Raw genomic sequence first — 72,089 nt, 5'->3', positions numbered from 1 at the left:
ACAATAGATTTAACAAAGAAAGAAATTAAACCTAGAGCACATAAAGAAAGAACTTCAGGAGACAAATAAGAACATAATGACCATAAAGAAAATAAGCAAATGAAATAAAACAGGAAACATAATCCACTTGTGCTCCTACAAACAAGGATCAGATATATGAAAGTTAAACACACAGCCTTCTAATTTTTTTTTTATGTTTATTTACTTTTGAGAGAGAGCAAGCAGGGGAGGGGCAGAGAGAAAGGGAGAGACAGAGAATCTGAAGCAGGCTCCAGGCTCTGAGCTGTCAACACAGAGCCCGACGCGGGGCTCGAACCCACAAACCATGAGCTCATGACCTGAGCCAAAGTCGGACAGCCAACCGACTGAGCCATCCAGGCGCCTCTAAATACATAGCCTTCTAAATGTAACACTCTACCCTAAAAAAAAAAACTCTTGCACACATGCAAAAGGAGACACGCATGAGACGATTCATGGAAGCATGAATCTGTTTGACAAAAACTGAAAATGTCTATGAGGTTCATGAACAGGAAAATGGGTAAATATTTTGCAGTGTAGTTACAGTGCAATACCACACGGCATTTAAATTCATGTGCTGGAGGGAAAATTAAAAATAGAAGACAGATTGTAAAGCAGTGCATATCGTATAATAATACCTTTGCAAAATTTGAAATATGTTTTTGTATTTATATACATAGAGTAGCATAGCTATGAATGGAGTGAGAACAGATTCAGGATGCTGGTTCTCTCTGGAGTAGACGGGTGAAATGGGACGGAAGAAAGTACACAGCAAACTTCAACTGTCTCAATATTGAATCTCCTTGGTTTTTTTTCCCCCCAACATGCCCTTGCGATTTATCCCTGTTGCTAATACATAGTAGAGTCGATTTTTAAGAAGAGTAAATGTCAGTATGTTTTGTAAGCCCTTGTTATTCTCTCAGAATTCTGCTTCATGGCCTTACGGCATTTCGTTTTATGAAAGGAGTCATTCAGATGCTTGATCCCTAAAACATAAACCTTTTTTTTCCCCGTCTAGAAGACTGAAGAATTTCTTCCTCTTCAGAACTAAAAAATTTACCAAAATGTATCTAACCATGGGACTTGTTTCACTGAATAGTTCTTCCACGTGGCGAGGAACTATCTTAACCGCCCGCAACGTTTTCTTGGCTTGTTCTACTGTGACAATTAACAAGAAACTCAGGTTTAAAAACTGACGCAAAATATACCTCTCACTTTTTTAGGAACACGTTATCTCATTAAGAAATATTCCTACTTCTTGGGGCGCCTGGGTGGCTGGATCGGTTGAGCGTCTGACTTCGGCTCAGGTCACGATCTCACGGTCCGTGAGTTCAAGCCCCGCGTCGGGCTCTGTGCTGACAGCTCGGAGCCTGGAGCCTGCTTCCGATTCTGAGTCTCCCTCTCTCTCTGCCCCTCCCCGACTCATGCTCTGTCTCTCTCTGTCTCAGAAATAAATAAACGTTAAAAAAAAAAAATATATATATATATATATAAATATATATATACACATATATATTCCTACTTCTAAAAACAATGAGACGTGGAAAAAATGTCAAAGCTTAAATGAAGACTGTGTCATTCAATTCACAATATAACTTCCGGGCCTCTTAGAAACCTTGTGTCAAATTCATCCTTTCTGTTCCTCCTGGATTTTTCGTACCCATTGTGTAGTGATGTTTTCTGCGTAACAAAAGAAGCCTAAGTCAAGCGGTACTAATGCTCTCGCAGCCAGCACACCCTCCAGATGCCTCCTAAGTTTGTTTTTGTTTTCAGAAACCGTTATTTACTGAAACTGGCATCGTGGAAGCAACAAGGCAGGAGCGTCCTGCACGTCTGATGACTTTGCATTAAAGAAAAACAGAGCTGCGCGCACACACACACGCCATTACTGAAAATCCATAAAGCAGATGTGCTGAAAATAGGCTGAACTGCTTTTATAAAATGGTAGAAAGAGTGGAAAGGAAAGATATTTAATAAGGAGGCTAGAAAAGATAGTACAGTGGCAATAGTCAGATAAAGCAAACTGAAATAACGGTAATAATCCATTTTGAAAAAACGTTTTAAAGATTTTATTTTTAAGTCATCCCTACCCCCAACGTGGGGCTTGAACTCAACAGCCCTGAGATCAAGAGTCACGTGCCCCTGAGCCGGCCAAGCGCCCCCGTTTTGAAATTAATAGGGAACTAAAAGCATTCCTGCCCAAAAGCAAGAACCAGGCGAAGATGTCTGTTTTCCCCTGCTGTTTTAATGTTGGATTTTAAGTATCAGTTGATGCAGCTGGGCAAGAGAAAACAACCTGAGGCCTAAGAACCAGAAGAGAAGTGATAAGGCTCTCCATCTGCAGAAGATACGAGAGTACGCTCGGAAATGCCAAGAGAATGACTGCTCAGCTGATGCAAACACAAAAGAATTCAAATCGTAGAAAGATACAGAATTAATGTAAAAAAGGATCGCCTTCAGAATGTAAAGAACTCTTAACAATTCCAAAATAAAAAAAACAAACCAATTTATATTTTTAAGTTTATTTATTTTGAGAGAGAGAGAGAGACACAGTAGGGGAGAGGCAGAGAGGGAGGAGGGGGACAGAAGATCTGAAGCAGACTCTGCTGCCAGCACAGAGCCTGGTGCGGGGCTCGAACTCAAGAATCGTGAGATCATGACCTGAGCCGAAGTCGGACCTTAACCGACTGAGCCACCCAGGCGCCCCTAAAAAAACAAGCCAAGTTAAAGGCAGGCACAAGATCTGAGTACACAGGTCTCCAAAGAAGACGTACAAATAACTAATAGATACATGAAAAAATACTCCATGTCATTAGCCATTTAGCAAAATGCAAAGCAAAACCACAATGAGATACCGCTTCATACCCCCTGAACTGGCGAGAATAAAAAGCACAGACAGTAACAAGTGTTGGCAAGGATGTGGAGAAACGGGGTCCCTTCCAACATCGCCGGTAGGAATGTAAAATGGTGCTGCTACTTTGGAAAAGAGTTTGCGACCTCTTCAAAATGTTAAAAATGGAGTTACCATATGAGAGCATTTCCATCCTTAAGTATCTACCCAAGAGAGAAAAACAAACATCCACAGAATGTGTGTGCAGTGGCATTATTTATAATGGCCAAAAAGGGCAAATAACCTAGATATTCATCAACTGACTGATGGATAGCAAACTTCATATGACCATACAGCGGAAGGTGGTTAAGCTGCAAAAAGGCATGAAGTGCTCACACCCGTTACAACATGAAGGAACCGTAAAAACATGCCAGGTGAAAAGAAGGCAGTCACCAAAGACAACATGCTGTATCATTCAAAAGAGGTGTATCTACAGAGACAGGACGTAGGTTAGCACATGTCCAGGGCCGGGGGACGTGGGATGCGGGGGGTGATGAGGAGGGGTTGCTACAGGGGGCTTCCTTCTGGAGTGATGGTTGCACAACCTTCTGACTATGCTGCAAACAACTGAGTTGTGCACTTTAAACAAGTAACTTCATGATGTGTCAACGATGGTTCAATAAAGCTATTAAGAAAGTAAGAGCCTTGGCGTGCCTGGGTGGCTCAGTCAGTGAAGCGTCCGACTGTTGACTTCGGCTCAGGTCATGATCTCGCTGTTCGTGGGTTTGAGCCACACGCTGGGCTCTATACCAATAGCTCGGAGCCTGCTTGGAATTCTCTCTCCCTCTCTCTCTCTCTCTCTGCCTCTCTCCCACTTGTGTGCTCTCTCGCTCAAAATAAATAAACACTTAAAAAAAAAGAAAGTTGATATGTACAAACAGTACATATCAGTTGATATGTACAAACAGTAACCAGTTAGGAGATTAGGTGGAATGGAACATTGCATTTGCAGTAACAACAAAAATAACTGGAATAAATTTACAAAAAAAATGCATAGGATATAAGGAAATTTAAAATCTCATGGAAGATAATAAACTTTGATTGTATGCTTTCCTGGTTTTCTCCAACACTTTTGTATTTGTGCCTATGAAGATCTAAAACCTCCATTTTGACTGGAGAACATACACTTTTTTTCAAGGTGCAAAAATGAAATGAAAACCCAAAACATCCTGATAACCTGACCTTTTTTATTACTTTCTAATGGACATGTTTTTATGAAAATAACGATTCTAAACATAAACTCTCCCTCAATTAGTGTAGACCACAATATGATCATTGATTTTGCTAATACTTTAGCATCATACTTTTGGTTTTTTTAAGAAAACCAGTCTGGGTCAGTCTTTTTCAAGAAAAGAAAGAAATTCTACTTGGTAACCTGGAGTTCTTTAAAATATTCATGGGGGCGCCTGGGTGGCCCAGTCAGTTAAACATCCGACTTGAGCTCAGGTCATGATTTCACAGTTCGTGAGTTCGAGCCCGTGTCAGGCTTTGTGCTGACAGCTCAGAGCCTGGAGCCTGCTTCGGATTCTGTCTCTCCCTCTCTCTCTGACCCTACCCCACTTGTGCTCTCTCTCTCTCCCTCCCTCCTTCAAAAACAAATAATAAACATTAAAAAAATTTAATAATATATGTTTTGAGGGGGTGCCTGGGGGGCTCAGTCAGTTAAGGGTCCAACTTCAGCTCAGGTCATGATCTCACGGTTCGTGAGTTCGAGCCCCACGTAGGGATCTGTGCTGACAGCTCGGAGCCTGGAGGCTGCTTCACACTCTGTGTCTCCTTCTCTCTCTGCCCCTCCCCCGCTCACACTCTGTCTCTCTCTCTCTCTCTCTCTCAAAAATAAATAGACATTTAAAAAAATTTTTTAAATATACTCTTTGATATGTCTGGCTCAGTCAATAGAGCATACAACTCTTAATCTTGGGAGTTGTGGGTTCAAGCCCCACGGGTGTAGAGATTACTTAAAAATAAAACTTTTAACATATTCCTTGATACAGAATGATCTCAAGTGACATTTAAATGTCCTGTTTCATGCAGTCTTACTGTTAGAAACCAAGAAGAACAGAGACCCAGGAGGGCCTCCCATGAACTCAGACGAGAAGACCTTCCAACCTGTGAAGAAAGGTAAAGTCTCGTTATTGTTTAGCTTGCCAAATTGACAGAATGCTAGCCTTATCATTTTGATTTTTTTGCACTGTAACACACAGTTCCTCTAACTGCAACTTAATAACATCAAATCATAATGTGGCACCACATTTTCTCTCTGCAGAATTCATTATGTGACGGGGAGAAAAATTAGTTCCGTTATTAATCTCATCCCTGCTAATCACAAATATAAATCGATGCTTCTTGACTAAACATGACATTATCCTATTTTCATAAAGCAGACTTTTAAAAAGACCATAGTGAGGGGCGCCTGGGCGGCTCAGTCAGTTAAGCATCCAATTTTGGCTCAGGTCATGATCTCACGGTTTGTGGGTTCGAGCCCCGCGTCGGGCTCTGTGCTGACAGCTCAGAGCCTGGGGCCTGCTTCGGACTCTGTGTCTCCCTCTCTCTCTGCCCCTCCCCCATTTGTGCTTTGTGTGTGTGTCTCTCAAAAAAATGAATAAACATTTAAAAAAAAATGTAAAAAGACCATAGTGAGACACACACGTTTGGTTTTCAGGAAAGTTCTAAAGGTCTGTTTTTTTCTTAACTATAAATTTATACTTAAGCTAATGTATTACTGTTTTAAGTATTTTGGGGAAGAAAAGTCAGGAAGAAAACACAAAAATTACTTTCCATGATGTCAGATTTTTAAATTCTCTTTTTTTTAAGTTTATCTATTTATTTTGAGAGAGAGAGAAAGCAGGAGAGGGGCAGAGAGAGACGGAAAGAGAGAATCCCAAGCAGGTTCTGCCCTGCCAGCGTGGAGCCTGACCTGGGGCTCAAACTCATGACCACGTGGTCATGACCCGAGCCAAAATCAAGAGCTGGATGCTTAAGTGACCAAGCCACCCAGGCACCCCAAATTACCTCTTCTTATTCCTGTACTGACTTACTTTCACTTCCCTGTTCTAATACGTTTTCTTGGTATTATGCCTGTATAATTACAGATACTAGACAAATACCCTAAAAGTTGTGTTCAAATAGGTCTTGTATTATATTGCTTATTTTTGAAGGGAAAACAAAACAAGTAGCCTAAAAGGTTACTTAAGTGTGTGGGTTTTTTTTTTTTTTTCATTATCTTCTTTATCCTTACCCAGATTTCTCAAAGTCTGGGAAGCATATTAAAATATTCCACAATTTGGGGCACCTGGCATGCTCAGCTGGAGGCGTGTGAGGCTCTTGACCTCAGGGTCATGAGTTTGAACCCCACACTGGATGCTGAGATTACTAAAAAAATAAATAAAAACTTTTTTAAAATCTGGCAAAATTGATGAGTTTGTTTAAAAATAGCCTTTATCTCGAGGGCGCCTGGCTGGCTCAGTTGGAAAAGCATGTGACTCTTGATCTGGGAGGTTGTGAGTTCAAGCCCCACGTTGGGTGTAGAGATTACTAAAACAAACAAACTTTAAAAAATGACTTTTATCTTACGTATTCTAGTATGTTGTATTCTGTACCAAAGCTTTAAGGCTCTGGAACCAGAATGCCCACATCTAGGCCTGGCTGTACCCATCCTGCCAGTGTGAACTCGGGCACTTAGCCACACTCTGCCTCGGTTTCCTTGTGTGTGGAATGGGGATAATACTAGTTTACTGTGGCTGTTGTCGTGAGCCTGGGAGCACGCAATATTTGCTGGCCATTACTTCCTCTCGATTAAATTCAAGAACGTGAAATGACTCTTTCTAACTTAATGCCTGTGTTTCCCGTTCTACTTAGACATTATTATTTGCATTTGCCTCATATGTCTTTGCCTGTCTATTTGTTCTTAATTTTTTAAATACTTAGTAAGCTTCCTGAAAATAGCATTACGCCGGATTTTGGCCCAGGTTCGGTCTGTCTCTAAATGGGGAATTAGAATCCAGTTACAGTGGGTCAGTTGTTTTGATGATGATTGGTAAGCTTAATCTTCCAGCATATTCCTTGAATCCTGGTAAGACCTCCTAATTATTTCCTTAATTTCTGCTTGTTTCGGTTGGGTTTCGGCTTTTGCTACATGAACTGTGCCTTCTTTGCTTTTAGGTTCTTCAGTACTACGGAAAGTATATGCTCCCTCTGATTTTAAATATTTTTATTATTTTTATTATATTTTTATTTTTGTAAGTAGGCTCCACCCCCAATGTGGGGCTCCAACTGAACGATCCTGAGATCGAGAGTTGCACACTCTACAAACTGAGCCGGCCTGGTGCCCCTGCTCTCTCCTATTTTAAAAATAATAAATAACTAAATAATAAATAAATAAACGTCTACTACCGATTGCCTTTAAGTTTTTCAAAGTCATTCTTTAATATATGTTTTTTAAATTGAAGGAGTAAAAAGGTATCTTTTGAATCCTCCTATTTAAGGAACATAAGTTAGCACACTTTAGTCAGCCACACCAGTTTGATTAACCTTTCTGAAAAGACTCCAAGATTTTTATGCAGATTACTCTAAATTATTATGCTTTAAATAACCTTTTCAACATCTTTTAAAACATTTTCTTTCAAAACAAATTTTCCTAGGGGCGCCTGGGTGGCTCAGTTCGTTAAGCATCTGATTTGGGCTGAGCTCATGATCTCATGGTCCTTGGGTTCGAGCCCTGCATCGGGCTCTGTGCTGACAGCTCAGAGCCTGGAGCCTGCTTTGGACTCTGTGTCTCCCTCTCTCTCTGCCCACCACCCCCCCCCCCCTTTCACTCTGTCTCTCTCTCTCCCTCTCAAAAATAAACGGTAAAAATTTTCAAAAAAACGAATTTTCCTAGTTATGACAGCTACTTTAGGTTTTCATACACAAGACTTTTTTTTCATGATGAAAAATCTACCCAGTATGGAAACAAAACCCCAACACTACAAAAGTTTTGCAGTAAAAACCCAGTCTTCCTTTTTTTGTAGACCTTGCCCCGATCTCCGGATATAGCTGCCATCAGTGGTTTTTCTATATATCCTCAAAGGAATTTTCGATGCATTTATACACAGTTGTATTGAAATGGGATCCTTCTATACACAGTGAATCTAATTTAGAAACTAAACTCGAAACTATGGTTTGAACATCTATGTTCTTTTTTGTTTGCTGACTACTTTCTATAACCCATTTTCTCCGGTCTTGAGCTTTTATGTATGCTTCACTGCTGGGTCATTATAATCCATCTTCAAGATACAATTTCAAGAAAGGGACATAGAATTTACACCACGAACCTCTGTATATGTGAGTGTGTGTTTCCTATGAATAACTAGGACAAGTAGTTACATATCCGATTTTTGGGTACCCAGCCCGCACCCCTCAAAACTGAACACAGAACTTTCGGCAGCATGGCAGACTAGGTCATGGGAAGGCCCCCCCCCCCCCCGGTGCAGAACGACAGATTTTGCATGATTCTCAAGTTTTTGCATCGCTGGACTCATAGACAGTAAGGAAAACAACAAAATGCCTGAAAAACAAAACCAAATGAAAAATAAGCACAACCTTGAGTGGTGACAGCTAAGCACCGGGCAGGAGGGTTTTCTCTAAGAACAAGTGCAGAGCAGGGTGGGGACAGGGCGTTGAAACGGACATCACAGCTTAAGCCCTGACCTATGAAAGGAGCCCTGGTGGTCCTGGGTCAGTGACACCTCCTAGGTGTATTTCCAAAGAAGCAGGTACCCACCCTCTCTGGAGGAAAGAAAATCTCCCCAGTTTTCACTCTCCATGTTCTTTTTTTTTTTTTTTTTTAATATTTTTTTTTAACGTTTATTTTTGAGACAGAGAGACAGAGCGTGAACAGGGGAGGGGCAGAGAGAAAGGGAGACACAGAATCTGAAACAGGCTCCAGGCTCTGAGCTGTCAGCACAGAGCCCGTCGTGGGGCTTGAACTCACAGAGTGTGAGATCGTGACCTGAGCCAAAGTCGGCCGCTCAACCGACTGAGCCCCCCCGGCGCCCCCCCCCCCCCGTCTCTTTCCAGTGTTAAAAACCACGAAGGAGACACAGTCCCGTTGTTGCTGTTCCGGAAGGCAGTGTGCTGAGGTCTGCCTTAGTCCTGTCGCGGGGGACTGGAGAGTTCTGGTCAGCTGCTTCCAGGATTTTTCTTCACTGTTACAATTTTAAAGCTTTGCCGGGACTCCTCTAGGTGCAAACGCACGCGTTCTCAGCAGCGATCCTAGCGACTGGTTTCCCGGCTTTTCGGCAGTGGCCATGCCCTCCAGCGAGAACAATTTCACACTCACGTGTTTTTGCCAGAGGCTTCAGGAAATGGGAACAGCTCGCCCGCTCTCTTCCTAGGCGCCCATTTCCATTCTCGGTTGGGGAAAAGGTGCGTTTCTGGTGATGGTGATGAATTGCGAAGACCAGTAACCGCGGTCCCCCCGGCCCTTCTCTTTCTGTCTCCGCCAAAGCCCAAGCCCCACTCTGGAAGAAGTCAGCGCCTGGGCTCAGTCGTTCGACAAGGTAATGCTTACCCCGGCGGGAAGGAATGCCTTCCGGGAGTTCCTCCGAACAGAATTCAGTGAAGAAAATATGCTTTTCTGGATGGCGTGTGAGGAGCTGAAAAAGGAAGCTAATAAGACCATTATCGAAGAGAAAGCGAGGACAATCTACGAAGACTACATTTCCATTCTTTCTCCGAAAGAGGTATGTACCCTACTCCAGAGGTTTCCTCCCAGGAGGCCGTTGGTCAAATGAACCCCCTCAGGGTCTGGTCACCTGACACGGTTACAGTTACTCCAAAATAGAGAACACGCTGCACCCAGACTCATGGCATTCGGGTGCCTTTGACTGTGGTCTCACAAGCGGGCTCTGAGTGCCCCCTAAACTCTGTGAAAGATTTTGTGCCCTTTTCTGGGAAAAAAAGCATTCATGACTTTCCTCAGATTCTCCAGGAGGGGGAGTCTGTGCATTTTATTGTAAACACCGTTTAAAACTATTCTACCCTGTAAGCTTTTCTTTAAATAAAAGTATCCCCTTATTCTGAGCAAAATCTTTTTTACAGGTATTTTTATTTTAATAGAAATAGCATCACTGATAGGATACGGAGGCCACGTAGGTTTTCCCTAGGGGGTCCTTTCCTTATAGCAGAGAAATTATCAGATGAGTGAAATCAATCAAGTTTCCATCCCCCAGTTTTTGTTCCTCCAAAGCTAAAATCTAGGGGGTCAGGTTGATCTCAAAACCTAGTATCTTGTAGCTCTAATTGTAAAATCACCCATTCTTTCCTCCTGCGTGCCCCTAAGAATATCAAGTCAACAAACCAGGGCCTCTCCTGTCAAGGAGCTCGGTCAAGGGGGCAGACAGACATGGGAGTCCCTGGTGTGCCACATGGGCTGGCAGAGGGAGCCATCAACGGGGGGGTGGGGCAGGAATGAGGCACAGGAACTAGGAGATGCCATGGACGAACTAAGGATGTGAAAAGGAAATGACCAGAAACACAACGGGATGAAGACATCCCAGAGGACGGGACTCGATGTGCCAAGGGTAAAAGCATGCAGTCCCGTGAACTGTGAGAACGTCACTAGTTTGGCACACTGACCGTGACACGTCTCCCAAACCACTAGGGCTGCTGGTAGACAGCAGGAAGAGAGTTCAGGAAAGGGGGTGGTCTAAGAGCATCGAAGCGTCTGGGGGCCATGCTGAGGTTTTCTGATGGTCATCTTGGGAAGCCCTCGGACGTTAGCCTGGCAACATCGTCGAATTTGGATTTTCAAAAGACCAGCGTAGCTGCACAGTGGATCAGGAGGAGACGAGAGGCGGGGGGGAAGCTACCAGACTGATTACTGCAGACAGGACACGATGGGCCATAGTGGGGTCAGCTGGAGGGAAACCAGAGAGGCGGGGTTTCATTTGAGGTGAATCCCAGCGTCTGGACGATTCCCACGTGTCTGGGCGGGCTGGACGGTGGCCATAGTTCATGGAAACCGGGCAGACAGGACGGGGATCATGCCTGGGAGAAAGACAGCAGGGCTCCGCTTTGCTTAAGTTTGTGTTTTTAAGTTGGAGCTACTCCGCTGACAGACGTGTGAATGTAGAGTTCAGAAAAGTCATTTCCAGTTTGGGTTAACAAAAGCAAGAGAATTTTCGTCCTTCAATATAGTGCTTCTAACACATTCTTATTTAGTCATGATTTTGCTTCCTTTTTTTGAGATGCGATTTTTCATCACTGACTTTTAAAGCGTCAAAGAACCAAAACACTGGTTAGCAAACGTGTGAAGCAAAAAAGGATATGAAAAGATGACCCTTTCTTCCCCAAAGTAGGCATCTATTACTTGAAATATAACAGCATCGACATTTTTAAGAGCTTAGATTTTGGGGTCAGATGCACTTGGGTTTGAACCCTGGTTCTCTCGTTTAGTGGCTCCATAACCTTTGGTATATTTCCGCACCTCTCTGGGCGTCTGTTTCCTCATCTGTACAAAGGGGACATCACCATGTCCCTGTTCGTTTGGGAGGATTACAAGGGAGGACAGGTGCAGAGCCCCAACACAGCACCTGGCAGAGTCGTCACACCCTGGGTGGCCCCTTCACGAAGCAACCGTCTGTGTCCGTTCCGTCATCCCGAGCTGACACTCCCAGAGACCTTCTTCGTGCGGAGGCCGCAGAGAACGAAGGATTTCCGTGTGCCGCAGCTGTGTGTGAGCTAGAATGTCCCCGGTGGTTTCTGTAGTACTTCGGTTTAATTCTCCAACAAGAGCAGATGATTTCTTCTTCCTTCCAGCCAATGATATGTATCAAGTCCCTCCTTCGGCAGGAGCCGTGCCCCTGGGCCCCTGGGCCCCCGGGCCCCCGGGCCTGACACTCGGGAAGCTTCTGCGAGAGGACTGCCTCGTGCTGAGGGCTGCCGCGGGAATAAGCTTGGGGGCCAGGGGCCAGTAAAAGTTCTTCACGCAGCAGGGAAGATGTGTGAGTTCAGTTCTGCAGCCTGGGGAAAGTCTGAGCCCAGTGGCTTGCTCTGGTCTAGGAGACAGCCTTCTCTAGGACGAGGCAGACATCAGAGAAGGAGCCGACATCTACTAAGGACTTCCTGAATTCCATGCACTTTAATAAATTCTCATTAAATCCCCCCACCCCCCAGCTACCGTCATCATCATCCCCTTTGTGGAGGAGTTCGCCAGGGCACGGTTTACTTTGCCTAAGTCCCCAAACTAAGCGGTGGCATAGCTGGGATTTAAACACAGGCCCTGTGCGCTTTTAACCCTCGCACAGTGCTCTGAGTAGCTTCCATTCGGCAGCCGGCCGGACATTCCTGGAAATCTGTGACTGTGTTCTTAGCTGGCTACAGCCTGGGACCTCCAGGTTTTAGCCCTAATGGTATTAAGAAATTAGCAAGGGGTAAGTTTGTGCATGCTTTTTTCTTCCAAGGACATTGTACATTTTAAAGAAGGAAAACGGGGGCATCTGGATGGCGCAGTTGAACATCTGACTCTTGATGTCATAGTGTAGGGGTTCGAGCCCCACATGGGGCTCTGTGCTGTGGCACAGCCCTCTTGGATTCTGTCTTTCCTTCTCTCTTGCCCTCCCCAGCTTATGCGTGTGCTCTCTCTCTCTCCTTCAAAATAAATGAACTCAAAATAATTTAATAAATAAGACAATGTGGTTTTCTAAAGCATCGCGATCCCCACTAGCATTACTTGTGAGAAATACACATCGTCAGGCCTTCCCCACACCTACCGAATCAGACACTCTGCAGGTGGGGCCCCGCAATCTGTTTAACAAGTGGCCTCTGATGCCGCTGAAGTTAGAGAACCCCTGTTCACTATGTGTTCCGTTTCTCTTTCAGCAATTTAGATTTTCGGATAACTTTGTTTGGTTTGGGATTTAAAAAAAAAAAAAAAAAAGCCACGGGAGTTTGGGATGGATCGCCGGAGAGAAACTGATCTGACACGACTCTTACTTGTTTCGATTGGCAGGTCAGCTTGGACTCCCGCGTAAGAGAAGTCATCAACAGGAACATGGGAGAGCCCTCCCAACACATATTCGATGACGCCCAACTTCAGATCTACACCTTAATGCACAGAGACTCGTATCCCCGGTTCATGAACTCTGCCCTCTATAAAGATTTGCTTCAGTCCTTATCTGAGAAATCAGTCGAAGCATAGGATGTTATCAAATGTATTTATTATTAATAAAATAAGAAAAGAACTCATGGACTATGTCTAGTACAGGGAACTTAGAGACAGTAGTATCTTCTGCTAGAGTCATCCGCGGGCTATTTTAATAACAGATGCTTCCTTCCACAGAAGGCTATGTATTCACAATGTCAGTTGCAGCCACCGTTAGTGACACTTTTGGAAAACGACGGGTACGGCCGCCTTAGAAAAAGATAGTATGTTTACATGCACAGTAACAGTCGCGTGTCGCGAATGGCGAAGGATATACTAGAAGACTGTACTGCCTGGGGCATGTACGTCCACTGGAGCAAACAGGACTGCTTTCGTTTTGTCCGAGTTCAGTATCTGATGACTTTCCTCCCAAAGAAAAGGCATTCAAGTGTTTCTTAGCGACTCCTTCCTTCCGTCGGGCTGTCTTGAGTGCTTTGCTTAGCAGTGCCATTACCGGACCCCAGTTCCCATCTGACCAAGATGTGTCACCACTACGCATAAGGACGGTACTGCGCTCTCAGAAGACGCGTATGCAGATACATATAGGTGCATGTGTATCTATGCCAGTTAATGTAAGGAACTGTGCTCTTAGGTGGGTCGGTCTCCTGTTCCGTAAGGGAAGTAGTGTTTTCTTAGAAGATTCTTTTGTTGACAAGTCACCGTTTCATCATCGCAATCTGCCAGCCTAAAGAATGGACTTTGAACTCACAGCTTAGTCGTGTTCGTAACAGAACTTTCAAAGAAGCATATTCCCGTTTTTATTATTCGAAGAAATATGGGCATTTTCACTCTAAAAAAATAAAGCACAAGAGTTTTATCTCTTTTTTTTTTCACACGTCGATATTTGGGAACGTCCGATTAAATAAGAAGGGTTACATGCGAGGTTTAGGCTCTGGCTTACTACTTTCCTTACTAATCTGTAGGAGTCCCCCGGGTCTTCCACCCCCTTCTCATTGTTCCAATTACTGCCAACATGCTCATGGCTCCCAAATTAGGACCCGGTGTAGATTTCCTCCAGCACTGTCACAATCAGCTGCCGGCCGGACACCTCCCCTCGTATATCCCAGAGGAGTGAAACTCATCCAGATTCTGACTTCTCATCCCACTGGCCCCCCACCTCCAACCCCACCCCAATCACCCAGCCGGTCACCTACGCTCCTATCCAGGTGCTAACTTTTCCCTGCTTTCTCCTCGCAGACACAATCGCCAAGCCCGGCTCATCTTTACTCCTCAATATTTCTCGTGTGTCTCTTCTTCCTTCTTCCCATCCCCTTGATCTCACACCTGCCGTCATCGTTGCCGAGAGCCCCCGAACTGGTCTCCCTGCCCCGATCTCAGCCTTTCAAATCCACCTTCCAAAATGCCACATCTTTCTTACACGCAAATCTGCCCAACACCCTCCCTCTACTCCTTAGAATCTTTAGTAACTCCGGATTGCCCAGAGTACAAATACCAAATTCTCATTACAGCGTACAAGCAAGGGCCTCTCTAGTCGGGCTACGGCTCCCTAGCCAACCCCACACACGGTTTAGATCCCAGAATATATGCTTATAGACAAGGCACTTCTTACCTTCATAACCACCCATACCGTTCATACTCTCCGCTACCCGTACCCCTCTCTACAACGCCACCCTTCAGTCAGGTAACTCCAGTCATTCCTTTAAGATTTACCCACACACGACTGCCTCCAAGAAGCCTTACCTGACCTCCTGATTCATACTTCCATCGTGCTGGGTGCCATTCTTTAGGATTCCAGGATTTTCCTATACGGATACTTACCGGCATTTACAAATTATGATTACCAATCTGTCCCCTTAGACCGTAAGCTCCAGTGGCGTTGGATATAAACCTTATTGCTCATGATATATATAATCTAGTTAGGAACAGTATTTGATAAATGTTTGTAGAACTGGAGAGTTATACCATGAAAACAGAATTTCCCATAATTAAGAAAAAACAAACATTCCATTCCAAATTTGTTTCACAATGTATCACATCTCAGAAAGAGATCATCACAGCCCATGTGGCTATGGAACTCACGACTACTACCTACTAATCCAGTGAGTAAATGGGTAGTGACATCTATGTATACGAAAGAATCCGGAAGCCACTCCAAAAGTATCCTACAAATTCAATGCAATTCCAAGGTTTTTGAATATTCTTAAGTAAACTTTGAAGAGTTTGTTGGGGTGGATGGCGCTCCATTTGGAAAAAAACTGATATATAAATAAAAATTCCGGGATGGTTTAAAGATAAGAGCTTTTTAAAAAAAGAACATTATAGGGGCGCCTGGGTGGCTCAGTCGGTGAAGCGTCCGACTTCGGCTCAGGTCATCTGATCTCAAGGTTTGTGAGTTCAAGCCCCGCGTCGGGCTCTGTGCTGACAGCTTGGAGCCCGGAGCCTGCTTCGGGTTCTGTGTCTCCCTCTCTCTCTGCCCCTCCCCTGCTCACGCTCTGTCTCTTTCTATCAATAATAAATAAACGTTAAAAAATTATTTAAAAAGATTAAAAAACGATGGTCATAAAGACAAAAAGATTAAAATTAAATCGAATTCAAATTCAAACGAGAGGATAGTGGTTACTATTTCCCCTCTAGATTTGCCAAAACCAAAGGTTTGCTAGGATCCACCATTAGCAAACGTGTCAGGAAATGGGCCTTTTTATCCTGTTGACAGGTAGGTAAACTAGTTTGACTTTTTGGAAAGCAATCTGGAAATATCTATCATTCTGAATATACATATCCATTAGCTGAGAAGTTAAACTTGAAACCTGTGAGATCATGACCTGAGCCGAGATCAAGGGTCGGACACTTAACCCACTGAGCCACCCAGGCGCCCAAAAAACTTTTGTTCAGTTGCTTGTTAGAGAAACGTAGATCAAACTGGCTAAAACACAAAGGAAATTGAATGGCTTTCCTGAGGAGAAGTCCAGGGTAGTTCTTGCTTCCCCGGGATTGGATCCAGACACACACCATGTGTTATCCACACCATCTCTCCATGTCAACTCCCCTCGGTTTCATCACACAGAGACACTGTGCATATGGTAGGCAAAACGGCAGAGCAAGGCCCTAGACGCAGTTCCTGCTCGTTTAGCTATCCCAGTAGAAACGGTGTTTCTCTCATTGTTCAGACAGCAGGCTCAGAGAAGGAGTGTGGAGTGGAGGGGAACACTGCGGCCGACCCCCAGGGTCACACGGAAGGAAGAAGGCTGAATGGCTCGGACAAGATGTTTGGGAACTAGTGACGAAAAGACGACAGGGGTAGCTAGGGCATTCCATTCCAGGCCTCTCACGGTTCCTGCTTGTTTATTTTACATCAGCTATACCTTCAAATGGCATTATTATAAAAATGATTTGGATATATACCATAAACCACGTTTAAGGGGTTAAAAAAAAAAAAAGGAACCTTTTTATTTCAAAGTAGCTCAGTTCTCCAATTTTGGAAACGCTTGGGCTAATTTAACTGACCATAGGGCAGATCACATATCAAATACTGCTCTTTGTAGCCAAGGCCATTAAGGGAAAAAGTAATAACACTAATTGGCTGTCTTTTTATAGCACCAGGGAGAGGAATCAGAGCAAGTCATTTGAGGTAGTTACCTGTGCTTTCTTTTTCCATCCACCAGTTGGGTAAACAAGTACAGAGTACACAAGTCAATTTGAAAAAAGCTTGTTTCCATTAATGATAAAACTGTTGCTTCACTTTGCAGAATTAAGGTACCAAAAGAGAACTCCCAAGACTCTGACTCATTACATTTCTTCCTTTAAAGTTGGGAGTCTAGGGGCGCCTGGGTGGCTGTCGGGTGGGCGTCCGACTTCGGGTCAGGTCATGATCTTACAGCACAGCTCGTGAGTTCGACCCCCGCGTTGGGCTCTGTGCTGACAGCTTGGAGCCTGGAGCCTGGAGCCTGCTTCAGATTCTGTGTCTCCCTCTCTCTGCCCCTAACCCACTCGCATTCTGTGTCTGTCTCTCTCAAAAATAAACATTAAAAAAAAAAAAAAAAAATTAAAGCTGGGAGTCTAGGGGTGCCTGGGTGGCTCAGTCGGTTAAGCATCTGACTTCAGCTCAGGTCATGATCTTGCGGTTCACTGTCAGGCTCACTGCCTTCAGCAGAGCCGGCTTCAGATCCTCAGTCTCCCTCTCTCTGCCCCTCGCCCACTTGCTCTCGCAATGAATCAGTCAGTCGGTCAGGAGTCCAAAACACTGCCAACCGGTGGTTATCTAACCAGCTTCCACGGGTCCTCAACATGTGGAACATACTTTACATCTCAGCTCCTATGTGGTCAAGAACAAATGGAATACACAAATATAACCAAGAAAAACTATCACATGAGCATCTACTATGTGACAAGTATTCTAGGTGTTGAAGATACAGCAGGGAACAAGTGTCTCATAGAAACTTTCCAACTCCACCTTCGTAAGTCACAGCTGTTGGTTATCTAGGAGAGCCGCATGAGATTTTTCTGATACACAGCTCTTACTCCTTTTGACTGACTTCAACTGACTTCACCTTTCTCCGACATAATGTTTCCATTATTACCTAGGAACTTGTCAACCAGTAACTGTGTTTTTTTTTTTAACGTTTACTCATTTATTTTTGACAGAGAAGGCAAAGGGCAGGGACAGAAAGGAGACCCGGATTTCGAAGCAGGCTCCAGGCTCCGAGCCGTCGGCACAGAGCCCGACTATTCGCTGTGAGGCAGCATCTTCGATGTTGGTACTTTTCTTAGTTTTGAAACTGACGAAAATATGTGGATTTTTATGCCAGTGATTATTCACATCACAGTTCCCAGTGGGATGTCTCTTCTTAAAGGGCTAATTTTCTACAGCTAAATGAGTGTGTGTGTGTGTGGGGGGGGGATGGTATGGAAGGAGGAGAGTTAAGATTAAAACTCTTTAAAGCCCAACATTTTTAACTGTAGTTTTTATTTTGAGAAGTAAATTCAAACCCTCAATTTAAACTCTGACCTCTAAGGACGATCACTGTGCACCTATAAGAATTCAAAGTACGGTCTGTTATTTCTTTTGCTATCTTAGTACTTTAAACTTATTTTCCCATTTTTAAGATATAAACAGATTTCGATGTTTGGGTGTACATAAATGTTTCAGAACTTTTGCCATGGCTTAGCAATACTGGGTAACCAATGCTTATAATCACCTCTGAGCAAGAAAACCAAGGTGGTTGTTTTCTGCCTTCCTAGGATGGTTCTTCATTAATTCCTACTACACAGGTCTAATTTAATTCTTATGTGTATTCATTTAACACCATTACTTTGTCCTGGAAATAACTATTATTGAGTATTACCTGTGATAACATTTCCTTCCTATGACTTTACAACTGGCTAGTATTTTTCACTAGTCTCGGTCTCTGAGATCACGCTAAGCGCACACACGGCCTATGCTTGTGTGCTCTACTTGGAACCGCTCCTGCCTCCCTCCCCAGGAGTCCAGGGAAAGAGAAGAGAAAGACATGCTCTGTACTACCAGCTCAACACGAGTTTTCGCTTAAAAGTGGGCAGGCATCACTTAATTAAAACCATCCTTTAAAAACACTTTAGGAATCGGGAGAGAAATTTTGAAACAAAAGGTAAAAAGCAAGTGTCCATGTCTAAATAAAATGACAAAATGTGATACATGTTTAATAACAAGAAACTTTATTGGATTACAAATTTAAAAATGGATCACTTAATTTAAAAGTGGTACTATTTTAGTTTTATTCTTCCAAAAATGCACTTTATTTTTCAAGTGATAAAGGTTAATCTGAGAACTGACAAAGTAGAGATAGGAAGTACCAGTGGGTCAATGCTCACACACGGGGCCCTAACATGGACCTTGAATGTTGTCTTCTGTGTTACATCAAATTGATTTGCATTTAAAAAGTGGGGAAAGGGAGCAAAGGGGAGTGCAAAGCATACACTGAAGTCTTTCTACAGGAGTCTGATAGAGTATCGATTTAGCATGATAAAAATGTGGGCTTTGTAAAAGTGGCCTCTAAGACGTGCCAGAGCAAGTGTACCCTAAGGAATCTATGTGAAAATCATTTTTGCTTATTCCTAACAAAACAAATGGTACGCACTTAAAAAAAATTTAATTATAAGACCTGTACTGTAACACCAGTTGCATCACAGCCCATGTATTCAGTTTGTTGAACAACCTCATTCATTGTGTGACAGAAAAAGAGTCGAGAAATTGGACTCGGGACAAAAGTATTTTCTATCAACCTCCATATGGAAAGACCACAGCTTTAATGATTTATATATATAGTCCTTAAACTTAATCCTTGGTCAGTAAAGATTTCCAAATCAAAATCAAGTCATAAACTGTTTACAGTAACTATACTGCACTAAAACACTATCATTTTCTTCCCAGGTATGTCTTCCTATGAGGGGGAAAATGGTCAGAAGATTTCATTCTTTGCCTTTGCTGGGACTTTCGAAAAACCTACTCAACTACAACAGTGTTCCGCAAAACCAAAATACACTACAAAGTCAAACAGGTAAATAAACAATAAAACCAAACTGATTTCAACAAAGTCAAGTCATGTTTCCAAAAGTAAAATCTATTAAGAACAAGTCATAAACATGTACAAGAAATTACAAGAAATGATTATCACGGTTAGTTACAAATGCAAAATAATATCTAATTATCCCAGACTTGTGAACATAATAATTAAGTTCAATCTCATAGGCTAGTTCAAATATTATGTACAATTTAGATAAGCTGGTCAAGTATTATCTGAATACACACACGTCTGATAAACTTATATTACCTCTTCTTCTCCTTTGCTATTTGCAGGTATGTGCCAATATGGGGAAAAAACGCAATTTCCATTTATGTATTAACTGAGAAGAATAACATTTCTACAGTGTATGTTTTGGACTGTAAAAAAGTTAAGGTACGTTTTCCTTTTAAAAGGAAAAAAAAAGGTAAAAATAAACTGCCAAAAGTTTAATATCAACTTACTACAAAAATGAAAAAAAAAATGTTTTGAAACAGATACCATATAATTATTATGTGGTCTCCCTAATGATCTGATACTACAGAAGGCATTTAAGGAAGGAATGCTATGTCAAAAACCAAGACTAACCCAAGGGATGTATGTTACTTTAAAAATCTGATTTGCAGGAAAACTAGATGGCCTAGTTTTAAAGCTAATTAGAAAATCCATTTAATGGTCCAGGCATTTTGCCATTTCTTCCAACTCAACAGAACTGCCAAAAAAAAAAAAAGAGAAGTATTTCATGAGACCTTTATATACAGACAATGGAGTGTATACCCCACCCCCATTTAACACAGTATACACCTTACACTGCTGAAGAAAGAGGCATTTTTGAAAAAGATGCTATATTTCTCAGACATGAATAGTCACCTATCCTATGTGTTTGACTTTTCCAACTTAGAATCAGTAGGAATATATAACTGAAGAAATAGTATAAAATATTTTTTATTAAGTGCCCTTCTTAATGTTTTTAGGTTAAAAAATATAATTCCAAAACAAAAATTCATTTCAAACTTAACCTTCTAGAGTAAGCCACCCTATCTATCATTCTACACTAAATTGAACTCTCCTAACATCCAGCAGGTACTATGTCACAGCTATGTTGCACGCAGCCTGTATTCAAAGCAAACTGCAATGTGCACAGTAATAGTAACCATCATCATCATCACCCATTATGCAAAGTAAAGAGCTATCTGGAAAAGCCAGACTTGCTCAAAAGGACTGAAAATAATGAATGTCCCTCCCTTCAACCAATGTAAAAAACTTCAACCCCTAAAATAATGTCTAGGGCCCAAATCCTATACCATATTTGTGGAGAATACTCCCACCTGTCTACTTTTAATTCACCTCTGATTTTCAGAAAATGCTTTAACTTATGTGAATAATTTAAGCATTAGAGCAAAAGGTCTAAAGCTAAGTATAGCTTTAAAAAAAAAAAAAAAGCATCATACAAGCTTTCTCAAAAACTAATAAATACAACCAGCATTTTTGGAATACCAACAATTATCAGGCACTTTAAATATATTATCTGTACTCTTCACCACAGCCTATGATGTAGATATTACTTACACTTAATAGGACGTAAAATTACAATACACTAAAAAGATAAGCAACAAAGGAGTTCAAAACTTGTTTAGCTCCAAAGACTATACTCCCACCAGGTGAGCTCTCCAACCAAACAAACTGAACATCCTTATCTCTATTAACAATAAAAATGGTCTCAGAAGTGATGTGTAAATCTTCTCTCGCGTTTAAATTACATTTCTGTGGCTCACAAAAATCACTCAAGAAGGGATCACTTAAACATAAGCTTGCCTGTGTGGGGCTAATTCGGGAGTATCTAGGTGATAAGAAGGCTCAGTGAAAAGCCTACCAAAACCATGGCAGTGCTCATCTGTTAATTCTTAAAATAAACACTAAAACCATCGGGCAAATGGATTTCAACAAGGTAAAGCAATCTTCCCAGAATCACAAATCCATGAGGACAGGTAATACTCATGTACAGATTTTCTGGAAGTACAACAGTGGAAGCAACTGAATGAATACAGTATACACAGGACTCTGACACAGTAATTGCACATTTAAGATTCAATCCTGTTATTCCTGCACCAAAACAATATGCAGGCAGGCAAATTAACATTCTTAATTTCTAAGAGTATAGTATAGTATATTCCTTTACAAATAGTTCGCCATTGACTTGCGTAACACTGAACAGCATGGGCATATATATATATATATATATATATATATATATATCTAGATAACTAGGTAGTCTAATAAAACGATGTGAAGAAATCTATTATAAATGGGTAAAATATGAATATAAGAAAGTGCCATACCTTCCATCGATTTCCACATTCATTGCAGACAACAAATGTTGTCATTGGTTCATCAGCACTACGAGTTTGTACCTACAGCAAAATCAAGCGAAAAATATTACTTTTTACAATACTGTAAGAAGTCCAATCTCAATAAGAACATTCTGTATTAGGAGATACAATAACCACAACAGTACCACAATAAAATGTTTAAGAGCCTGAAACAAGTTCAGGTAAGCGAAATAAATGCCAAAGGGACACATATTTCAAAACTTCCATTTTTCTAAATCATTCCGTATTTGTCTTTTCATGTTTAATTTCTCCCAGATAAGTGGAAATCATCTAAGTCACCCATTATATTTTCCATAAATGCTAATATAGAAAAATTTCATCATCACTTAAAAGATACATCAGTTTTCTCTTATAAATTAGCAGAGATGTAAAAATTATAAATGTTTCATTCTAAAAAATATAAACTGCCACCACCTTTCTAAAAGTGAGGCAGCAACAAGGTAAGAGCCTTAAATATCCACTCTCTATGACCTAAGAACTTGGTATCTGACCTAAGATAGTAACTAGAAACACAAATAAAGACCTGTGTACAGATCAACATCACTAATCATTAGGGAAATACAAATTAAAACCACAAGGATACACCACTTTATGTCACTTCAGCCATTTAGAATGGCTCATATCAAAAAGACTGGGGTGCCTGGGTGGCTCACTCAGTTGAGCATCTGACTTCGGCTCAGGTCATGATCTCATCAGTTGATGAGTTCGAGCCCCGTGTCTGGCTCTGTGCTGACAGCTCAGAGCCTGGAGCCTGCTTCAGATTCTGTCTCCCTCTCTCTCTGCCCCTCCACCGCTCATGCTCTGTCTCTGTCTCAAAAATAAACAAACATTAAAAAATAAATAAATAAATAAAGACCGGGGCGCCTGGGTGACTCAGTCGGTTGAGTGTCCGACTTCAGCTCAGGCCATGATCTCACAATCCGTGAATTCGAGCCCCGCATCGGGCTCTGTGCTGACAGCTCAGAGCCTGGAGCCTGCTTCAGATTCTGTGTCTCCCTCTCCTTCTGACCCTCCCCCATTCGTGCTCTGTCTCTGTCTCAAAAATAAATATATATTAAAAAAAAAAAAAAAAGACTAAGGATGTAGAGAAAAGGGATCCCTGTTGGTAGAAATGTAAACTGGTACAACCATTACGGAAAACAGGATGGCAGTTCCTCAAAATATTAAAACTTCAACTACTGTAGGAGTGTCTGGCTGGCTCAGTTGGTAGAGCATGCAACTCTTGATCTCAGGGTTGTGAGATCAAGCCCTACATTAGGGGTAGACTTGACTTTAAAAAAAAAAAGAAAAGAAAAACCATACCACATGATCCAGCAATCCCATTCTATGTATATATCCAAAGGAAATGAAATCTGTATCTCAAAGAGATATCTACACACCCACGTTCACTGCAGTATTATTTACAATAGCCAAGCTATGAAAACAACCTAAATGTCCTTCAATGGAAGAATAGATAAAGAAAGGTGGCCTATATATACACAATGGAATATTATTCAGCCATTAAAAAGGAAATCCTGCCATTTGAGACAACACAGATGGACCTGGAAGGCATGCTAAATAAAATACACCAAACAGAGAAAGAGAAATACTGTATGGTATCACTTATATGTGGCATCTTAAAAAAGAAAAAAATGATTTCATAGGAACGGAGAATAGAAGGTGGTTGCCAAGAGCTGGGAGAAGAGGGAAATGGAGCGATATAGGTCAAGGGGTATAAATTTCAGTTATAAAACGTTAAGTTTCTGAGGATCTAATGTACAGCACGGTGACTATAGAGTAGATCTTAACCATTCTCATTGGAAGGAAGGAAGGAAGGAAGGAAGGAAGGAAGGAAGGAAGGAAGGAAGGAAAGGGAAGGAGGGAGAGACGGAGGGAGGGAAGGAGGGAGGAGGGAAGGAAGAGTGAACTAGGTAATGAATATGTTAATTATCTTGATCTTGGTCATAATTCCACAATGTATATGTGTATAAGATCATCACATTGTACACTTTAAATACATAAAATTATATGCCAATTCCTCATAAAGTTGAGGGGTTGGAAATTTGCGTACAGGAATGTTTGAAGAGTGTAAATTTACAACAGCACAAACACTAGAAACACGTTAAATATCCAACAGGGAAATAATAAGAGCATACCTATCTGATGGAACATTATATAGCTATTAAGATGTTTACCCAGGTTTTGTATTTTGTTTTTCAAACAATTAAAGGAAAAGGCTTACGTTTTATAGTAGCTAAGTGAAAAGAAGTACATTCCTCCCTTAAACAATGTGGGGGTTAAGACTGCCGACTCCTCATGCAGTTGAACATCCACATCTAACTCCCCCAAAAACGTAACCGCTAATAACCTACTAGTGACCAGAAGCCTTACTTACCATAACAGAAACTATCAATTAACACATACTTTGTGTGTTGTACATACTATATACTAAATTCTTTTTTTTTTTTAATGTTTATTTACTTTGAGAGAGTGCGAGCACATGTGTGTTCCCTTGTGGGGGAGGGAAAGAGAGAGCAGGAGAGAGAATCCCAAGCAGCCTCCACACTGTCAGCCCAGAGCCCACATGGGGCTTTATCTTACGAACCAAGAGATCATGACCTGGGCCGAGATCAAGAGTCAGACACAACTGAGGCACCCAAGCACCCCCTATATACTAAATTCTTAAAGCAAGCTACAGAAAAGAAAATGTGACTAAGAAAATCATAAGGAAAATACATTTTCAACACTGGATATATATTTACTGAAAAAACTTTGTGTAGAAGGGAACTCACGCAGTTCAAACCTGTGTTGCTCGAGGGTCAACTGTATCTAAAATGATTGGCTGCAACTAGATAAGAAAAAATTCACAAAATACTGCAGGTACCAAAATACTGACCACTGTTCTCCCTGAGCACAGATTAATGGGCGATTTTAAATTTCTTGTTCATATTTTCCTGTGTTTTCCAATTTTTCTATGAATAGGTACTTTACATCGCTTTAAAAGGCTAATATGACCATGTAATCCAGAAATCTCACTCCTAACACACTCAAAAGAATGGGAAGCAGGGTGTCAAAGAGGTATAGTACAACAGATGTCCGCAGCAGCATTATCCACAATATAGCCCAAAAGGTGGAAGCAGATGTCCACCAGCAGATGAGTGGGTAAACAAAATGTGATATATACATTCCATGATTACTATCCAGCTTTTAAAAGGAAGGAAATTCTGATACATGCTATAATATGGATGACCATTTATGAATACTATATGGTTTTAATTTGCATTTCCCTGATGATTAGTGATGTTGCTCTGCACACAGATCTTTACTTGTGTTTCTAATTACTATCTTAGAATAGATATCAGAAATAAGCCAGAGACAGAAAAGAACAAATACTGTATTATTCCATTTATCCTTCTGACTACCTAGAGTAGCCAAATTTGGAGACTGGTGGTTGCCACGAGTTAGGGAAATGTACAGTTACTCTTTAATGGGTATTGAGTTTCAGTTTTACAAAAGAAAAAGAATCCTGGAGATTGGCACAATATTATGAATGCACTACTACTCAACTGTATACTTAAAAATGGCTAAGAGGCTCAATTTTAGGTTATGTGTATTTTACCACCACTAAAAATTTTAAATTAAAAAGAGAACTCAGGGAAAAAAAATAATAAGCTAATATGATCTTTAAAAATTTTAGCAACATAACAGACTTCTGAAGTTCTCCACTTAAGAGAATTCCTGAAACCAAGGTTCCAAAGACAGAAGATTATCTCCTTCAAGTGAGCATTCCTGAATGAAGCTGACAATACATTATTAAAGTTAGAAGTTATTCTTAGGTGGGGTGCCTGGGTGGCTCAGTCGGTTAAGCGTCCGACTTCGGCACTCATGATCTCGCGGTTCATGAGTTTGAGCCCTGTGTCTGGCTCTGTGCTGCTTCAGATTCTGTGTCTCTGTCTTTTTCTGCCCCTCCCCCACTCAAGATCTGGCTCTCTCTCAAAAATGAATGAACATTAAAAAAAAAAAAAAAAAAAAAGTTAGGGGCGCCTGGGAGGCTCAGTCGGTTAAGCGGCCAACTTCGGCTCAGGTCATGATCTCGCGGTCCGTGAGTTCAAGCCCCGCGTCGGGCTCTGTGCTGACAGCTCAGAGCCTGAAGCCTGTTTCGGATTCTGTGTCTCCCTCTCTCTGACGCTCCCCCGTTCATGCTCTGTCTCTCTCTGTCTCAAAAATAAAATAAACGTTAAAAAAAAATTAAAAAAAAAAAAAGTTATTCTTAGGTTTAAGTATAGGGGAGATAAGGAAAATGGATGAAGGCAAGAACCTAAATAGTGTATTCTGAATAACATATATTTAAATTGAATGTGGGATGATGAAATCCAGTATGTTACCACTTCAAAGATGAGCAGCTCACAATACCTGTAAACTATCAACATGATTTTTAACTCAAAAGCCCAAAGGAAGATAAAGAAGAGGCATTCTCAAAAGAATAGCATTCTGTTTACTTAAGGCTTTAAGATAAAAAATGCCTTGAAAAATCCTTCTGAACTATTCTTATGTATTTGTATCTAAATACTTCCTAAACTGGGGCCCTAAAAGTATGAGGAACTTCTTGCTCTCTGGAAAAAATTTGGTCTCCTGGTAGATACATGTTAACCCGAGTGTCAAACTTAAGTCTTTTATATCTGTTACTCTGACAACTTGGGAAGTTTTAGATCTACTGACAGAATTTTTTTATTCTATTTTAAATACCTTTCTATTTACACTTAATACTTCCTACTATGCGGCATTTTCAGGATAGAATTCTCATTGCCAAGATTTTTCTACATGATTAAAAGAAAACACAGTAATCCAAACTCAGATATTTCTGAAGCCATTTTCATTTGTTAATGTATTTTAGTGACTATCAGTAGTAATACTTTCACAGAATAAAATACTGAAATATCAGATATAGAACTATGATTAAATGAAAGACTTCAAAAAGGTAGAGGACTTTAGATTGGTTAAGTAGAGCATATCTGAACATGGAGTGCTAAAAAACTAAGAGACAGAAGTTTATGTGGTGTGCTACCACATTTCTACGAAATGGGAAAACAGGGACACCTGAATGGCCCAGTCCGAAGAGCATAGGACTCTCAATCTCAAGGTCGTAAGCTAGAGCCCTGCGTTGGGTGTAGAGATTACAAAATAAACCAATGAACAAACCAAACACACACACACACACACACACACACACACACACACACACACACACAAATAAAATAAAATGGAAAACAAAAATATATTCATATTTGTATATGCAGGCATAAAACACATAGAAAGCCACACAACTAACCAGTAATCCTGGTTTACCTCCAGGGAGGTGGGACCAAGTAGCTGCAGGCAAAAGTGGGAAGGGAACTTTCTACGCATAATCTTTTGTACCTTTTGAATTTTTAACCTTGAGAACAGAACACCCTCTAAAAGTTAAAGAACAAACTAAGTAACTAAAGGATCTTTTCTGTAACTTACAGAGTTTAGTAATACTACTTTCTTAACAGCTTAATTTTCTGTCAATCAGAAAATTCAATTCCCTAAATCTATTACCCTGAAACATTAACTGTAAATTATTCTCTAACGGGAAAACTTTGAATTTAGTAGATTACAGACACAGCACAAAAATACCTTCTTGACAAATGAAATTAATGATAGTTTGATAAACCATTTTCACACACATATACAACAAAAATAATCATTATGTGGCTCTTTTCACAGCTCTTTTGTTCAAGAACAAAAAGGGTTAGTCACATTCTATTTGAAGATAAAAGTCATCAATATGTGGCAGAAAAGGAATCGGTGTCTGGAAAGCAGTTACGCTAAAAGTAGCCATGCTCCAAGTGAGGAAGAATAAAGAACTTTCCTTAAATTATATGATCCTGCCAAATAAAAAGAATTATAACCTGATTATATGCTAACCAATAATCAACTGCTCGACTCTTAGAAAAAGAATATGGGCATTTTATTAAATCCTATAATGTGTTGTATTAATTTTCTTTAATTCATATAGCGTTCACAGTAACAATTTCCATGAAAGTATAAACATATCAGCTTATTTTCAATTAAGTGAAATCTGTTAGTATTCAGAAAGCATTTCTCGGGCGCTTGGGTGGCTTAGGTGGTTGAGCGTCTGACTCTTGATTTCAGCTCAGGTCATGACCTCACAGCCGTGAGATCCAGCCCCCTGTCAGGCTCCACAGAGCATGCAGCCTGCTTGCGATTCTCTGTCTGTCCCCCTCTCTCTCTCTCTGCCTCTCCCTGCTGCGTGTGCACGTGCATGCTCTCTCTCAAAAGAAACATTTTTTTTAAAAGAGCATTCTTACACTGAAAAGACCACATCTCCTCTTGAGAAATATCAAAGTACTGGTAATTATCTTTACTACTTGCTTTGAAACAAGAGTTGCAAGCATTCCATTTAGTTATTTTTAATTGAATTATAACTGACATACAATTTTGTGATTAGTTTCAGGTGTACAAGTGATTAGACATTTTTATACATTATGAAATGATCTGAATAGGTCTAGTTACCCTCTGTCACTATACAAAGTTAGTACATTCCTGACTGTATTCTTCATGCTGTATGTTACCACATCCTTGTGACTTATTTTATACCTAGAGGTTTGTACCTCTTCATCCGCTTCACCTATTTCATGCACCCCTCCACCCCTCTTCTCCAACAATCACCAGTTTGCTCTCTGTATCTGAGTGTTTCAAACATTTTTGGTTTATCCATTTCCTTTGTTTTTTAGATTCTGCATATAAGTGACTCATATAGTATTTGTCTTTCTGTCTTACCTGACTTAGCATAATACCCTCAAGCATTCTTAATATGAAAATAAGAATCTATAAACAATCACAAACCTGTGTGTAAGTACAATTCTTCTTTTTACATTTGCCACATGTAAATAAGTCAGTCTGGGTTCCACCCGTCTTGGCCATCTGATGCTCTCTGATGGCTTCTTTGGTCAAGTTTTTCCGCATCTCTTTGAGTTCATCACTAGCCATTTCCTGTCAAGGAGGTGGCAATACCACTCAGTTATAGGCACCTTCTATATATATCCTGACTGCTTTTTATGTTCAATTAGCTTAATAATAATAGAACAAAAATCAACTTCTAAAGTTTTAAAAGTGAAAAATTAGTATTTTTCCTCATAGAACTTGTAAATTTGCTTCCTTTTAAAATTTCTTCAAATATAAGTTTGTATGTGAAAATGAGATTTACTGTTTAAAGGTTTATAAACAACGTAACAATCCTGTAGCAATGAGCACCTCTAGTATCCAGATTGTGGTCTCTACCATCGCCCTCCCCAAAAAGGAACCAGGGACCTTTGGAGGAATCTTCGGTTCCCATTTTGAGTCAAGAAATGCACAGGATAAGCTAGGGTCATCTTTTTGTGCCAGAGAAGCACGGAAGCCTCCAAAGACTCTTGCAGTCGAGTCAAACGGACAGAGGGGCTAAGATGAAGGAGCTCCCATTAGCCAAGGATAGGACAGTTTCTTCAGCCATCAAAATAAATTACTGTACAGAATCAATCCCCACTGGGTAAATAAAAATGCCACAAATCCATGATGATACTGAAAAAGGAGAGCACAAGGAGGCAAAAACAGAAACAAAAGCCCACAGTGGCCATTACTACGACACCAACTCCTCATTCTGATAAACTGCTAACTAAAGGGCAACAGTTCCACATTTACCTGCCTTTCCTATCCAACCCAAAAGAGTAACTAAGTGCCTGAGTTTATACGGGAAAGTGCTTCTTTGTCAAAGAAATCTAGCTAAAGATGTGAAGGGAGGGACAGAACTTTAGAAGTCACTATTTTGCAACTCCTAATAAAATAACCAATTGAGGCAAGGAGCATCAGTGAACGAACACATGAGACGAAAGGTCAAAGGAGAACTTTGCAACGGGAGCACTGGACTGTCCGCATCCAAACCCCCTGACCCATCTCAGCGTGCTAACAGTCCAAAGCAGTAAGACGCTGTGCCTCTCCTGATGTGGTGCAGCATGGAGCAAAAATCACCAGTTGACAAGTCTTTGTGGGGAAAACAGCGGAATTTGTGTGTAATCAAGCCTAGAGAGCTAGTTTCCAGTTGACAGAAAACTTAAATAACATCATGAGGGAGAAAAAGAAAATTCATACCGTGGGATACAGAAGAAATAAACTGGTTTCTTCAACAGGTCAGGGTCATGAAGGAAAAAAGGGGGCAGGGGTAAGAGAAGAGACTGCTATGGATTTAAATGCATATATACAGAATCTTTAGAAACCAAACTAAAGGCAGTATGTTGATGTGGCTCCTGACAGAAAGTAATGTACCATCAGGAAAATATGAATCTAAATTAGGAATTATTGTTAGCTTTGTTGGATGTAGTGATGACAATGTAGAAAGTTCTATTTTTAAAGGTTATCTCTCGCAGGTTTATAAACTAAAAAGATACAATGTCTCAAGGGAAAAGAAGCAAAAAGAAAAAAGGGATAGGTGAAAAGGGTGACAAACTCTTGAAAATATCTGAAGCGTGGGTGACGGATATATAGACGATCATTATTACACTCTGGTCTCTAAAGTTTCAAGTTATTTTAATGAGGTTTTTTAAAAAATAAATTTTAAAAATATAACAATTTTTATTAGCTATATAGACAAATTCATTCTCTTGGATGCATAATAAAATAATGAGACTGCAGAGTATGAACAGCTATGTCTATAAATAGCAAGCTCTGAATTTTTTTTCCATCATTCCCTAAAATTTAGGAATAGTCGATATGACGTGACCAGTTTTATGGGGTTTAACCATGAAAAGAACTCAGAAGTTACAAAGTCTGCTTGCAACTAGATACTCAAATCTTCAACTTCATGTGAATCCAAAGTAAGTAAAAACACTTTTGCTTTTTGACAACGATTTAAGGCAATCGACCAAAGATCATGGGACAGTTGTGTAAGCGACGAAGTACTGATACCAACTGATTCAATCACCTTACATATCTGTCTAGTACATTACACACATAAATATCAGAATAGCTAATAAGGATTTATTATAAATGTAGTATTTATATAGTACTTCATCATTCAGACAGACTTTTACTTGGCATCATGTAGTCACAGCATGGAAACGTTATTTTCACATATACTCACCTCTGCTGTCATCCTAGCAAATAAGTCAGGAGGAATATTTCCACACAGTACGTTTTTCCTTAAATTTGGATTCTTAGCATCTTTAAGATTTGATATCCTACTTCGTACTCTATTTTTGTATTTCATGTCTGTATTCCTTATTTCTTGATATATAGGTACTAGGCCGTTAAGGAAAAAAGGTTAAATTATGAAAGTAAGGTATTTTTTTCCCTAGTTCACCAAAATAAGAATACCTGAAATTTCTAAGCAGTTCTCCACCAGTTTCCAATATTAGATTAAGCTAACAAGGCACTGCTTCTACCTCGTTGCTTGATCTGGAACTGGCAAGTAATAGTGATCCTGCTTTTATATCAAGAATGAGCAATACTTTCTTCATAATGTTTAATGCCAGCAGCACACAAATTAGAAATGTTTCAAAAAGTAACTTAAGTACTCAGTCTGAGAAAACTTGTAAAAAGAAGCCTGAATTTATATAAACTTTGGCTTGCCCAAATCTGAATTCTACAAAGGATCCTAAAAGTCTTGATGACACAGCTCCTTTGGGACCCACTGGGAAGAAACCCATTCACGGTGGCCCCAAAGGATCGCTTCTTGCCCCAGCTCAGCAAGTTCTTTTCCTCTCAACAGAAAGCAAGCCCCAAGCGCAGCATACCATCTAACAAGGCCATGGATAGTTCCAGGGCCACGCTGTCACCCAGACATGCCAAGTCCCCTCTTCCAAAGCCCTTTCAATGGTGCTCGGCACAAACACACTTCCCTCCTGATGATGAAGTCAGGGGACCTCATATGCTTTGCTGAGTTCCCTCAAACATGAAACCCTACTTCACACGTGGTGTGTATGTTTTCCACACCCTTTTGCACGACTTCAACTGGGGTGTTATATTCTCAATTTGCAAGGCAGAGAAGTAAAAATACTATCGACACATATGTTTTCCTTTTGATTAACAAGAAAACAACAATAAAATGACATGCCCTATTGTTTCCCAGCAAAACAATACAATCAAGATAGAAACTGAAAAATGAAACTCTAAATTCTATACAGGAAGAAAAAAGTTAATCTATACCAGATTATTTAAAACAATCATGAATATGCACAGAAAGGATATCTTCCTCAATTTGAGATCCTAATTCTTCCTCATCGGCTCCAATAGCGACGTAGTCATCTAAACACAGGCACAAAGAATTGTCAAGAATAAGTGATTATGACATCTTAAAAGAAAATTGCAATAGAGAATAAATTAAACTGCATTCCTATGTCTTCAACCCCATTGCCTTAATAAAGAGTCCTTTTTGTTTAGTTTCATTAGAATCTGGTCTCTTTACTACCCACTAGACTCTTCTGGATTCACCTAATGTCCACAGTGCTCCTGCAATGATGACTCCTTATCCCTCAGGAGCGGGGAAGTAATTGATCTAGCAGGCAATTCCTCATTTCACAACTCCATAAATTCTGGTTGCTCCAGCAGAGAGTAGAGAAAGTTATAGAAAGAACTGTCTTGTCTCCTGTGACTCAGGCTTCAATGCAAAGAAACCATTCATTTCATCTGCCAATCACATATATGGACACACTCAGAAGACTCCTATGCAAATATTCAAACAGATAGAAGGAAATAAAAAGAAACTAGGAAGAAAAAAGAAAAAATATATAAAGAAACAGGGAATCAAAATAGAAAAGGCAGAGTAAGGAGAAAAACAGGTCATACTAACTATGGATCAAGTATAATAGAAAAGAAAAAGAATGAACTTGTATAAGATGATAAACATTTCTATATGTAAAACTTAAAAGTTAAAATTTTACATAAGAATGGATAACTTCAAATTAAATTAAGGCTCGCATATATATAAATCAAGATCTCTTTTTCACTTAAAAAAAGGTAGAAAATGGAATTACAAATATAAAACTTAAATACCATATCTCATACTAACATTTAACAACAGGACCCAAACACAGTATCATTAACGCTCAATCTGGGGAGCAGAGTAATTATAGTTGTCCCTCAAACACCACAGCAGTTAGGGACGCCAACACCCCATGCAGTAGAAAATCCTCATATAACCTCTGACTCCCCAAAAACTTAGTAATAGCCTACTGTTGACCAAAAGCCTTACCAATAACATAAACAACACATACTTTACATGTTATATGTATCATATACTGTATTTTTATAATAAAGTAAGCTAAAGAAGAGAAAATACCATTAAGAAAATCGCGAGAGAAAAATACATTTATAGGACTGTACTGTTTGTGTTGAAAACAAATCTGCATTATAAGTGAACCTGCGCAGTTCAAACCCAGTGTTCAAAGGCCAACTATACTTTGCAGGTTACAAGCGGAGGGGAGAGATTTGCGAAAACCCTTTAAGTTACTGTAAACAAAGGAAACATCCATAGACGAGAAGGAATCTCTCCCCTGGAACTACACAGTAGGCCCCACGATGCCCGTACCTCTCTGCCAGCAGTAAGCCCTATTTGCCACAACGTCCTCCTGCACTGAGCAGCGCAAGTAGCTAGCACGGGGCTGCTGCTGGGGAGGCAGACACACGGGGGTGGCCGCGGCAGAGGTGGCGCGAACAAAGGACTCGGCGATGGAACAGGGCACACTGAACTTACCTCCCGTTCGGAGAGCGGCTGCAAGCATCTCCCTACACTTCAACCGCACAGAATCAGAAGTGCTCGGTGCCCGAGGGAAAGACGAAACATAAGTATCTCGGGCATTTGCCTCCTCCTTTCTGCTGCTTATGTTGCCACTGGAACTACTAAAATACACACACACGCATACACGCCAAAAAGAGGTCAGGAAAAAGTCTCTTAAAATAACAGCATTACTATCCAAAAACAAAATTTCTTGACCTAAACAAATGACACAGTATTCAGTGACATGAAAACAAAACTGGTGTTGCATACACGTTTCTAAAAAGTTAAAATCTTATTAAATCTGAGACTCATTTCATGTTTTTTTAACCAACTAAACATTTGAGCTTTTTAAACATTAAACAATATTTTTAATATTTAAGAAAATACACATTACAGCTCAATACAATAAATCAAAAGCAAGGATTTCGGTTACACGAGGGGAGGAGGGGATGACGCCAAAGAATACAACAGCTCTCAACCAAAACTAGAGGGAAAAACATGTTAAAAAAACCGTATTCCAATTAGACAACCAAAGAGGTTTATATTTAAAACACTCCCTTCAGGATAAAAAACATGTATAGTGACAAATGAATTGTAAGAATATAAAAATGTCTCTTTAATTTCTCCACAGAAACATCAACTCAGTCAAGGACAGTTTAACAGTTTTTGAGTCAACCCAATCATTTCAACTGCTGCCGATTAACTTCTTAGAGTCTCACTAAAATTACTCTCTGCGGGGTTTCAATTAACTTTTTTTAAAAACATTTCTTAAGCTTATTCGTTTGTTTTTGGGAAAGAGTGCATGTGCAAGTGAGGGAGGAAGGGGGGGGATGGAGAGAGAGAATCCCAGGCAGGCTCCACGCTGCCAGCACAGAGCCTGATGCAGGGCTGGTCATGATCCCAGGGTCGTGGGATTGAGCCCCACCATGTCGGGCTCCCTGCTGAGTGTAGAGCCTGCTTGGGATTCTCTCTCTCCCCCTCTGCCCCTCTCCCCTGCTCTAAAATAAAAAATTAAAAATAAATAAATAAATAATGGGGCACCTGGGTGACTCAGTTGGTTACGTGTCTGACTCTGACTCAGGTCATGATCTCACAGTTCTTGGGTTCGAGCCCCACATCAGGCTTGCTACTGTCAGCCTGTCAGCGTTGAGCCTGGAGCGTGCTTCAGACTCTGTCTCCCTCTCTCCCTCTGCCCTCCCCCTGCTCATGCTCTGTCTCTTCTCTCTCAAAAATAAATGTTAAAAAAATTTGTTTTTTAATAAAAAATAAAAACTTCATAAACAGATACAGTGGACAGAACAGTCCTTCTGTATCCTTCTACATTTAATTATCTCCTAGAAACTTTGTCTTCTTCAGAGTGTGTGTGTGTGTGTGTGTGTGTGTGTGAGTGAGAGAGAGAGAGAGAGAGAGAGAGAGAGAGAGAGAGAGCGCGCGCGGACAGATACCAACCATTTTGCCAGACTTCATATTGATAATACTATGCTTTTGTCAACAGGCTCTATCCCTAAACTTCAATTACATAAAACAGATAAAAATACACTACGAACTTATTCCTACTTCAATATCTATTTAAAATTATCTGCCTATACTTTTATATTTTATATTCAAGGCATTAAGTCAAATGACTTTGAATGTAACACAATTGAAAGCATTTGTTAAAAACTTCATAAATTATGGTCTATACTTTCCAAAAATATTAAGGTCATGAAAGACAGTGACAGACTGAAAAACTACTCCAGATTAAAGGAAACCAGAGATGATAGCTAATGCAGTATGTGATCTTAGATGATACTTTGGAAAATCTTTTTCCTCTGGAATAAGGGGAAGACCGCTAAAATACGAGTAAGTCCTATAGATTAGAAAAAAGTATTGTATTAATCCTAACTTCCAGATTATTAAGATCTACATTGTGGTTAGATGTGAGAAAATGTCCTGTTCTTACGAAACATGCACTGAGATATTTAGGGATATAAAGGACTCTTATTTGGCTCAAAATAAAATTATTCATGTGTCTTAAGTATGTACACAAACATAAATGTATGCGTATACACATACACTGGCAATTGGGGATTCTCTTTACTATTCTTATGATTTTTTAAAAGTCTAAAACTGTCTCAAAGAGTTAGAAAACACTGAATAAATTTTATGAACACCTGATGTTTAAACCCTGTCTTTAGCTTACTTCTTTTAGCATCTAGACTAAGTTTAGTTAGTCTAATGCGTAAAATAACAGTGTATGGGACATAGGTCACTGTTACTGAACAAAGGAGGGGTATATTATCACTTTGGGGAAAAATACTAAGAAATAAATGAAGTTAAAATAAGTAGCCTAAAACTTGAGTGCAGCAGAATCATATGAATAGCTTGTTAAAAACATATTTCTGGGCCCCATCACCAAAACTCCTGATTCAGTAGTTTCAGGGTAAAGCCCCAGATTTTGCTTTGCTAACAAGTTGCCAGGTTCCCCACCCTTCCAGGGACCACACTTTGAGAACTACTGCTCTAAATCAAAGTCAAATGTTAAAACACAAGCTTCCCAAGAAGAGAGGAACAAAGGCCTCACAAGAGGTAAGGAAAAATTTGAACCCTTTTTCAGTTCTTATGACAGCTAAATTGGGAAGGAAAAAAGCATAAAAAGGGAGTTAGATCCAGGTCACCCCCCCCCCCAAAAAAAAAATCTAAAAATGGAATGTGGTAAATAAAGGAAGTAACCACTTGAATCCTGTTTTTTGTTTTGTTTTTCTTTAAAGTAGGCGCCACATCTAACGTGGAGCCCAACAAGGGACCTGAACTCACAACCCTGAGATCAAGGCCTGAGCTAATATCAAGAGTCAGATGTTTAACCGAATGAGCTACCTAGTTGCCCCCCAACCACCCGAAGCCTTAATCAGTGCCTTCATTATCAACTCTATTAATGCTATCCCAAAGATTCCATTCAATTAAGCTTGCTGAATACAGTGTAAATAATTTCTCCTTATTTATGTAATGTCAGAATTCTAAGTCTCTTTTAAATTTCCAGGAAAATCCTATGAGAAACCTTAGAATATTCTATTTGGCTATAAACATTTACTAATTCCATTTAATTACAAAATAGAAAGAGGAGTACACATAAGTGACCATAAATAAAACCAAAATACAACCATGGAGGAAGTGACGGTCAAGTAGAACTGTGACTTCCAACAGAAATGAATTTCCATAAAGTGACATACCTTTCTTCTCTTGCTTCAGGGCTATTCTGTGATGTAACTGCAGTATCTTTTTTCTTTTCTTCAGGGTCTTTATCTGTTGATGGTCCATCTAAAAATTATGAAATCCCTCAGTTGTTAGCATTTGTTTAAAAACAAATTACAGGGGCACCTGGGTAACTCAGTCGGTTAAGCATCCGACTTTGGCTCAGGTCACAATCTCACAGTGTGTGGGTTCGAGCCCCACGTCAGGCCCCAGTCTGAGCTGTCAGAGCCTGGAACCCGCTTCGGATTCTGTGTCTCCCTCTCTCTCTGCCCCTCCCCCACCTACACTCTGTCTCTCTTTGTCTCAAAAATGAATAAACGTTAAAAAATTTTTTTTTTAATTACAAAATGGAACTACTGCATGTTATCAGGTTATTTATGTAACAACAAAAAAACACAAAAATCCTAAATTTTCAACAGTAAATAAAGTTTATGTAAGCTATTCTATTAACATATGTACTTGGGTATTTTTCACAATGCATGCTTAGTCAGCATTCCCCCAAAAAAACCTCCCTCTTTTGGTGGGAAGCACAATTCATATGCCAGTGGGAACCTAAAATAGAGAAAAATATACTTAAAAATACAGTCTTAAGAAAATATATTCATTAATTAGTAAAATGGAGAAAAACATATAGAACAAAGGAAAGGAAAGAATATGGAAATAACATCAGCACTGTCATTTTATTTATTCTTTTTAATTTTTTTTTTTTAACGTTTATTTATTTTTGAGACAGAGAGAGACAGAGCATGAACAGGGGAGGAGCAGAGAGAGAGGGAGACACAGAATCCGAAACAGGCTCCAGGCTCTGAGCTGTCAGCACAGAGCCCGACGCGGGGCTCGAACTCACGGACCGTGAGATCATGACCTGAGCCGAAGTCGGACGCTTCACCGACCGAGCCACCCAGGCGCCCCTGCACTGTCATTTTTAAATGACAGTGCAGGGGCGCCTGGGTGGCTCGGTCGGTGAAGCGTCCAACTCTTGATTTTGGCTCCGGTCATCTCACGGTTTATGAGTTTGAGCCCCGTGTAGGACTCCACACTGACAGTGCGTGGAACCTGCTTGGGATTCCCTCTCTCTGCCCCTTCTCCACACTTGCTCTCTCTCATTCCTTTTCTCTCTCAAAATAACATTTAAAAGTTTTAAAAATTAAAGTGCAAAGCATATATAGCAATCTTAACAATTTTTCATGAAGTCAAAAAAATTATTTCAGGGACAGTAGATAAAGAACATTTTCATAAAAAAGACTTCAGGATTAGTATGGCCTATCTAACACTTCCTCTATCTTAAAAAATCTGCAAAATAATACCAAGTACACAAGCTTTAAGAGGTAAGAAGGTGTTTAAAAAAAAAAAAAAAAAAAAGAGGTAAGGGGTGTAAAACAGGTTGGACCAGTGCAATCCTTTAACAATGAAAAGAAGCATTCGTGTTTAAATCAGCCAGAAGGGCCTTCTGAAACTGGGTTCAGAAACTGTTTGGATCTACTGCATAAATTATCCCACTCATCTATCTACATTTTGATCCCTACATAATAAGAGCTACATAAATACTTCACTTCCCCATCTTCCTCTGCACAGGATATAAAAGAACATATATTCAACTGATCATCAGGACCACCTAGATGACTTTTAAGCATATCCTTATGCTCAAGCTCCTATCTTGGATCCATTCAATCCAAATTTCTGCCAGTAAGGCCTGAGCATCCAAATCTCTAAAACTTCCCCAGATGACTTTAATATGCTAATCTAGAGGAGGCTAACTGATAAGAAAATGGTACAAATCACAATTCTAGAACTTATCTTGTAAACATTAGGGTTACCAAATCTGAAATATAATTCAGGCCCCCTACGATACAGTGTTAGTTTTCAGATACTAATTTTATTGCCCTCCTTTATTTTTTTATCTGAGAGAGAGAGAGAGAGAGAGAGAGGGAGAGAGAGAGAGAATATCTTAAGCAGGCTCCAAGCTCAGTGCAGGGCCCAATGCAGGGCTGAATCCCACAGCCGTGGGATCATGACCTGAGCCAAATCAAGAGTCGGACACTCAAATGACTGAGCCCCCCTGGCGCCCCATTATTACCCCTCTTTTTTCTCTACAGTTCATGTGAAAAGCCCCAAAACCTAAAGATGGTATAGCACTGTGAGGTAGGAAACAAAAATTAATAAAGACGTTAAAGAGTATACCAAGGACTAAGAAATATTTCAAAACTGAGGGAGTAGAAAGCATGTGAAAGGTGGCACAACAATGCAGTATACTATCTAACGAACATCCAGCGCGGTCACACGGATCCCGCACACTGCTCTGGGAGAACTGGTGCAATCCTTGCTACCTAAATACAGCGTCCTGGGCAATAAAACAGACCCAGGGAGAAGTGCTCCAGCCCTGGACTGGGACTGACTGCAGACCACACCTCACTACCAATCCAACCGTGCACAGGATGCTTAATCCCTCAATGCATACGTTCCTCATCAGAAAATGGGAAATATGATGGCACCTAGTACACTGGGTTCCTGGGAGGATTAAATGCATTCATAAAGGTTGATGCTTGGCATATGCAAGTATTCAAAACTGTGCTACCACGTAGCAGCAGTCATAAATCTTCTAGAAATCTAGCTAATAATCTAAAGAAAAAGCTTTAGGCAGAAAGATACTCATCAAGACATTATTTATAATAGCTATAAAGCTAAAAAAACACATATCTAACAGGTAAGAAATTAAAGCACAATCACCCAGTGGATTATTCTGAAGCCAATAAAATGGAATTAATGATGATATAAAGACACAAATGTTTTTCATTAAAAAAGGCAATGTAAGTATCCATACAGCATAAAAAAAAATATAGCTGAAGCAAAAGCTATACGCCAGGAGAAAAAAAGATAAGAAATGCAACAAGACATTAACCGATGGTTGTATTTAGAGACAGACTTAAGGATGATTTCTTTTCCTCCTCCAACTCTCCAAATTTTATCTAATGAAGATGGAAATCTTTTAACATAAAAAAAAAAAAGACTTTAAAAGAGAACCTGTAATGAGATCAGATACCTCCAAAAAGTATAAAAGAGTAAAACTTCTTTAAATTAAGATTAAATAAATATAACTACAATGTCCCACAAAATGTAAACCATCTTTCCAGAAATAAAAACACACGTATATCGTTCTCAGTCAGTGTCTATGGCAAAGTTTCATTACTTTAGAATATGGTATTCGACTTAAAATTTAAATTAATTATAAACACACAAAGTTTCAGTTGGTCTTTAAAGACTAGATTATTTTAAAAAGCTTTTGATTTTGAAATAATCTAACGCTTGCATAAATGTTTTAAGAATGGTACAAGAAACTTTACTCAGATTCCCCAAATGTTAACGTTTGCTACACTTGCTTCCTCCTTCACTCACCGCCCCCTACAGATACGCATGCATGTGTCGTATATATTCACACATGCACATCATTGTGCACACAGGCATAGTTCTTTTGAACTATTTGAAAGTAAGTAGCAGATATCATGCTCCTTAATCCCAAAATACCTCATTATGTATTCCCTAAGAAAAAAAATTCGGTTGAATAACCACAGTAAGTAAATTTAAGAATCACACAATACTGTTTACTTACCTACAGACATTACAAAAATTATGTCATTGATCCCAATTTACAATTTTTAGTCCCTAGTTTCCAAGATCTCAGAAGTAATAAGGTTTTTTGTTCTTGCTATTGTTGTCTTTGAAATTGTAAAAGGTTCAACTTTTTCTATTTTTCTCTTCCACATAAAGCTAATAACTGCTTAGAGAAATGGCTGATTCCAGGGCTGAGGCAGATGAGCCCAACACATTTTCTGGTTCCAGAATATAAAAAAGAGATCAAGAAAACTGAAGGGGGGCGGGGGATGTCAAAGGACACAGGAGCCAGTTTGAATGGGTGCCCACTGGTCAAATCTGGGAAAATGGAAATATCAAAATAAATATGAACAGTAATGGATAAAATAGGAATCCATGTGTCGACCCTAATAGAAAAATAACTGGGAAGTAAAAGGAGGGTTCTTTCTTATAGTAGAATGCGGACTTACAGTAGGATGCTGACTTAGAAATATTGAAGAAAATTACAATTTTGCAACTATCACTATAAAATGTGGTCTGGGCAAAAATCAGTGAATACTAAACAGGGGATGAGAGGAGGTCTGATGAGAAGCAAGATAGTTTCAGGGTCTTAAAGTATCTCTCACAGAATACCTATTAGGTACAATAGAAAAAACAATAAACTACATGGTGTACACCTTGACTGGGTTATATCAAAATGAACGTCATCATCATCAATGCCTCTGGAGGGGATACCCGAGAAGGATATAACACACTTACACAGTATTCCAACTATGCATGCTCAACCTGATCTAATCATGAGAAAATAACAAATAAAGCCCAAATCAGGAACATGCTATTAAAAATAAAGTGCGGGGCGCCTGGATGGCTCAGTCAGTTAAGCATCCAACTTCAGCTCAGGTCATGATCTCACGGCTCATGAGTTCGAGCCCCACGTTGGGCTCTGTGCGGACAGCTCAGAGCCTGGAACCTGCTTCAGATCTGTGTCTCCCTCTCTCTCTGCTCCTCCCCCACGCACGCTCTCGCTCTCTCTCTCTCTCAAAAATAAAGATTTAAAAAAATCTTTTTTTTAAATAAAGTGAGATGAGTGCTTGTATTCTTCAAATTGTCAATATTATAAGTAGCGTAAGAAGGCTTAAGAACTATTCCAGACCAGGAGACTAGATTATGTGATCCTAGACTAGATCTTGTTCTGAAAGAAGAAAAAAAGCTCTAAAGGACACCACTGGGACACATGACAATACCGGAACCTGCACTGTAGATTAAAGTACTGTACCGATGTTAAATTTCCTGAATTTCCTATGATTACATAAGAAAATAAACTTGTTCCAAGGAAACACACACTTAAGTATTAAAGGGTAAAGCATGATAGATGCAACCTTTTCTCAAACAGTTCAGAAAAAATGTGTACGTGTGTGAATATGTACATAACGGAGAAAGAGAAGACAAGTAATGACAAAACAAGCATGGCAAATATTAAAAATTAATGGGTCTAGAAAAAGTATACATGTGAGTTATTTTTATTATTCTTGTAAACCTTCTGTAAGTTAGAAAATTATTTCAAAAACGTTTTTAAAATGTATGACAACTTTCCCCATGGGGAAAATTCTTCTTCTTAAAGAGGCATCCAGTTGTAAGTTTTAGAAAACAAAAAAGGCTAAATTTGACTAGTTAAAAAGCAAAACCCTCAAGGAGGTCAAACTAACACCCTTCCCACTTCATATAAGGCACTGATTTCAATACATCTATATTTATAAACAGGAAAATATGCAAACACCAAATGTTTGAATAAACCAGATCACGAATACACATAAGGGAAGATCAATTATACCTAATAACTTTTTCCAGGATTTGATGAGAGACTTTGCTAAAGATGTAACTTCTTCATCTGTACTCTGCTTGCGAATAGCATTCACTGACATTCCAATTCTTGTGGACTGCAAGGGAATACAAAAAATCTGTGTAAGCTGTCTTTACTTCAGACAATTTAGTGCTTCATTCTGTTCTTTCTCATTTTCCTGTTTCCATGGTAGACCAGAAGAAAACCTGAATTATTTGAATTCTTATAATAGTATACTATAGATTTAAGATACATGCATCTTCAGATCAACACTGGACTCAAGGTTGTTAGCACAGAGATCTGCAGACAGACAAGCTGAGCTGCTATTGTAATAAGGTTGGTTAACTGGTAAAATGAAATCAGTCTTTCCATATCCCTTAAGGTAAGAATAAGCTATAAAACATTTGTATTATACAGAAGGCATGAAGCAACCATGACTAACATACGCACTTCTTTGCTTCTATATATTCTTCTATGTAGATTACTTTGTGGATCATCTGCTGCAACTTTAATGAGGATACTCAAATATTACCATCTACAGAGGTTTAAGAACATTTTTTTTTTTTTGCCCCACATCAGCATACAATTACAGATACTAAAATGGACTTCACAGAGGGGCCCCAGGGTGGCTCAGTCGGTTAAGGCATCAGACTCCGGATACCGGCTCACGTCATGATCTCATGGTTCATGGGATTGAGCCCCGCATCAGGCTCTGAACTGACAGTGCAGAGCCTGCTTGGGATTCTGTCTCTCCCTCTCTCTCTGCCCTTCCCCCCTTTCTCTCCCTCTATCAAAATAAATAAACATTTGTTAAAAAAGGACTTCACAGAATACAGTAATATATCATGTGGTAATACTATGTACCCACAAATATGCTGGGAGCATCCATATTCACTAATCTTCCTAACCACCATTTATTTTTTTTAATTTAATTTATTTAAGTGGACTTCATGCCCAATGTGGGGCTTGCCCTTACAACCCTGAGATCAACAGTCACCTGCTCCACTGACTGAGCCAGCCAGGCACCCTTTCCTAACAACCCTTTAAGCTTGATATCATTATCCCTACTCATCCAGCAATACACCATACCTAATTGGCAGAGCTGGGATTTATTTATTGATTGATTGATTTTAATTTTTTTTCAACGTTTATTTTTGAGACAGAGAGAGACAGAGCATGAACAGGGGAGGGGCAGAGAGAGAGGGAGACACAGAATCTGAAACAGGCTGCAGGCTCTGAGCGGTCAGCAGAGAGCCCGATGCGGGGCTCGAACTCACGGGCCGTGAGATCATGACCTGAGCCGAAGTCGGACGCTTAACCGACCAAGCCACCCAGGCGCCCCGGCAGAGCTGGGATTTAAATGCACCTCCAAAGTCCAGCTCTTTCCAGGACATCAATGGTTTTCAAATTGTGCTCAAAGAACACAAAAGCTGTGACAGGCCAATTAAGGATGATAAATAAAAAAACAAATGGTAAATTATTTAGTTAGTTCAAGTTGTTAGTAGATGATCTTTCAAGACATATGGTCAATGGAAGAAAAAAACAACAAAAGGAATTGTTAGTGGTTAAAAAAAGCAGGAATCCCTGCTGTAAACTTTAAGGTAGAGTAATAAATGGGTACTTACAGCTTTCCTGCTAAATTATTCAAACTTCTCAACAAAGAGATTCAGGACAGAAATCCTGCTCAAGAATTTAGAATATGTGTTTGGCCAGAATGGCCTAAGCTGTATCTATGGAAAGAAAGCTGTGCAAGGCAGATAAGGTTCCACAGCAGAAAGATAAAGGGGATTCCACAATTCTAAAATCCTAAAATGGTTTGGGATTCATGTTTGGGGAGGGTTTCCCCCCAAAGAAAGTGGTTTACTGCTTTAATAAAATGCTCTTGGAACTTTTTTAATGAAGAAAATACTTTAGAACTTTTTAGAACTCTTCTAAAACACTTCAATATAGAAAATTGTCCACAAGCAAGTTCCTGGGCCAGATGGCATAGCCTACAACTGTGTGGACCCAGAGCTGTCCTACTGGATACAGCTCACTGCTTAGAAGCCAGGCCTGCAATTACAACCAAGTACTGAGTGTCAGGTCTGACTTCCTTATCCTGATGCCTTTGGCACTCCTCCTCCAGCACCCATTCACAGCTCTTCCTTACTACCACCCCAAAACCCACCCCACCCACCCACCCAGAAGAAAATCTATTTTTGGAATGAGTGGAAGAAATCATTTGAGCTACTAATACAGTTCTGAAGCTTGGGGCTGACAAAGATTGGCAAAGAAAATGGAGCTTTAAGAGGTAGTCAGAGGCAAGCAAAGATACAGGAAGAGCATGAACAAATCATGTACTTGGGGTGACTGCTTTTTTAACTGTCACAGGATGTTTTCATCACTAAAGAGTCAATAATTTCCTACTTAAAACCTACAAAAATCCATCCAGAGAATGTAGGAATCCGTAACAAACATACTTCTCTAAGGAAGAGACTATCCAGTCAAGAATAATAAGAAACAAGGCTGCTGAGGTAGAGTGAAAAACAAAGATCTGGGTAGGTTTTTTTCCTCCTTTTAAAGAGAGTATTTGGGGAACAGCAGATGAAACTAGAGAGAAGAAAGGATTTATGAAGCCATTTTACTTGGATAACCAAGTCTAAATGTAACTCTAAGAATTCTCTAGACTCTGGACTTTTCCTAAAACCAGTAGACTTTAATTTACAGGATATAACAAGTGCCCTACAAAAAAGTACTGTGTGCTCAAATAACATTAAGGACTGTAGATTTAAACAGGCTTCTTGTTTGCAGGACTAATGAAGGTTTTTGAGATCAACTATATACCGTGAAATTCTAGACACAGAAAATGTATGCCTTTGCCCATGGCTGGCCATCTGGTTTCTATAGAACACCAGCTATGCAATTATAAAGACACTACCCTGGAAAGATGGAGAGGCCATTAAGCTGACTTAGGGAATCAGATGCACACTGCTGGTAAAGCAGAAAGGAATGAGTAGTGAGATTAAGAGATGCTGTCAGCATCACAGGAAATAAGCAGATTGGTATACTCTAGAAGAAAAATCACCTTTATGATCACTCATGAGTTTCCGCCAGGATGATTTAAGATACCCCCTAAATCTTAAAGTAAAAACATAGAGCTACTATAAAACATTGAGAAAAATTAAAGACTTAAATACATGTGAAGGCAGGGGCGCCTGGGTGGCTCAGTCGTCTGACTTTGGCTCAGATCATGATCTCGCGATTCATGAGTTCAAGCCCCGCATCAGGCTCTGTGCTGACAGCCTGGAGCCTGTTTCAGATTCTGTGTCTCCCTCTCTCTCTGCCCCTCCCCTGCTCATGCTCTGTCTCTCTGTCTCAAAAATAAATAAAAACATTAAAAAAAATTTTAGAAAAAAAAAATACATGTAAAGGCATCCCATATACATGGATCATAAGACTTAAATGTTAAGATTGCAATGCTAAGAAAATCAGACTAAAATAAAATCCCTATTAAAATCCCAGCTGCCTTTTGTGCAGAAATTGATAAGCTTATCCTAAAGTTCATATGGAAATACAAGGGACCCAAAATAGCCAAAACAATCTTGAAAAAATTGAAGGACGCATAATTCCCAAATTCAAAACTTACTACAAAACCTCAATGATCAAGGCAATGTGGTCCTATATAAGGAGAGACACAATTAACAGATTTAAGAATCCAGAAATAAATCCCTACATTTTTCTGTCACTGATTTTCAATAAGGATCTCAAGATAATTCATTAGAGAGAATACTTTAAAAAGGTGAGAGGTGCCTGGGTGGCTCAGTCGGTTAAGCGTCTGACTTGGCCTCAAGTCATGACCTCCCAGTTCGTGAGTTCAAGCCCCGCATCAGGATCTGTGCTGCCAGCTCGGATTCTGGGGGAGGGGGGGAGGTTGTGTGTGTTGTGTGTGTCTGTGTCTCTCTCTGCCCCTTCCCTGCTCACGTTCCCTCCCTCCCTCCCTCTCTCTCTCTCTCTCTCTCTCTCTCTCTCTCTCATAAATAAATAAATAAATAAATAAATAAATAACTTTTTAAAAAAGCTGAACTAGATATCCATGCGTAAAAGAATGAAATTGGACTTCTTTATACCACACATGAAAATTAACTCAAAATGAATCACAGAACTAAATGAAAGAGCTAAAAAACAAAAGAATAAATTTTTGTAGCCCTGAATTAGGCAACTAAAGCACAAGCAACCAAAGAAAACAATAAAACAGACTACAACAAAATTTTAAGCTTTTGTGCTTCAAAGAACACCACTAAGAAAGTAAAGCCCAGGGGAGGTAACACTTGAAAATCCTGTATGTCATAATGGACTTGTATCTAGAATATATAAAGAACTATTACAACTTAAAAATAAAAAGACAAATTATCCAATTTCAAAACAGGAAAAGGATCTGAAAAAACAGTTCTCCAAAGAAAATATATGATTGGTTAAGAAGCGTATGAAAAAGATGTTCAACATTAGTCATTTGGGAAATGGAAATAAACACCACAATGAAATATCACTTCACGCCCAGTAAGATGGCTATAATCAAAGACAAATAATAAGTGTTGGCAAGAATGTGGATAAACTGGAACCTTCGTTTACTTGCTCCTGAGAATGTAAAATGGTACGGTCACGTGGGAAAACAGTCTGGCAGGTCCTCAAAATATTCAACATAAAGCTATCATACAACTCATCATTTCGACTCTTTCAGATCTCTACCAGAGAGAACCAAAAACACACAAACCTGTACATGAATGTGCACAGCAAGCAGCAGGAGTCATAACAACCAAAAAAGTAGAAACAATCCAAATGTCCATCAAATGACAAATGGATACACAAAATGTGGTGTGACCATACAGTGGACTATTATTCAGCCATAAAAGGGAACAGGCTACAACATGGATGAACCCTGAAAAGTATGCTGAGTGAAGGCCAAAGGGGCACCTGGCTGACTCTGCCGGGAGAGCATGCGACTCTTGATCTTCAGGTCACGAGTTTGAGCCCCACGTTGAGGGGTAGATCATAATTAAAATAAAGAAATTTTTTAATCTTCAAAGGAAAAAAAACAAGGCGGCCAGACACAAAAGGTCATATATTATATGATTTCACTTATATGAAATTTCCAGAAGAGGTAAATCTGTAGAGACAAAAATGTGGCTCGATTAGTGGTTCCTAGGGCAGAAGGGGGAGAAAAGAGGAACGGCTGCTAAAAGGCACCCCGGAGGCTGGTGTCCTGATGGCAGCTGCTGTCAATGACAAAGAAAGTGAGGTTCTGGGAAATCAAATCAGGGCCAAGAGCCCAACTTCCTTTCCTTTCACGGTGAGATTACAAACTTGGAAGATTTAGATTTTATTCTTCTTGAGAAGGCAACTTTTTCTATAATGATAACTTAGATTATTGATTTATGTTACCATCTTTTAACAAAAACAAGAGTTAATAATGATTTACACCATAACAGGACAATACAAAAAACTTATTGGTAGTAAAAATGTTTTGGCATTTTAGGACAATTACCTATCCAAATCATGACACATTTTAGCACATACCTGTAATAATTCCAGGGTCATGGGAATATTCTTAAGCTCCTTCAGTAAATCCAATGCTCCAGCCTATAAAATAAAATAAAATAATTGCAGACGCAACTTCCCAGATGGTAAAACAAGGACTAACTAGAGATTTAAATTTACATTTTCCCATCCACAACTCACTATGGCTCACTTATTCATATGAGGATGGTGTGTGTGTGTGTGTGTGTGTGTGTGTGTGTGTGTGTGTATATATATGTGCATATATATATGTGTGCATATATATGTATACATATATATGCACATATATATGTGCATACCAGGATGATATATGTACATATACACACATATGTATGTGTATATATGTACATATATATATACACACACACACACATATATATATATATACATAAAGGGGGGCAGGGAAAGAGGGGTAGTGGTTTCCAAATAATGATTGCAACTCATTAAAGGAACATAAGATCCATTTACTGGACTATGACCAGCACTTGTTTAAGTTCATTTTAAATAATATTTGTTTATATGTGTCCAAATTTGAAATGTAAAATGTGTTTCTTACCCTGGTAGCATAACACACCCCACATTTCCATGAAGAACACCTATTTGATTAAGGAGCCAACCCTGAAAAAGCAGGAATGGGGGTCAGAAGATACTATAGCACCTCTAGCATTCACACACAGTGAGAGTGGGAAAGGGCCTGTCTTTACTAGAATTCTCTTGAGGTCTCCTGTTTCTTACTCATCTGTCACAAAAGCACTGCTGTTGGGGTGCCTGGATGGCTCATTCAGTTAAGCGACCCACTTCAGCTCGGGTCATGATCTCACGGTTGGTGCGTTTGAGCCCCACGTCGGGCTCTGTGCTGACAGCTCAGAGCCTGGAGCCTGCTTCCGGTTCTGTGTCTCCCTCTCTCTCTGGCCCTCCCCCACTCACACTCTGTCTCTCTCTCTCTCAAAAACAAATAAAACATTAAAAAAATTCGGGGCGCCTGGATGGCTCAGTCGGTTAAGCATCTGACTTCAGCTCAGGTCATGATCTCACGGTTCATGAGTTCGAGCCCCACGTTGGGCTCTGGGCTGACAGCTTGGAGCCTGGAGCCTGCTTCAGATTCTCTGTCTCTCTTTCTCTCTGCCCCTTCCCTACTCACGCTCTCTCTCTTCTCAAAAATAAAAAAACATTAAAAAAATTTGTTTAATTAAAAAAAAAACAGAAACAGTACTGTCTACCTAATTCCTACAGAGTAGTAAAAAGCAGATTCTGAGAGAAAATTCAGAATTAAGATGTATGTTAAGCTCACAGGCCTATCCACTGCCATCTAGAATCAAAGACTCCCATATAGATGATGAAGACAGAACAAAATAAGACTCCTAAAAGAATTACATAAAGCACCTAAAATTAAAAAAGGAATGAAATGAGAAGCAACAGCACCACCTTATACCTTGTGGCCAAATATTCCAATTTGATATTGATTTATGTATCATATTTAATCTAATACCCTCACTTAATCATATTTTACTTAGTTTAATATTCACTTAATGTACTATATTTGTACACATTATTCTATATGCCACTAATAAAAAAACTATTAAACTATCATAGTATTTTCTTATCACTTCTTCACTTTTATAATTCTTGTAAACTTGAAGTTTTGATCATGTACCACCTTTTACATACATAAAAGAAAAACATAAGCAAAATAAATTAGCTAAGGTGCTTCTAAAACTACTTCACATTCAGAATCCAATGATTATGAATCACTTATTGACTCAGATTCAATTATATCTGTTTTTATCCATAAAAAAGTTGTAGAGAAAACAGTAGTAATGCAGCATTTCATAAAAGAAGCCATCAAAGGGGCGCCTGGGTGGCTCAGTCGGTTGAGTGTCTGACTTCGGCTCAGGGCCATGATCGCATGGCCCATGGGTTCCAGGCCCACACCGGGCTTTGTGCCGACAGCTCAGAGCCTGGAACCTGCTTCAGATTCTGTGTCTCACTCTCTCTCTCTCTGCCCCTCCCCTGTTCATGCTCTGTCTCTCTCTGTCTCAAAAATAAATAAAACATTAAAAAAAAAAAAGAAGAAGAAGCCGCCATCAAAGAGCTAAAAGCCTTTAGCTCTTACCTGGCTTTGTAGTGTGTAGAGAGCTAGTTGTTTTCACCCCCACTGCTCTTCAACCATTTGGTTCCCTAAGGTTCAAAGAGCACTCCACTAATGTCTTTAAGAGTTTCTTCCAAGCCACTGACACCCACTCTGCAAATGTTGATGCTGGGTTTGATGTTCTGCCTGTGAAAGTACATCCCAATAGCCATCTGGTCGACAATATATGTGTAACTCATTCTGCTTTCTGAAATGGTAAAATACAAAAACTAGGCACCCTACGAATCAATGAAACACAGCATACCCCAGGGAAATAGAAAGCCCCAGAGCATGTCCCTCAACATGTACCCCCAAGGAAGAAACAAGCACGGAACCCTCATGGCATTATCATATTTCTTAAATATAAAATTGAGTCAAGGCTTCCAGTCATGTAATTTTTCCATTTAAACTTGACAGGAGCACCCGGATGGCTCAGTCAGTTATACCTCTGACTCTTGATTTCTGCTCAGGTCATGATCTCCAGGTCGTGAGATCAAGCCCCACAGTGCAGAGTCTGATTGGGATTCTCTCTCTGCACCTCCCCTGGGTATGCGCTCTCTCTCTCAAAGTAAATAAATAAACTTAAAAAAAAAAAAAAACTGACCCTTAAAAAATAAGTAAAATAAAATAAATTTGACATCAGGGTGCCTGGCTAGCTTAGTGGGTAAAGCATGCAACTCTTGATCTCAGAGGTCATGAGTCAGAGCCCCATGTTGGATGCAGAGATTACATTAATTAATTAATTTAAAAAAATAAAGTTGACAGACATCAGACTCAGCTGTGGAGAATAAAAAAACATTAACTTTCCTTCTGGCAACAGGTGTATTATTTTAATTTAAAACTTAAGTTCAAAAACAATTATGAGACAGGTTACTATGAAGGATTTTTTTTGTTTTTGTTTTTGTTTTTTAAAGAGAGTGTGAGCAGGGGAGAAGGGCAGAGGGGACGAGAGAGAGAAAAAGAAAAGTGGGGGAAGAGAGAATCCTAAGCAGGCTCCACACTTAGCACAGAGGCCGACACAGGGCTCAATCTCACAAACCATGAGATCATGACCCTGAGCCAAAAACAAGAGTTGAACACTCAACCGACTGGGCCACCCAGGCACCTGTTTTGTTTTTTTTATTATGAAGGATTTTAACGATTTACTTCTTAAAGATCCCTTCTGATCTTAAAATTCTACAAATTATTTTTAGAGGTAACTAAAAACAGTGAAACACTGCAGGTGTTAGAGAAGAAAACCAACATTGACTTTTAAATTTACTGTTAATCAGAAATTCTACAGAAATGACATCTTTGCGAGCAAATGGGTTCTTCAATCCCACGTCTATAAATCCCCAAACCGAAAACCTTTGAAAAGCAAGATTTCTCACAGATTTTCAACAAACTCATTTGCCAACAACACCTAATCTCAACGTACGTAAAACCATTTATGTTCTATATATCCCACTTCATGTGACAGTACCACATTTCACTATAAAAATGTTAATGTCTGGGGCGCCTGGGTGGCGCAGTCGGTTAAGCGTCCGACTTCAGCCAGGTCACGATCTCGCGGTCTGTGAGTTCGAGCCCCTCGTCAGGCTCTGGGCTGATGGCTCGGAGCCTGGAGCCTGTTTCCGATTCTGTGTCTCCCTCTCTCTCTGCCCCTCCCCCGTTCATGCTCTGTCTCTCTCTGTCCCAAAAATAAATAAAAAACGTTGAAAAAAAAATTAAAAAAAAAAAAAAGTTAATGTCTGATTACTAGGAACTGCCCAGATCCTGTTGAAGATATATAATGTATGTACCATATTATCTTAATAAAACCTGAGGTGCTCAGCAATCAAAAAGAATGAAATCTTGCCATCTGCAATCACGTGGATGGAACTAGAGGGTATCATGCTAAGCGAAATTAGTCAGAGAAAGACAAATATCACATGACTTCACTCATTATGAGGACTTTAAGATACAAAACAGATGAGCATAAGGGAAAGGAAGCAAAAATAATATAAAAACAGGGAGGGGGGAAAAAACATAAGAGACTCTTAAATATGGAGAACAAACAGAGGGTTACTGGAGGGGTTGTAGGAGGGGGGATGGGCTAAATGGGGAAGGGGCATTAAGGAATCTACTCCTGAAATCATGTTGCACTATATGCTAACTAACTTGGATGTAAATTAAAAATAAATAAATAAACATGGTTAAAATAAATAAATTAAAAATATGAATTTTTTTTTTTAATTTTTAAAAACCTGAGGGGCATCCAGGTGGCTCAGTTGGTCAGGCATCCGACTTCGGCTCAGGTAATGACCTCACAGCTCATGAGTTCGAGCCCCACGTTGGGCTCTGTGCTAACAGCTCGGAGCCTGGAGCCTATTTCAGATTCTGTGTGTCCCTTGCTCTCTGCCCCTCCGCCGCTCACACTCTGTCTCTCTCAAAAATAAATAAACATTAAAAAAAAAATTTTTTTTTAAACCTGACAATTTTGGAATTCTCAAATATATCAGACTCTAAAAGTTTTGATTACGAGATTGTGGACTTGTATCCTATAACTACCATAGACATTTTTCTTCTACCTATGCCTCCATGGACTTTCCAATCCATTTCTGACCTAGGATCAATTAGAGAGGAAGATAAAGAACCACACTTCTAGGAGTCCTTGAAAATGCAGGGTCTCCTTAGACTTACATCATGCTGTCTGCCACATATAAAGTTGATTCTTCTAACACATCAGCAATGTGGCATAAGGTTTAAGTTGCTTTCCAAGCAACAGATAAGATTTGCATTAATTTCATCACACTCTCCCTTTACACTCAGATCTCTCTGGTGAGACCGAAATTAGAGATACAAGCTATGGAAGGAAGAAAAAGCAAAATAACATTAACTGGATGACACTACGACCTTTCTCATAATTACACTGTGTTCTGGCCAAATAAGATGAATATTTCAATCACGGTTCTTTAAGAAATAAACAACTATGATAATCTGAATGAACAAAAAGGCAAAAAACAGATGATCATATATATTAATTCAGTGACAAAAGCTTCTTTGAATATTACTATGTGCCAAGCATCATGGGAAGCCCTTTGTATACGTGTGTATGTATATGTGCATTTGTATGTATACGCACGTATATATACATGCAATTCCATCTTCACAATAAACCCTATAGAAAAAGGCAATCTTTTTCTCTCCATTTTACAGAAGAGGAATTGAAAATCCAGACAATTTAGGAAACCTGCACAGTCATATGATTATTACTAACTAAAAAAGGTGAAATCTACTCACTTCTGTCAAACTATACGTATGCCTCTCAACAAATATTAACACTGTGTACCAAACTCTGAGGAGACAACAGTGAGCAAGACAAATCTTTTGCGACTTCAGGGAATTTAAAATAAACACAAACCTTTGAATATCTACTTCAAAACTTCAATTATACAAAGAAACAAATTCAGAAAAGGAAAGTGACTTGGCCAACTGATAGGTAATACAAAAGGACAAGAATTATAATCTCCTGACCCTCACACCGCTGCTCTCTCCATTTCCTAGGTCCACTGGTAGTAGTTCTGCTCTGTGAACTTGGGTGAAAAGCATTACCAAACAAGAAACTAAATTCTATCCTTCCCCAATAATCACCTGCCTCTAAAGGTCAAGTCTATTAGATTGCAGCATCTCCTACAGATAATGATGCAAGAGAAAGAAAGATTCTACCTTATCTTCCAGAGTCAAATTTAGTTCACAGTACTGGCTGAAGAATAAACAATACTATCACATGACTTTATTACACGGTTGGTACTATCTGTCATCAGAAACAAGTACTTTTACAAAATATTGCATTCAAACTTGTACTTAGCACACAGCATATAGAACTTTGTATAGGACACAAACATACTCCTCAAGGAGATGTATGGAGAAGGAAGCAACATGGAATATACAGTTAAGAACACACACACATACTTATCTATACATATGTATGTGTGTATAGATATGCGTGACAGATATAGAGATATATACATATATATATATCAGATCGAAATTCAAATCTATGCACTGCCATTTCCTAAACATAAGATCTTGAGAATGTTATTTCTTTTTCAAGCTTCAGTTTCTTCATATGTAGGACAGCATAATACATTGACCTAGAAGAATTCAAATGGTCAAATGGAGTAATAAAAAACATATGAAGTATTGAAATAGAGTGCCTGACATGTAGGATATGGTTGATAAGGGATACAAAGAGATAAAAAGATTTATCTACTTCCATCATAACAATATTCTCAAAAAGCCATAAACCAGCATTTTGAGTAAGCATTATTTAACCTCAATCAACTCAAACACCTCTCAGTAAGAATTATAAGATTTCAAGACTTAAAAAACTAAGATGCTATTCATTTTTTTTTAAAGGAAACACTGTAAATATTTGAATTATGGCTCAGGAACATCACTATATACTAGAAATTATAATTTTATTATGTCATCTCAAATGTGCACTTATTCTACACCAAACAAAAGAAAAAATATATAAAATTGACTTCATCAAAACTGAAAGAAAAGACACTATCAAGAGAGTGAAAAGATAACCCACAGAATGCAAGGCAATATATACAAATCCTGCCTCCCATAAGTCTAATATTCAGAATACAAAGAACTCTTACAATTCAAAAATACAAAGAGCTTAAAAATGGGCAAAGGATCTGAACATTTCTCCAAATATATATAGAAATGGCCAACAATGAAAAATTTTCACCATCATTAGTCATCCGAGAAATGCAAATCAAAACCACAATGAGACACCTCTTTACACCCACTGTGATGGCTATAATCAAAAAACACGCAAGTGTTGATGAAGACTCCATGAAATGGAACGCCCACCAACTGCTGATAAGAATTTAAAATCGTGCAACTTTGGAAAACAGTTTGTCAATTTCTCAAAAGGTTAAACATAGTTATATGACCTAACAATTCTACTCCTAGGTATACACCCAAGAGTAAAAAAAAAACCAAAAAACAAACATATGTCCACACAAACACCTGCACGAAATGTTCTTAGCAGCATTACTCATCACGGTCAAAAAGTGGAAACAGCCCAAAATGTCCATCAAATGATGAATGAATAAACAAAATGTGGTATGTCCACCAGTACAGTGGAGTGCTATTCTGCAACACAAAGGAACAAAGTACTGATACTTGCTGTTAGTATAGATGAATCCTGAAAACACTAAGTGAAAGAAGCCTGTCATAGAAGACCACATATTGTGTGATTCCATTTATACAAACACACGTTGCATAAGTCCATTTATAGAAAATGTCCAGAGCAGCAAATCCACAGACAAACAGATAAGCGGTTGCGGGGGAGATACATGGTGACTACCTAATGGGTACAGGTTTCTTTTTGGAGTGATCAAAGTGCTCTTCAATTAGTGTTGTGAGAGCTACCCAAATCTGTGAATATACTAAAAACCACTGAATTGTACACTTTTTTACATTTTTTTTAAATGTTTATTCATTTTTGAGAGAGAGGGGTAGGAGTAGAAAGAAACAGACACAGAATCCGAAGCAGGCTCCAGTCTCCAAGCTGTCAGCACAGAGCCCAACGCAGGGCTCGAACTCACAAACCATGAGATCATGATCTGAGCCGAAGTCGGATGCTCAACCAACTGAGCCACCCAGGTGCCCCAAATTGTACACTTTTAAAGGGGTGAACTGTATTGTATATCTTAATAAGGCTGTTTTTAAAAATTGTGTGTAGTCAGGGGTACCTGGGTGGCTCAGCCCGTTGAGCATCCAACTTCAGCTCAGGTCATGATCTCATGGTTCGTGGGTTCAAGCCCCACATTGGGCTCTGTGCTGACAGCTCAGAGCCTGGAACCTGTTTTTGGATTCTGTGTCTCCCTCTCTCTCTGCCCCTCCCCTGCTTGTGTTCTGTCCCTCTCTCTTAAAAAATAAAACATTTTTAAAAATTTTAATAAAAAAATTAAAAATTATGTGTAGTCATTCTAAATTTTGATTTATACTAATCAGTCTAACCCTCATATGAAAACTGAAGTTTTTTCTTCAAATCAGGTAGAAGACTTAGAAATTTTAGGGCTCCTAGGTGGCCAGTAGGTTAGGTATCTAAGTCTTGATTTCAGCTCAGATCATGGTCTCACAGTTTATGGGTTCAAGCCCCACATCAGGCTCTGTGCTGACAGTGCAGAGCCTGTTTGGGATTCTCTCTCTCCCCCTCTCTCTCTCCCTCTACCCCTCCCTGCCTCTTTCTCTAATAAATAAAATGTTAATTAAAAAAAAGAAAAAAAGTACATTCCATGTATAGCAGCTCCTGTATTGTGACATATAATTTCAACTTCTCTCCTAACAACTGAATTCTACTCAGTCCTGAGCCTTCAGCGAAAAAATCATAATAAACAAAGCTCAACACTACTTACAAAATCTATGAATTTGAAACTTCTAAGTTACCTCACTCCTTCTTCTACAGTCATGTCATAAATCCTTTACAAAAAAAACACACAAGGTTTTTTAGCCCTTACCATGTCTTAGGCACTGTCAAGAATTTCATATTCATCTAATCTTTACTAAGTCATCTCCAATTTACCACCAAAAGAAAAAAAAAAGACATTTTAAAGATGCTAAGGAACTTGCCTAAGATCACACTGCTAAAGTTCAGAAGAGCCAAGATTTGAACCCAGATTAGGAGTCAGACTTGCCTATTGACATCAAGTAAAAATTATAAAAAAAAAACAACAAATACCAGCAGTGCGTGGGTGGCTCAGTCAGCTGAGCATCTGACTTGATTTCAGCTCAGGGCGTGATCTCACAGTTCGTGAATTCGAACCTCGAGCTGGGTTCTGTGCTGACAGAATGGAGTCTGCTTAAGAGTCTCTTTCCCTACCTCTCTGCCCCTCCCCCACTGGCATGCGCTCTCTCTCAAAATAAATATATAAACTTAAAAAAAAAACTAGTATCTGGGGTGCCTGGGTGGCTCAGTCGGTTAAGCGGCCGACTTCAGCTCAGGTCATGATCTCACGGTTCCTGAGTTCGAGCCCCACGTCAGGCTCTGTGCTGGCAGCTCAGAGCCTGGAGCCTGCTTCAGATTCTGTGTCTCCCTCTCTCTCTGCCCCTCCCCTGCTCATGCTCTATGTGTGTGTGTGTCTCTCTCTAGAAAAAGGAATACACAATAAAAAAAATTTTTTTTAAGTGATAGTTTAAAAAAAACGAGTATCTGAATATTTGGAACTAACTTACGTGGCTCATCAAGGCCTCAGAGTGGGCACTTGTAAAACTGCTAACACTGTTTAAGATCAATTATACAGATAGGGCAACATTCTGGATAAATACTAAGGTCAGGATATTGATTGGATATTTATGGAAACCTTCCTGCCCCAGAATAACAAACACCCTTACTTCCTGGCCTTATATTCACTTAACTGCACCCATGCAAGTTTCAAAAACCGGGTCTTCTAGAGACATTGCAGCTTAACATAGTACTGACTTTAAACAAAACAGATTTAGATTCACCTCTTCATTTCTAGCTATTTGGTTTAGGACAACTCACTTTACTTTCCAAATAGTTTCCTTACTTTTGGAATACTTATCTTGTAAAACTGAGGAATAGGTAGGCAATACTTAGCTGAATACCTGGCTCAGAGTAATAATTCAATAAATAGTAGCTGTTTTTATTATTACTTAAATGTGACACCTAACCTTTTTATTAAAACAAAACAATATGCAACAACAGCACTTAAACTTGTCAATTCAAGAGGACAACTACTATTCTTCAAGCAAAGTTTACTTTTTCATAGCTTAATATTTTTTATAAATTTTTTTAACGTTTATTTATTCTTGAGACAGAGACAGCGTGTGAACAGGGGAGGAGCAGAGAGAGAGAGGGAGACACAGAATCTGAAACAGGCTCCAGGCTCTGAGCTGTCAGCAGAGCCCGACGCCGGGCTCGAACCCACAAACCATGAGATCATGACCTGAGCCAAAGTCCGACACTTAACCAACTGAGCCAGGCACCCCTAGCGTTAAGTAATATTTTAGGGGCAGCTGGGTGGCTCAGTTGGTTAAGTGTCGGACTTCGGCTCAGGTCATGATCTCACGGTTCGTGATTTCGAGCCCTGCATCCGGCTCTGTGCTGACAGCTCAGACCCTAGAGCCTGCTTCAGAGGATTCTGTCTACCTCTCTCTCTCTGCCCCTCCCCAACTCACACATGCTCTCTCTCACTCTCTGTCAAAAAAAAATAAACATTAAAAAAATTTTTTTTAATATTTTAAAAAGCTCACAGAAAGGGGCGCCTGGGTGGCGCAGTCGGTTAAGCGTCCGACTTCAGCCAGGTCACGATCTCGCGGTCCGTGAGTTCGAGCCCCGCGTCAGGCTCTGGGCTCATGGCTCGGAGCCTGGAGCCTGTTTCCGATTCTGTGTCTCCCTCTCTCTCTCTGCCCCTCCCCCGTTCATGCTCTGTCTCTCTCTGTCCCAAAAATAAATAAAAAACGTTGAAAAAAAAATTTTTTTAAAAAAATAAAAAAAAATTAAAAAAAAAAAAAAAAAAAAGCTCACAGAAAAAACTGGAAACCACCCACCACAAAAAAAAAAAAAAAAAAAAGAGGGAGAAACAAATCTACCATAATCCTACAAACCCCAGAACAACTTCTGTTAAATTACTGACCTCCTTAAAAGCTCTTTGTGGGGGAACCTGGGTAGCTGAGTCGCTTAAGCGTCCAACTCTTAATTTCGGCTCAGGACATGATCCCAGGGCCATGGGATCAGGTCCGGCGTTGGGCTCCACACTGAGCATGGAGCCTGCTTAAGATTTTCTATCCCTCCCCTTCTCCCCCTCTCTCCCTCTCCCCCCCCCCCTCCCTTTGCCCCTCTCCCCTGCTCATGCTCTCACGCTCTCTAAAGAAAATTTTTAGGGGCCCCGGATGGCTCAGTCACTTAAGAGTCTGACTTCGGCCCAGGTAATGATCTTGCAGTCCATGAGTTCCAGCCCCATGAGTTCTGTGCTGACAGCTCAGAGCCTGGAGCCTGCTTCGGATTCTGTGTCTCCCTCTCTCTCTGCCCCTCATGCTCATGCTGCTCATGCTCTGTCTTTCTCACTCTCAAAAATAAATAGACATTAAAAAAAAATTTTTTTTTAATTTTTAAAAAAGCTATTTGTGGAATGATGTGCTTTGGAAGGCAAAGAGAGAATCATTCAAGACCCCTTTCTCTTTATTTCATTTGCCAATTTGAATTTCTGTAAGATATACAGGGAAAAGGAGAAGGAACAAAACAAACAAACAAAAAACAGAAAAGAGCCAGTCATTTTATCTTTCTTTTTGGGGTTAAGTTTTCATATTGGTAAAGTTTTGAACTATCAGATAAATGAGATTTGAGGAGTGTCTGTAAAGTAGTTCCTCATTCTCACCCAGACTCATTATTTGCTTGTAACTTGAGAACTGCAAATAAATACAAACTGGTCTTCTCCATATTTATCCACTAAGGAATTAGTCATTTTTATGAAACACCTATTACAAGGAAAGAAAACAATCATTAGATGATTAATGGATACACATTATGGCCTGAGTAGAGAAAAAAGGTACCCAACAAAAGGCCTTTTCCCCCAAGGAGCTTCTACTGTGGGAATCCAGGGAACTCCAGGCAAAGAAAAAAACTTTTCCAGTTTAAACAAAATAAATGCTCAGCCTGTTAAATAACCAAATCTCATCACTTGCAGTGGGGAAATGAAAGAGCCATATCAATGAGAAAACTAAATGGTAAAGGTTAATGTCTGGAACAGAAAACAAACAGGAAATATTTTAAAAGGCCAAAATTGCAAATACAGATTAACGAGGTATGAAATTACATGCCAGGCAATGCACCTGTTAAAAAAAGAGGAAGAGACTATATACAAAGTCTTAAAAATTCAGCGTTTAACACTATTTTCTGCTCCGGCATGCTGTCCAGTAGAAAACCTGGGTCCTAGCTTAATCCAAATTGCTCAGTACTTAATTTAAGTGGGCGAACTACTTAATCTCTCTGACTCAGTTTCTTACTCTGCAAAATGGGTACACCGTAGCTGTGTCGTGGGTCTGTAAAGAATTTTGCACAGATGCTTTGGAATTCCAAAGTGCTGTACAAATCAGAGCATCCTCTTTCTCCTGCACATTAATTTGACAGGAAATTTATTTCGTAGACGGGAATAAGTTATTTCAGATACACGGATGCTGAAAATGTACTGAGCAGGGTGGAATAAGTTCAGGCGAAGACCTAATCATGGAGTTTTAGCTGAAAACAGGTGACACTGCATCAGAGGACTGAAAGTACACACAGTGGTGGACAAAAAAATGCAAAACTGGAAGACTTCACACAAACCACAACGTGTTCACATCCACACACACTTTATCGATTAACAAGATAACGCCACCGGTATTAACTGTAAACCACTTAAGAGTACTCAGCAATGACAGCTGTCCAAATGCATCTACCAGTTAGTACCCCTGAGGGCGTGCGTTTTAACCATAGCTCTTTTACACACTACCACCTAACAAGATCCACTTTTGAAAAACACACTTAGCAACTTGCCAAAGACACTAGCATGCTCTGCCTTTCTGATTGCTAAACAAACCTGTAGCGTGATGGAGATAAATCAAGTGCGTGGTTAGCATTCTTCTAAAAACTAAGATACAGGAATTGGAACTCATCCGCTCGAGGTCCAGAACGTCTCACAAACCCCCATGCGATGTTATTTTTAGTTGCTAGCCAGCGATCGCGGAAAAGGGAACGAATCCTCCCAAACTGCGAAGGGCTTTCTACACTCCTCGATTCTTAAACTAAATGAGCGAAGTAATTGGCGAGCAAATCTACCCTCGATCAGGTTGACGACTCTGTACTCACAACGAAGAGACTTGGAAGTACCCAGAACGGGTGCTAACGCCGGCGGCGCGGGGCCCCGCCGCCTGCCCCAGGACGCCGGCACGGTCCACGCCGCCTTCCCCCGCGGGAAGGGCCGGCGGGGGCGGGCCGGGAGCCCCCGAGGGCCCGGCCCCAGGCCCGCCACGTCCGGCTCCCGCCAGCCGCCCGGCCTCCCTCCCGGCCCGCGTCGCCCGCCGCGCTCACCGCGTTCTTCTTCTGCACCATCTTGTCCATCTTCTTGGCAATGCGGACCACCTCGTCCTCCATGGCTTCGGCAGGTCTTCCCCGCGCCCAGCCCGTCTGGGTCCGGAAGTGGGCGAAGCTGGGGCCGAGGGGACGGCGGGACGCGAGCCCAGGCGCGCGGCGAGCCCCCCACAGCAGGCCCGGGCCTAGGCCCTTCCTCGCAAACCAAGCCCGCGGCGGCGGTGGCGGCGGCCGAGACAGCGACTCCGCCCCCGCAGGCAGCGCCAGTCGAGCTCCGCGCGCGCCGCTCAGGCACTGCCAATCGACGGCGGATCGCTGGGAACCCGCGCGCCGAGGCTCCCGCCAGACGGGCGTCGACCGAGGCGCCGTCAATGAGAAGAGGCGCAAACGGGGCGGGAGAGCTTCCCGCCAGGCGGTTGTAAAAGTCTGCAGGAGGCGGGGCCGAGTTTTGCCGCGCGTGCGCTTCCGGCCCGACGGCGGCGCCGGGTGAGCTTGGGAGCCTGCGGAGACCCGCGGGGCTTTGAACTGCGGCGGGCGTGGGGGACGGGACGTTGGCGGTCTTTAAAGGCGGTGGGAGCCCGACCCTTTTTTCCGTGGGAGGCGGCTACCGTGAAAAGCAGAGCCCCGCCCAATTTCCCTAAATAGTCTCGTAAAATACGGACTTGATCTGTTTAAGCGTCCCCTTTTTAAAAGTCAACTGGTTTGTAAGCTGCCGAAGCACCGAGACCCAGTCCGGCTTGTTTTCAGACTCAGAATGTCGAACACAGTATTTGAGTAGAGTTGAATGATACTTGACAGAAACGTTCTCAGAAAAGAAATAAGGCATCTCAACTGCTTCCAAAGATCAGTGAGGAAGTTGACATCCTTAATTTAAGGGTTATGACTAACAACACAAAGCCAACGTAGAAAATTGAAATACCTATGTTACTAATACTGGAGAGTATAGGCTCCTTCAGTAGGTCTTTGCCCAATTACACGTTTTACTACCAACTCAGGCTACTTGCAGACATATCCCCACACCAGATTTAACTCTCAAAATGCGCCACCTGGTAATGCTTTTTCTATACTAACATGACAGATGTTTTTTTTCCTACTTCTAGCTCAGTTATTTGGGGAGAAGAGGCATTTGACTTTTCCCCCTTCTGTTGATTTCATGTATTTCTTTTCTTTTTTTTTTTTTTAATATATGAAATTTACTGTCAAATTGGTTTCCATACAACACCCAGTGCTCATCCCGAAAGGTGCCCTCCTCAATACCCATCACCCACCCTCCCCTCCCTCCCACCCCCCATTAACCCTCAGTTTGTTCTCAGTTGTTAACAGTCTCTTATGCTTTGGCTCTCTCCCACTCTAACCTCTTTTTTTTTTTCCTTCCCCTCCCCCATGGGTTTCTGTTAACGTTTCTCAGGATCCACATAAGAGTGAAACCATATGGTATCTGTCTTTCTCTGTATGGCTTATTTCACTTAGCATCACACTCTCCAGTTCCATCCACGTTGCTACAAAAGGCCATATTTCATTCTTTCTCATTGCCACATAGTATTCCATTGTGTATATAAACCACAATTTCTTTATCCATTCATCAGTTGATGGACATTTAGGCTCTTTCCATAATTTGGCTATTGTTGAGAGTGCTGCTATAAACATTGGGGTACAAGTGCCCCTATGCATCAGTACTCCTGTATCCCTTGGATAAATTCCTAGCAGTGCTATTTCTGGGTCATAGGGTAGGTCTATTTTTAATTTTCTGAGGAACCTCCACACTGCTTTCCAGAGCGGCTGCACCAATTTGCATTCCCACCAACAGTGCAAGAGGGTTCCCGTTTCTCCACATCCTCTCCAGCATCTATAGTCTCCTGATTTCTTCATTTTGGCCTCTCTGACTGGCGTGAGGTGATATCTGAGTGTGGTTTTGATTTGTATTTCCCTGATAAGGAGCGACGTTGAGCATCTTTTCATGTGCCTGTTGGCCATCCGGATGTCTTCTTTAGAGAAGTGTCTATTCATGTTTTCTGCCCATTTCTTCACTGGGTTATTTGTTTTTCGGGTGTGGAGTTTGATGAGCTCTTTATAGATTTTGGATACTAGCCCTTTGTCCGATGTGTCATTTGCAAATATCTTTTTCCATTCCGTTGGTTGCCTTTTAGCTTTGTTGGTTGTTTCCTTTGCTGTGCAGAAGCTTTTTATCTTCATAAGGTCCCAATAATTCACTTTTGCTTTTAATTCCCTTGCCTTTGGGGATGTGTCGAGTAAGAGATTGCTACGGCTGAGGTCAGAGAGGTCTTTTCCTGCTTTCTCCTCTAAGGTTTTGATGGTTTCCTGTCTCACATTCAGGTCCTTTATCCATTTTGAGTTTATTTTTGTGAATGGTGTGAGAAAGTGGTCTAGTTTCAACCTTCTGCATGTTGCTGTCCAGTTCTCCCAGCACCATTTGTTAAAGAGACTGTCCTTTTTCCATTGGATGTTCTTTCCTGCTTTGTCAAAGATTAGTTGGCCATACGTTTGTGGGTCTAGTTCTGGGGTTTCTATTCTATTCCATTGGTCTATGTGTCTGTTTTTGTGCCAGATTTTATGTATTTCATTTCATTTTTAAATTATCTTCCTATTATTGATTCCCATCTTACATTGTAATGAAACTATATGACTGGGAAGTAACTGGTTCTAAGGTATTTGTTAAGATTTGTCCATTTTTATAAATATGCTATGTGTCCTGAAAAAGAATTTGTATTCTATAATAGCAGATAGGAGGTGCCATATAGGCTCATCAGCCACAACTTAATTTTAATGTTCAAATATTTATATCTCACTTTGTTGTATTCTATTCATGAATGTATAAAAATCTTCATTTATGATTGTGGATTTGTACGTTTACTTTAAAAAAAAAATTTTATGTTTTATTTATTTTTGAGAGAGTGAGACAGAGCACAAGCAGGGGAGGGGCAGAGAGAGAGGGAGACAGAATCCGAAGCAGGCTCCAGGCTCTGAGCTGTCAGCACAGAGCCTGATGCGGGGCTCGAACTCACAAACCGCAACATCATGACCCGAGCTGAAGTCGGACACTTAACCGACTGAGCCAGCCAGGCATCCCTGTACATTTACTTTAATAACTGTGATTTCTGTTTTTCCCCAAAGAATCAGTTTGTCTTTACTGCGGTAAAACACACACAATATTGTCAAATGACAAAACTAGAACAATTTAGTAACGAGCTTGCTATCCTTTATCCTAGAGAAAATAATCCACCGATGGGGGGACTAGACTGCCTTACAAGCAGTGGAGCACAGATCCCCAGGGATCTGGGACAAGAGCAAGATTTACAGAGCACTGAAGAGGCAAAGAGGGAACACGTCCTGATTGACTAAGAGGTAGGAGATTTCCTTATAAACATAACAGGTCCTGTTTTCCAGGCTAAGGTAGGCTAGCTAAAGCTGAGTTGAAAGATTGTGATTGGTGTAGGCTAGGTTTCCTTGACAGGTGTTTCCGTGAAGGGCACGCTGACTTTGATTTGTGACTTAGGCAGGGGTGGCCCACATTTTGTGTCTCCCTATATACAAATGACTTCACCAACATAAAATGTACCGTTTTAACTAATTTAAAATGTGCAATTCAGTACCAACTAGTGCAATCACGACGTTGTACAGCCATCACCACTAGTTCCAAAAAGATTTCCGAAAATGTCACCCCCCAAAAAGAAACCCTGTACCCTTCAAACAGGCATTCCTGATTTCCCTGTCCCAACTCTTGGCAATCGCTAACCTGTTTTCTATCTCGATGGACTTGAGTATTCTGATCCTTTCATATAAATGAAATTATACAATATGGGACTTCTTGTGACTGGCCTCTATCACTTAGCATAATGTTTTCAAGGTTTATCTATGGTGCAGCTATTTCATTCCATTGTATGGCTGAATAATATCACATTATATGGCTAAACCACATTTTATTTCCTTCATTCATTGATGTACATGTGCATCGTTTCCACTTACCTTGCACATTGTGACTTGTGATAGCGCTTCTATGAATATTCATATACAAAATTTTGAATTCTTTTCAATATGTACCTGGGAGTGGGTTGCTAGGTCTTAGGGTAATGATTTAATTTTAAGAAATTGCCATCTGTTTTCCCCAGCAGCTGCACCATTTTGCATTCCCATCAGAAATGTACTAGGGTTCCAATCTCTCCATATCCGCTTGTTTTTGTGCATATTTTTTATTCTAACCATTCTAGTGGGTGCCAAGTGGATTTTAACTTGCACTTCCCTGATGACTAACTGTGCTAAGCATATTTTACTGTGCTTGCTGGTCATTTGTACATCTGGAGAAATGTGTAACTCAAATCCTTTACTCAATGTTTAATCAGGTTGTCTTTTATTGAGTTTTAAGAGTTTTTTATATTTTTCCGACACTAGACATCAGATATGATTTGCGAATATTGTTTCCCATTCTGAGGGTTGTATTGACAGTGATCTTTGATGCACAAATCTGTTCAGTTTTATCGAAGTCCAATTTATCTGTTTTATTTTGTTGTTTGTACTTTTATTGTCATATCTAAGAAACCATTGGCAAATCCAAGGCCATGAAGATTGCCATTGCCATTTAAACCAGATTAAGTCTTCCAATTCATAAAAATGGAATGTCTGGGGAGTTGGTTGGTTCAGTTGGTGGACCATGTGACTCTTGATCTCAGGGTTGTGAATTCTGGCCCCATGTTGGGTGTAAAGATTACTTAAAAAATAAAAAATATTTCAAAGAAATGGGATGTCTTTCCATATATTTAGATCTACTTTAATTTCTTTTCACCATATTTCGTGGGTTTTAGTGTACAAATCTTTTACTTCAGTTAAATTTATTCCTAGGTATTTTATTCTTTTGAATGCTATTGAAAATGGAATTGTTTTCTTTTAACTTTTTTAACATTTATTTATTTTTGAGAGACAGAGCACGAGTGGGGGGAGGGGCAGAAAGGGAGGGAGACACAGAATACCAAGCAGACTGTAGGCTCTGAACTGTCAGCACAGAGCAAGACTCAGAGCTCAAACCTACCAACCCTGAGATCATGACCTGAGCCAAAGTCAGACGATTAACTGACTGAGCCACCCAGGCGCCCCTGGAATTGTTTTTTTAATTTCCTTTTCAAATTGTTCATTGCTAGTGTTTACAAATACAAGTTATTTTTGTGTGTTGATTTTGTATCCCGCAAATTTGCTGAGTATATTTAGCTCTATTTTTTTTTTTTGCGGGGGGGGGATTCTTTAGGATTTTCTACATAGTAAAATTATTTCATCTGGGAAAGACTTTTACTTCTTCCTTTCCAATTTTCATGCCTTTTGTTTCTTTTTCTTTTCTTTATTTTAAGTAGGCTCCACCCCCAGCCTGAGGCTTAAACTCATGACCCTGAGATCAAGAGTCTCATGCTGTACAGAGCCAGCCAGGTGCCCCTATTGCTTTTTCTTGCTTAACTGATCTGACAGAACTTCCAATACAACGTTGAATGGAATAGTGAAAGCAGAAATCCTTCTCCTATTCCTGATCTTAGAAGGAAAGCTTTCACCATTAAGTGTGATGTTAGTTGTGGGGTTTTCACAGATGCTCTTTATCATGCTAGGGGAGTTTCCTTATTCCTAGTTTGTTGAGCATTTCTCTCTTGAATAGTTGTTACATTTAGTCTAGTGCTTTTTCTGTGTCAGTTGAGATGATTATGTCAAAATCTTCCTTCATTGTATTAATATAGTGGATTATACTGAGTGATTTTCTTTTTTTTTTTTTTAATTTTCTTTTTTAATGTTTATTTATTTTTGAGACAGAGAGAGACAGAGCATGAACAGGGGAGGGGCAGAGAGAGAGGGAGACACAGAATCCGAAGCAGGCTCTAGGCTCTCAGCTGTCAGCACAGAGCCCAACGCGGGGCTCGAACTCACGGACTGTGAGATCATGACTTGAGCCGAAGTCGGACACTTAACCAACCAAGCCACCCAGGCGCCCCTGAAAATCAAAAACATATGATTTTCATATGTTGAATCATTCTTGGATTCCTGACATATATCTCACTTGATCATTGTGTATAATCCTTTTAATATGCTCCAGGATTGGGGGTGCCTGGCTGGCTCATTTGGAAGAGCATGGGACTCTTTCTTGATCTTGGGGTCATGAGTTTGAGCCCCATGTTAGGTATAGAGATAACTTAAATAAATAAATATTTTTAAATATACATATATATGCACACACATATATATGCTCCAGGATTGTGTTTGCTAGTATTCTGTCAAGGATGTTTGTATCTATACTAATAAAGGAAATTGGTCTGTAGTTGTCTTTAAATGGCTTTGATATCTGGATATTAGCCTCATAAATGCATCAGGAACTGTTCCATCCTCTTTTGTTTTGAAAGAGTTGAAAAAAATTAGTGTTAAATCTTTAAATGTTTGGTAGAAATCTCCAGTGAAGCCACCTGGTCCTGGGCTTTTCTTTGTTGGGACGTATGGTTACTCCTTCAATCACTTATAAGTTTGTCCAGATTCTCTATTTCTTCTTGAATCACCTTTGTATGTTTGTACACCTTCTTGAGTCACCTTTGTAAGGTGTATGTCACCTTAGTGTGTATGTTTCTAAGAATTTTGTTCATTTCACCAGACTATCTAAATTTTTTATGTACAATTGTTCATAATATTCTCTTATGCAACTTGCATGCAACATCTTTCCATTATTTGACTTTCAACCTATTTATGTCTTTGGATCTAAAGTAAAGCGATCTATAAGATATCACATGGTTGTATCTCTTTTTTAAAAATCCATTTTACCCATCTCTGCCTTGTAATTGACTAGCTGAATCCATTTAAGATAAATTACTGGTAAGGAGACACTTATTTCCTTTCTCTTTTATCTTTTTTGTTCCTCAGTTCCTCTGTTACGGCCTTCGTGATTGATTTCTTTCAATATACCATTTTTACTCCATTCTCACTTCCTTTTCTGCATATTTCAAGTTATTTTCTTAGTGGTTACTCTGGGGATTACAATGAACTTTTAATCAACCCATTTTATTGAGAGACTTCAGGGAAAAGTTAAAGGGCTAGGAGGACAATTAGATCCAATGTCCTCGGTCTGAACAGGATCTCCCCAGCTTCATAGTCTCTGAAAGCACAATTTACATTTTAAAATTATAGCATTCTAGTTTTAATAATCCCAATTTAGCTTCAATAGTATACAAATGTTTTACTCCTAAACAACTCTGTCCTTCCCCCTTTATGCAGTTGTTACATTTACAAAATGTGTGTCCAGTAACCTACATTTATAATTAATATTTTATGCATTTGTCTTTTTTTTTTCTTTAACACTTATTTATTATTGAGAGACAGAGAGACACAGAGCATGAGCAGGGGAGGGGTAGAGAGAGGGGGAGACACAGAATCTGAAGTAGGCTTCAGGCTCTGAGCTGTCAGCAGAGAGCCCAACGCGGGGCTCCAACCCACGGAGGGGCTCGAACTCACAAACTGCGAGATCATGACCTGAGCCGAAGTCAGTCACTTAACCAACTGAGCCACCCAGGCGCCCCGTGCATTTGTCTTTTAAATGATGTAGAAAAAAAAAGTGAAGTCACAAACCAAAAATATAATAATACTGGCGTTTATACTAATTTACGTAAGTACCTTTACTGGTGTTTTTTTATTTCTTCATATGGCTTCAAGTTACTGTCTAGTGTCCTTTCATTTCAGCCTGAAGAACTTCCCTTAGCATTTCTTTAATGCAAGTCTACTAGCACTGTGAACTCCCTTAGCTTTTATTTCTTCAAATGTCTTAATTTCTCCATTTAAAAAATTTTTTTCAGTGTTTATTATTTATTTTTGAGAGAGACAGACAGAGCACGAGTAGGGGGAGGGGCAGAGATAGAGGGAGACACAGAACCCAAAGCATGGTCCAGGCTCTGAGCTGTCATCACAGAGACTGATGCAGGGATCAAATCCATGAACTGTGAGATCATGACCTGAGCTGAAGTCTGACACTTAACCGACAAAGCCACCAAGGCACCCCTTAATTTCTCCATTTTTGAAGGATGGTTTTGCCAGATATAAAATTGTTCATTGACGTTTTTTCTTTCAATACTTTAAATATAACATCCTACTGCTTTCTGGCCTCCATAATATGTGTTGAGAAATTAGCTGTTAGTCTTATTGAGGAAACTTGGACATGATGAGTTGCGTCATTTTTGATGCTCTCAAAATTCTGTCTTATGACAGTTTAATTTCAGTTCACCGAATGTATAGATCTTTTGAGTTTATTCTACTTGGAGTTCGTTGAGCTTCTTGGACGTGCGGATTCGTATCTTCCAGTAAACTTGGTGTGTGTCAGAAGAAAAGGGAATTGCCATTTATTCCTTCAAGTATTCTTTTGGACTCTTTTCTCTTTCTAGGATCCTCATGATGTAAATGTTGGTACATGATGGTTTTCCACAATTTCTTAGGTTCTGTTCCTTTTTCTTCATTCTTTTTCCTGCTCCTCAGACTGACTAGCTTCAATTGTCCTGACTTCAAGTCTGCTGATTCTTCTGACTGCTCCAATCTGCTATAGATTCCCTCTAGTGAATTTTCATCTCAATTATTTTTCTTTCAGCTCCAGATATCTATTCAGTAACTTTTTATAATTCTTATCTCTTTATTATTGATATTCAGTATTGATATGGACATATTGTTCTTAATCCTTTGTCCATTATTTACTTGCGTTCTTTGAGCATATTTAAAACTTACGGTCTTTTTCTACTGAGTCCAATGTCTGAGCTTCTTCAGGGACAGTTTTTGTTAATATTCTTTTATTTTATATGTGAATGGGCTAGAATTTCATGTTTCTTTGCATGCTTTGTTTCCTGTCGAAAACTTGACATATTGAATATTACAGTGTAACTTTGGAAATCAGAGTTGTTGCTGTTTGTTGAGGGTTACAGTTTTTGTTGTTGTTTAGTTGTTGTGTTTGATTTAGTGACTTTTCTAAACTCTTTTCAGTAAAGACTAAATTCATTATCATGTGTGGTCACTAAGTCTGTTAGCTTACTCTCCACCTAGTGATTTAACAGTGATTTCCTTCAATGCCTAGAGACAAAACAACAACAACTCCCAGTGTTTGCATCTGGACTCTGTGTGTGTTGGGCATGCTTTTAACATTCAGTTGGGTAACTTACAACTTTGCCTTTATTTTCACATCTTGCTTTCCCAGGGCATCAAGATCAGCCAGAGATGAGAGCTTAGAGCATTCTCAGTTATTTTTAAGCATGCATCTACCCATATGTGCACATGGCCTCCTACATTTCCAAGAATCGTGGAATCTTTCCAAGCTTTTATTCCCCAGGACATCTCATTCATTCCCTAGCTTTTTCTTCCCAGGCTTTTCAGTGTATCTATTTTTTGCCCCAACTTATATCCTTTTCCCCAGGTGTTAGCGGCTGGTTCATTTGCATTTAAATATTTTTTGAGCAACATCCTCCACATAGCTATTTCCCCAATCTGAGAGAGTTCTGACTTAGGGAAGGAAGGAAGGAAGGAAGGAAGGAAGGAAGGAAGGAAGGAAAAAGGCCTTTATGTTAGTCCTTCAAGGAGTCACCTAAGAGTCAATCACAATTTTTTGGAAACAAAATCTGGTTTGCTTTCTCCGAAATCTGGAATTCACATTGGGAGTGTGGACTTCCATCTTCAAGACCTGGGAGTGGGGCATTAAGCAAGGGTAAGTTAAAATGATGCAAAACTTTCTTACTGGTTTCAGCCAACTGTTTTTTCTTTTCTAATTTTTTTTAATGTTTATTTATTTTTGAGAGAGAGAGAGAGAGAGAAAGAAAGAGCACATGTGGGGGAGGGGCACAGAGAGAGAGGGAGACAGAGAATCCAAAGCAGGCTCCAGGCTCCGAGCTGTCGGCACAGAGCCCGATGCAGGGCTCAAACCCACAAACTGCTAAATCACGACCTGAGCTGAAACGAAGAGTCGGTTGTTTAACTGACTTAGCCACTCAGGCACCCCAACTTTTTCTTAAGTATTCACTTGGTTGGGAGAACCTAGGTGGCTCAGTCAGTTAAGCTTCCAACTTTGACTCAGGTCATGATCTCACGGTTCATGAGTTCGAGCTGCACGTCAGGCTCTGCGCTGACAGCTCAGAATCTGGAGCCTGCTTCAGATTTTGTGTCTCCCCTCTCTCTGCCCCTCCCCCATTTGTACTTTGTTTCTCTCTGTCTCTCAAAAATAAATAAACGTTGGGGCACCTAGGTGGCTCAGTTTGTTAAGTGTCCAACTCTTGATTTCAGCTCGGGTCATGATATCACCGTTGTGAGTTCAAGCCCCACATGTGGCTTTGTACTGACAGTGTGGAGCCTGCCTGGGATCCTTTCTCTCTCCCTCTCTCTCTGCCCTTCCCCTGCTCTCTCTCTCTCTCTCTCTCTCTCTCAAAAATAAGTAAACTTTAAATAAATAAACAAATAAACATTAAAAAAAGTATTCACTTGGTTATTATAAACCTTTGACTATTTTCCAGAGTTCCATAAAGCTTATTCTGACAATTTTTGCCACTTTTTTGGGTATTTCTGTGGAGGCACAGGACTTAGGAATTCTCTGCCCACCTCTTTCACTGATGTCACCATCATTTTTGTTTTGCCTACTTTAAGACCATATTGGGTACATACATGCTAAAGATTAGCATATTTCCTGGAGAATTACCGCTCTTTTCCTGACGTAGTAATCATTTTTATCCCCAATAATACCCTTTGCATTAATGTCTGTTTTTAAAAACAGCTTGGTCAAGCAAATAAACAAAAATAAAAACAGCTTTGTTTATTCTGGTCTTTCACATAAAGGAAATCAAATAAGATGAAGTCATTTGTAACGGGTGTCTTTCACTCAGCATTATGGTTTCAGGATTCATCCATGTCATAACATATTCCTCTTTATTGCTGAATA

At 40.0% G+C, this 72,089-nt stretch overlaps 2 protein-coding genes across 3 annotated transcripts in view; one reads left to right on the top strand and one right to left on the bottom strand.

Moving 5' to 3' along the window:
- RGS20 (regulator of G protein signaling 20) overlaps positions 1-13,904 on the top strand; it is an 85,229-nt gene extending 71,325 nt beyond the window's left edge. For both annotated transcript variants that reach the window (XM_049633390.1, XM_049633391.1), the window contains 3 exons: positions 4,943-5,029; positions 9,396-9,630; positions 12,900-13,904. In XM_049633390.1, the coding sequence (XP_049489347.1) occupies positions 4,943-5,029; positions 9,396-9,630; positions 12,900-13,088 (511 nt within the window). In that variant the 3' untranslated portion in view covers positions 13,089-13,904. The remainder of the gene's footprint in view (positions 1-4,942; positions 5,030-9,395; positions 9,631-12,899) is intronic.
- Positions 13,905-18,720: 4,816 nt separating this feature from the next.
- Positions 18,721-61,393, bottom strand: TCEA1 (transcription elongation factor A1). Its single transcript, XM_049633392.1, has 10 exons — positions 61,166-61,393; positions 47,964-48,026; positions 42,402-42,507; positions 36,961-37,048; positions 33,728-33,873; positions 32,224-32,280; positions 31,118-31,272; positions 28,849-28,995; positions 21,928-21,999; positions 18,721-20,300 (listed from the first exon to the last, which is right to left on the bottom strand). Exons 1-10 carry the CDS (start codon positions 61,226-61,228, stop codon positions 20,292-20,294), a joined length of 906 nt encoding a protein of 301 aa, XP_049489349.1. The 5' UTR covers positions 61,229-61,393; the 3' UTR covers positions 18,721-20,291.
- Between the last annotated feature and the right edge of the window lie 10,696 nt (positions 61,394-72,089).

This window comes from Panthera uncia, chromosome F2, assembly GCF_023721935.1.
Source record: "Panthera uncia isolate 11264 chromosome F2, Puncia_PCG_1.0, whole genome shotgun sequence".
NCBI classification, from domain to species: Eukaryota; Metazoa; Chordata; class Mammalia; order Carnivora; family Felidae; genus Panthera; species Panthera uncia.
The sequence above is the reverse complement of the archived record's forward strand: the minus strand, read 5'-3'. Positions and strand labels throughout refer to the sequence as shown.

What these genes read in the sequence shown, in the direction of transcription:
- TCEA1 (XM_049633392.1), bottom strand. Translation starts at nt 61,228, where the DNA reads ATGGAGGACGAGGTGGTCCGCATTGCCAAGAAGATGGACAAGATGGTG. An exon ending in TGACCCTGGAATTATTACAG is followed by an intron (nt 42,508 to 47,963) that starts GTATGTGCTAAA and finishes ATTCCCTTGCAG; the next exon opens with TCCACAAGAATTGGAATGTC. An exon ending in TTGCTAGGATGACAGCAGAG is followed by an intron (nt 28,996 to 31,117) that starts GTGAGTATATGT and finishes CCTCCTTGACAG; the next exon opens with GAAATGGCTAGTGATGAACT.